The 70,589-nt window shown below is 34.2% G+C and overlaps 6 protein-coding genes across 12 annotated transcripts; 4 read left to right on the top strand and 2 right to left on the bottom strand.

Moving 5' to 3' along the window:
- The first annotated feature begins 15,416 nt into the window (after positions 1 to 15,416).
- LOC132283839 (protein TIFY 6B) lies at positions 15,417 to 19,546 on the top strand. Its single transcript, XM_059785866.1, has 7 exons — positions 15,417 to 15,747; positions 16,980 to 17,179; positions 17,497 to 17,753; positions 17,894 to 17,984; positions 18,144 to 18,462; positions 18,597 to 18,654; positions 19,171 to 19,546. The coding sequence occupies exons 1-7, from the start codon at positions 15,660 to 15,662 to the stop codon at positions 19,289 to 19,291; spliced, it is 1,134 nt and encodes a 377-aa protein (XP_059641849.1). The 5' UTR covers positions 15,417 to 15,659; the 3' UTR covers positions 19,292 to 19,546.
- Positions 19,547 to 21,492: 1,946 nt separating this feature from the next.
- LOC132283593 (TPR repeat-containing thioredoxin TDX) lies at positions 21,493 to 27,978 on the top strand. Of its 2 annotated transcripts, none has more exons than XM_059785576.1 (11): positions 21,493 to 21,683; positions 21,834 to 21,867; positions 22,516 to 22,674; positions 22,764 to 22,851; positions 22,953 to 23,033; positions 23,137 to 23,201; positions 23,336 to 23,476; positions 23,584 to 23,739; positions 23,820 to 23,873; positions 24,532 to 24,562; positions 27,329 to 27,978. In XM_059785576.1, the coding sequence occupies exons 1-11, from the start codon at positions 21,574 to 21,576 to the stop codon at positions 27,661 to 27,663; spliced, it is 1,254 nt and encodes a 417-aa protein (XP_059641559.1). In that variant the 5' UTR covers positions 21,493 to 21,573; the 3' UTR covers positions 27,664 to 27,978. The 2 variants fall into 2 exon arrangements, with proteins under 2 accessions (XP_059641559.1, XP_059641560.1); XM_059785577.1 differs by having other exon boundaries at positions 21,494 to 21,683; positions 23,623 to 23,739.
- Positions 27,979 to 28,449: 471 nt separating this feature from the next.
- On the bottom strand, positions 28,450 to 31,403 carry LOC132283596 (ABC transporter G family member STR-like). Its single transcript, XM_059785580.1, has 4 exons — positions 31,044 to 31,403; positions 30,759 to 30,938; positions 30,391 to 30,659; positions 28,450 to 30,081 (listed from the first exon to the last, which is right to left on the bottom strand). Exons 1-4 carry the CDS (start codon positions 31,401 to 31,403, stop codon positions 28,458 to 28,460), a joined length of 2,433 nt encoding a protein of 810 aa, XP_059641563.1. The 3' UTR covers positions 28,450 to 28,457.
- A 2,424-nt stretch (positions 31,404 to 33,827) lies between these two features.
- On the top strand, positions 33,828 to 42,219 carry LOC132283595 (geranylgeranyl transferase type-2 subunit beta 1-like). 2 transcript variants are annotated; one of them, XM_059785579.1, is made up of 11 exons: positions 33,828 to 34,165; positions 34,350 to 34,530; positions 37,130 to 37,184; positions 37,276 to 37,423; positions 37,602 to 37,718; positions 37,924 to 37,990; positions 38,104 to 38,252; positions 40,517 to 40,650; positions 40,742 to 40,840; positions 41,000 to 41,075; positions 41,946 to 42,219. In XM_059785579.1, exons 3-11 carry the CDS (start codon positions 37,131 to 37,133, stop codon positions 42,038 to 42,040), a joined length of 939 nt encoding a protein of 312 aa, XP_059641562.1. In that variant the 5' UTR covers positions 33,828 to 34,165; positions 34,350 to 34,530; position 37,130; the 3' UTR covers positions 42,041 to 42,219. The 2 variants fall into 2 exon arrangements, with proteins under 2 accessions (XP_059641562.1, XP_059641561.1); XM_059785578.1 differs by having other exon boundaries at positions 33,829 to 34,165; positions 37,273 to 37,423; positions 41,946 to 42,168.
- A 2,769-nt stretch (positions 42,220 to 44,988) lies between these two features.
- LOC132284060 (surfeit locus protein 1) lies at positions 44,989 to 50,923 on the top strand. Of its 3 annotated transcripts, none has more exons than XM_059786119.1 (7): positions 44,989 to 45,318; positions 45,568 to 45,668; positions 46,073 to 46,311; positions 47,512 to 47,686; positions 47,772 to 48,055; positions 48,553 to 48,594; positions 50,406 to 50,923. In XM_059786119.1, exons 1-7 carry the CDS (start codon positions 45,144 to 45,146, stop codon positions 50,473 to 50,475), a joined length of 1,086 nt encoding a protein of 361 aa, XP_059642102.1. In that variant the 5' UTR covers positions 44,989 to 45,143; the 3' UTR covers positions 50,476 to 50,923. The 3 variants fall into 3 exon arrangements, with proteins under 3 accessions (XP_059642102.1, XP_059642101.1, XP_059642103.1); XM_059786118.1 differs by having other exon boundaries at positions 44,989 to 45,324; XM_059786120.1 differs by lacking the exon at positions 48,553 to 48,594 and having other exon boundaries at positions 44,989 to 45,324.
- A 776-nt stretch (positions 50,924 to 51,699) lies between these two features.
- Positions 51,700 to 66,170, bottom strand: LOC132285767 (uncharacterized). Of its 3 annotated transcripts, none has more exons than XM_059787984.1 (11): positions 65,390 to 66,169; positions 64,899 to 65,156; positions 62,082 to 62,324; positions 61,756 to 61,905; positions 60,099 to 61,615; positions 59,463 to 59,536; positions 59,247 to 59,328; positions 59,027 to 59,152; positions 58,780 to 58,886; positions 54,651 to 54,808; positions 51,700 to 52,213 (listed from the first exon to the last, which is right to left on the bottom strand). In XM_059787984.1, exons 1-11 carry the CDS (start codon positions 65,828 to 65,830, stop codon positions 51,956 to 51,958), a joined length of 3,414 nt encoding a protein of 1,137 aa, XP_059643967.1. In that variant the 5' UTR covers positions 65,831 to 66,169; the 3' UTR covers positions 51,700 to 51,955. The 3 variants fall into 3 exon arrangements, with proteins under 3 accessions (XP_059643967.1, XP_059643969.1, XP_059643968.1); XM_059787986.1 differs by having other exon boundaries at positions 65,337 to 65,422; XM_059787985.1 differs by lacking the exon at positions 51,700 to 52,213 and having other exon boundaries at positions 54,670 to 54,808; positions 58,780 to 58,876; positions 65,390 to 66,170.
- Between the last annotated feature and the right edge of the window lie 4,419 nt (positions 66,171 to 70,589).

The raw sequence follows: 70,589 nt of genomic DNA, 5'->3' as shown, positions 1-70,589 counted from the left end.
TCCCATATTTTTGTAAAATCTTAGTTTGTTATATTTGGTATAGAGATTTGTGAACTCTTGTTATTATAACTATATTTTAGGACTGTAATTATGATAATTTGGATTAAACGGTATGTAGATGTTCCACGATGAGATGAGCCATGTTGAGGTATAATGAACGGATGGATGGGATGTTGGAGTATGTTAATTGTATTATGTGTTGGGACAGGTTGGAGGTGTTTTGAAAGGTTAGGGCCATTGCGTTTTATTTATTTATTATTTGAGCAGGTGGTTGTAATCCCCTTTTTAGGGGAGGTCATGCTAATTTTTTTTTTTTTTTTTTTTTTTTTTTTTTTTTTAATGGTATCAGTTTAAGGTCGTTACAAATTTGGTATCAAAGCTTTGATTCGAAAACCATTAGGACGACGGGTAGAGGCCTGCATAAGGGTTGCATGGGAAGTCATTCGCATAGTTTATGTGATTAATTGGTAAAATGTTTTGCTATGTGCAAAAACATGCTTAACTGTTTACTTGTTTACATGCTTACGTGCTTATATGCTTATATTAATATGTTCATTGCCTAGTCTTGCATGCTAAATGTTAGTATAGCATCCTTTTATGTTTAGTTGTTCACGGTTAGACCTTAGAGTTATCGTTATTGAATTGTTTTATTTAATTTTTTAGCACGATGTCACGGCGTGAGGAAACCAGGGAAGTTGGCCCTAAACCGACTAGGGGGTGATGTTGGCGAGAACTCCAGCTCCAATCCGGAGGAGTTAAATGATGATGACACACATCTTAGGGACTTGATTCCCCCAATAGTTGTCCCCACAAGGAGGGATAATGTTAAAGCACCCGTAGAAGTGGGTGAAGGTTCTGTGGCACTGGAGTTGAATCGTTTGTTGCAAAATGCCACGAGGGCAACGATTGCTGCTCAGTCGCAATCGGTACCACAACCTAAAGTTCAAGTTGAGGAGACGTCAGCTCAGAAGCGTCTCAAGATCATTAAGGGGTTTTCTTAGCTGATGCCGGTTATGTTTGAGGGCGATGCGAATCCAATGGCAACAGACGACTACATAGATCAAGTTGAGACACAGTTGACCTCAATGAATGTGACAGAGGATTACCTGAAGATCATCCTAGCAACTTACAAGTTTGCTAAGGATGCCAAACTTTGGTGGAAGACGGTTACAAATCGGAATAAGGTGGAAGAGATGAGTTGGGATAAGTTCAAGGAACTATTTTACGAGAAGTATTTTCCGTTTTCTAAAAGATGGGAGTTAAAAGACCAATTTTGTGATACCCCTCGGATCCGAGACACGGGTTGATCAGGCCCAGGCCCAAACCCGAGGGATATCGAACAATTAGAGTATTTTAAATCGAACACAAAATAAAAAATTAAGAATTTAAATAAGGAAACGAAAAGAAATACAAAATCCTTCAACCATAAATAATATTAATTCAATCCTCCAAATCCTTCAAGGTTACAACTTGGGAATCCAACTAGTGGACCCCTAAAGAAAATCTCAACTGAAACTGTAACTAGAAAATAAACCAAGTCTAAAACATGGAATGAAATCCTACACCGTCGATAGAATGAATGAGAGTCTCTGCTTAACACAATCAAACCTGAGACTGGAACCGTCCGATACCTGTAAAAATAATAGAAGAGTGGGTCAAGCCCACAAGCAAGTTCTATCCTACTGTAATCCAAGCAGAGGCTCGATACGCATATACACTCTAACCAACTCAACGATAACTATATAATCTGTATATATATATATCCACACTAAAGACATTCACTGGACTACAGTAGGGGTCTTAACCTTAATAGAAGGCAACATGCGAAAACGCACCCCAAAGGTGGGCATGAGTACCTAGACCTAACAGGGTACACCTACCTGCTATATCCAGCTACGCATCCACTGCATATACGCACCCTAACCAACGACTCTGAGACCCAAGCTCATATCATGGTACCATAAAAATATATTTAAAGTCCTATCCTATCCATCCATAAGAAATCCAGTTGGCCATTCAGCTTGTGCAGCTGCTTTGACTCAACATATATAACAAGTAATCCAGCTAGTCATTCAGCTTGTGCAGTTTCTTTGACTTAGCATAAATATAAGTAGGATTTATTTATAATCCATTCCCTTATTCCAATAAAGGTTGGATTTAGTATTTTGAAACTAAACCATTCCTGGTATGTCACCGTCCCATACCGGTGCATACAACCCATCCGTCCAGAAGTTGATAATACAGACCAAGCATGTAAACACCAACTAATTCATAACAAGCAGAGTCAAAATATTTAATTGAACATGCTTACTTTACACTACTACACAGTTATTCAAGCTTTGCTAATACATTTAAAATATGTATCAGTAAATCTATCCATTATAAACATGTAATCATTCCGTAATCCATGGAAACTGTTATGCAATAATAGTCACGCTTATATTATACCATGGAAACATGATTAAACAATAATTCCCTTCACAGATAAATTGCTACCCAAAAAGTGATGTAATTTAAATCCTCCATCTCCAAGAACAGTCCACATATATACTTAAAATTATATACTGTTCAACCTACTAATTCCATGTGACTATTAATAATCCCAAATTAATCAAATTTCATTTACAGAGAATGATTTAAACCAAGGCTCAATAGATTTAAAATACTTCCCAACTGAATTAGTAACAGTTTATTCCAGACTTAACCACTGTTCAAGCTATGAACATCTACTGATTTATTATGCATTAACCCACTCTCAGAAATTTAACAAGGCTTAGAACATCTTTAAACACTCCAATATAGTTTCCAACAGAATCTGAAAATGTGAAAATCCAAGCCCCATAGCCCATGCAGTCGCAGAAAAATGAAAAACTGAACACCCGTTGAAAGAGCCTGCTCTAGCATGCTTGGAGTCGGCTCTCCTAGCCTTGGAGCCGGCTCTAAGGCCCCCAAGAGCCGGCTCTTGGACTCCAAGAGCCTGCTCCTTCAACCTGTGAGCCGCCTCCCTTTTTGTTCTTCATCGTTTTCAACTTCGGTGAATTTCTGATGAATTGCCTGCAATTCCTAGGATTCTTAAGTGTTTTAAATTAAGTTCCAACACGTTCCATAATCCATTAAATCCTTTGTTCAGTTACCAAAATCAGTTAAAACATGATTTTTGCAAAAAAGGTTTAATACACGTAATTTAATCATGCCTAAACATCAACTGATTTAGCAAATAAGTCTTGCAACCTAACTTAATTCCAGTGTTTCCCAACATGTTATAGAACCAATTAAATACATAATTCATCAATTTACATGATTCAAAACAGAAGCTACGCAAAGACAAGTTTAAAACAAATAACACCTACTTATAAACACATCCAGTCTTTAAAACAACAGAGACATGGAACATTCAGTTTAATTTCAATCCTTATTGATTTCCTGGAGTTGAATTAGACATGCAAAGAACATGAGGCAAAGGGAATGAGTTAGTATTAGAACTTGCCTGCGATATTTTGAATTAAAATCTCTACGTCGTCTTCCTAAGTTTTCCGGCATAACTAGTTCCCTCTGCTTCCCAGCCTTCTCCAAATTTCCTCTGCCTTTACTATATCGTGACTAAAATCTTAAACCCTAGGCAGAGTAGTTATCGTATATTTATAGGCCAAATAAATCCTAGGTTCAATTTAAACCCTAATCGACTTACCCAGCCCGTAAACCAGTCTATGATATAAACATGTCGGCACATACGTGAAATTTAAGCCTAATGTGTAACTATATGAGTGTAACAACAAATACAGTAACGCTAAGTAAGAACAAAAATTAAATTCAATTAACGAAATTCAATTAAAACAATAAATTAACTAACATAATAAATTCATTCAATTAAAACAATAAATTAACTACCACAATAAGCTCAATTAAAACAATTAAATAATTAACACAATTAACTCATAATCTAAATAATTTAAATAATTCACATACAACAAGAAATCAAATAATCAATTAAACAAACCAAATTAACAAATAAACAAAAAAAAATGTAACTTAAACAATAAATTAAATACCAGAACTATCCTTTTGAAATTAGGGGTATTACAAGTTTCTTGGCCTTATTGAGAGGATCACCTTCCACTTATTGAGTTTGCCTACAACAATAGTTATCAGGCGAGCATTCAGATGGCTCAATTTGAGGCGTTGTATGGTAGACCTTGTAGGTCTTCTGTTTGTTGGACTGAGGTGGGGGAGACAGCCGCCTTAGGACCCAACATAGTACTTGAGACTACCGAGAAAATTAAACTGATTAGACAGAGGTTGCTCATAGCTAAGAGTCGACGGAAGAGCTATGCGAATAGGCGGAAACGACCGCTATCTTTTGAGGTGGGAGACCATATTTTTCTGCGAGTTTCTCTACGGAAAGGATTGATGAGATTCGGGAAAAGTGGCAAGTTGTCACCACGATTCATTGGACCGTTTGAGATTTTGGACCTTGTAGGAGAGGTTGCCTATAGACTTGTTTTGCCACCACAGATGGACAGAGTTCACAATATTTTCCATGTATCGATGTTACGGAAATACGAGCCGGATCCATCTCACATTTTGAGTTGGGTTGATGTGGACATTGATGAGAATGTTTCCTACGAGGAAGGACCAGTTCAGATTCTTGACACACAACAGAAGGTGTTGAGGAACAAGACGATACCAACGGTGAAAGTACTTTGGAAACACCATGGAGTCGAAGAGGCTACTTGGGAGCTCGAATAGGAGGTTCGTTCCAAGTACCCAGCGTTGTTTTCTTCCTCAGGTATGTCTTGATTTCGGGGACGAAATCTTTTAAAGTTGGGGAGAATGTAATGTCTGTGTATATATGTACATATGTGTATATAATTGTGTGTGTGTGGTGTAATTTAAAAGGAAAAAAATTAAAGGAAAAAAAGAAAAAAGAAAAAAAAAGGTAGGACCCACACCCCATTTAAGTGGATTGTGAAACCATATTTGGTCTCTGCTTCCTCACTCTCTCTCTCGTATCTGTCTGCTCTCGGCTTCTCTTTCTTTTCTTTTTTCATTTCAAGCTTTCATTATTGATTTCTCCCTCATATCTTAGTGTTTTTAAGTGCAATTTGAGGCAAAACGAAGCCCACGACGAGCTTTACGCGGTTGTACCAACAATTTCAGTTTTGGTGCTCATTTGTGCATTCGAGTTTAGAGACCTACTTTCAAGGGTTTTGTTCAATTTAGAGGCAGGGGCTCTTAATCCATGTTTTTCTTGCTCTATTGTGAATTATATCTCTCTTGTTGTGACAAGTATGTTTAATTTGGAAGTTAATTGTTTTAATGATTATATAAATGATGTTTGGGAAAATTTAGGATTATGAATATGAGTATAAAAGCATGCTTAGAGGTTGTTTTGTTGTGTTTAATGTGTTGATAATTCATTTGGAGATGTTGAACATGATGTATGCTTAATTTTGTGGTGTAAAATTATGTGTTGTCTTGTTATGTTTAATGTGTTGATAATTCATTTGGAGATGTTAAATATGATGTATACGTAATTGTGTAGTGTAAAATTCTAAATGCCATAATATTGAAAGCATGGGACATATATACATGTACATACCATTGGGTTTGCATGAAATGGGATAATTTGCTTGAAACACAAAAGGGAAATTTTGGGAAAAGAGTTTTTACGAAATGATTTTATGAAAACCCGGTCGCCGCGGGGGTACCAAATGGCCGGAGTGTTAATATAGCCTAAAAGGGACTAGGGAGTCGCCTAGCGTGGTTGAGGTAGTTGGGCCCCATAATGACGTCGCGGGGGTACCAAAGGTCAGGGACACTAGCCAATCCTCATCTCGTGCCGCTGCGGGGTCACCAAAGGGCGGGTTGTATTAACAGTTTGAAAGTGATGGTTTTGAAATGTGAAAATGGGGAGCGACATCGGCATGCATTCGCATTCCATGGCATTGCATTGTTTGTACTTGAGTTTGGTTGAAATGTTGTATTATCCCGACATTGTATGATCTCCATTCCTATTGATCTATTCTTTGTATAGACTCACAAGGACACAAGATGCGTGTCTTAAGTGCTACCTACTGAGCTTTATGTTCACCCTATTATTTAATAATCTTTTTTCAGAAAACGGGAAAGAAGTGGCGGATAACTTTTCACCATAGGCCTAATTTGGATTAGAAAACTTCTTTTTGCTATTTTTGTATTAAGTCCCATATTTTTGTAAAATCTTAGTTTGTTATATTTGGTACAGAGATTTGTGAACTTTTGTTATTGTAACTATATTTTGGGACTGTAATTATGATAATTTGGATTAAACGGTATGTAGATGTTCCACCATGAGATGAACCATGTTGAGGTATAATGAACGGATGGATGGGATGTTGGAGTATGCTAATTATATTATGTGTTGGGACAGGTTGGAGGTGTTTTGAAAGGCTAGGGCCATTGCGTTTTTTTTTATTAGTATTATTTGAGCAGGTGGTTGTAGTTCCCTTTTTAGGGGAGGTCATGCTAAATTTTTTATTTATTTTTAAATGGTATCAGTTTAGGGTCATTAAAAATCATTTGCTAAACAATTGACCATAGTACTATAATACTTTAATTGAAACCTTGGGCATTGTTTCATGTTTTGAATAAATTGATCCCCTTGTGTTGGGGATGGCAATTTCCCTTGACTCGACAGGTTTTTGCCCCACCTCATCTTTAATAGGTCGGATTTGGTAACACTTTAAATAAGTTTAGGACAGGTATGGTAAAATAATTGAAAACCTGTTGCTTGGGGCGAAGCCAGGAATTTAAAGTTAGGGGGGCTGAATTTGAACTATGTAACAATTTTTTTTTTAAAAAAAACTTATAAATCAATTGTAATATAATTTATTGTTAAATACTGATCATAGTATATATATCTTGAGAAAAATCAAAAATGAAAAAAATACAACTTGGAAAAAAAAAAAAAATTAAGTCGATATAAGCATTGTTAAAAAATCAATTTTCTTTTATCAATTGTTTTAATTTTTCAAAAATCTAATTTTTGGAAGAAGAAAATTAAGTAGATATATTCCACAATTCAACAACATAATGAATTTTAACTCAATTTTTAACAAAAAATAAAATAAAATAAAATTCAAGAAGATTATTATTGAGTTATTTAACGAGAGACAAATAATTATAAATTTTGCTATTTAGAAAGTAATAACTAAAAGTATATAGATGATATTATTATTGTTATTAAAAGTCTCATAATATTTTAGTTTATCTTCTTTCCAAATATTCCTAGATTTGCCAATAAAGATTGTTATATAATTTTAGATATTTTTCTTGTAAATATCATTTTACAAAAATGTTTGACAAAAAATGCTTCATCCATTTTTATCAAACATGCGGGAACATTAATTATTTTATTCCTTTTTTTTTTTTTTTTCTCTCTTGAATTAATATTATGGATATTGTATATATATATATAAATAAAATAACAATGTGTTGAGATAACAACTATAACAATTATTTACCAAAAAAAAAAATTAACTATAATAATAACGAGTTTAAATTTTTGTTTCATAATATTTAAGCTTTTTTAAAGTATAGTTAAAAGAGTGCAAGTTGAAAAATATTTAAATTTCAAGGAGACACAAATTAAATTTATTTTCAAAATCTTTATTTTGGGTCAATATATGTCTTTTGAAAAGGATTGGGGGGCCAATTGAAATTTTTAATTAATTTTAGGGACAAAATTTACAAATTAATTAATATTTAGGGGCTAGTAAAAAAAAATTGGCTAGTCAATATATCTGTTAAAAATATTAGGGGGCGACCAATTAAAAATTTTAATTTAAAGCCAAAATTTACAAATTAATTAACAATTAAGAGGTAAAAAAAAAAAATCCATATATGAACAAAAAAAATTAAAAAAAATTTCCAAAAATTTTGGGGGGCTATGACGCTGGCCCCTCTAGCTCGGCCCCACCTGTTGTGGGTTTAGAGCAGAGGCAGATTTATGAACCCGCTCAGATTATATATATACCTTTAATTTTTTTTTTTATATATAAAATATATATTTAATATTTTAAAAAAATTTGTTACTTTGCTAGAAGTGTCCGTTAACATATTAATATTCACTACTTAATAATTTTAAAGCTGAGATAACTTATTTATGACCCCAAATTGAGCACATATAGTTATTTTTCTTTACTATATAATAAAATGGCATAACCCGCCCCGCCCTGCCCCGCCCCACAAGTAAACGAAGAATATGAAGTGGAGTCGGTACTTTGTCTATTGGAGTAGGGTCGGGATGGTATATCAATTACAAACTCGTCTCGAAGTAGGGGAGGAATTGTAGACTTGTCAACGGGTCGGATTTGGATCGGATATGTCATGATCCGATCCAAATCTGATAAGCAATTTACTTGATTCGATTCGATAATCCGACGGATTATTTGTTATTGAATCAATATTCGATTTGTTAATTAACGGATATCTAATTCGATAAAAGTGTAATTTTTAAAAATAAAAAATAAAAAATTAATCTCAAAAGAGAATAAAAAACAATAATTAGAAAAAAATAATAGAAAACAAAAAATAAACAAAATATGGGAGGAAAAAAAGAAAAAGAAAAATTCATTTACTCTTGAATAAATATTATGACATTATTAATATGTATATTATGAATTTTATTAGTATGTGGATCAACATAAATTTATATCCAATTTGTTAAGAAATCATATTATGAGCTTCGGATAGTAAATGAGTTATCAATTTTATTTTATTTATATCCTAATAATCGGATTGAATTCAAATTAAAATTCAGTTTATTGACAGATGTAAGAAGTTGGTTTGACAAATACTCGAACTGGGCGGACAGTTTAGCCAAGCCCGCTCCTATTTGTCGGTCACCATCCCTAACGTGAGTAAAGAATTCAGATATTTATTCAACTCCTATCAATAACATGATAATGACTTGCAATATCTGTCACTTTCAATCAACTTGCATTGAGCCTGTTCAAACACCGGTATCGAAGTCAAAGCGAACCTCCATTTTAGGGTGATACCTTTCAACATATATTTTTTTCTCTGAGTGTTAGACATATTTAGATTAGTAATAAATTGCATATTTAAGTATTTTATGTATTTTGATTTTAATTTTTATTATATTTATTCTTCTTCATTTGAAATTTTATTTAGATACGTATGGAAAAAAAATTTTATAACCAAAAGTTATGAAATTCAATACTTTAGTATCCACCACCACTTTTGTATTTCGTGTACTTAAAATTTGTCCTCAAATCTCAAAATTATGGAGTAAGATATCAATTTCTCAAAATTAGCAAAAGATTGTGTTTAACAGATTAATCCACCACCGCTTATGTATTCTTGTATTTACATTTTTACATGAATGGAGCAGAATTTACATGAATTGAGCAGAATTTGCATTTTTGTATTATTGTATTTTTGTTTTTTTTTTTATATATAAAAATGATAAATAATTGTTATTTTTTTATAATAAATTTCATATTTAGAGTTCCATCGTTGGTCTTCTTGATGTAACTTTTGAGTATATTTAACAATAAAATAAATATTTCATTTATTATTTAAATAAGGACAAAAATGGTATTATATTATTTTTATTCAAAATCCTATTTTAAATCCAATTTGTTCCAGACATGTAAATAGAATTTCATTTTAATTCCAATTCCTATTTCAGTTTAGATTCCTTTTCCAAATCCTAAAATAATTGATTCCAAACAAAGCATTATACTAAATCTCCAATCGACTCTTCAAATTTAAGCTCTTCAAATTTGTCACATTTGTATTTTTCTATAATCATGTTAGCATTTTTCATAGTCAGGTCAGTGTTTTAAAGTCTCTAAATTTTAATTATCACATGTATTCCAATGGTGCGTTTTCGCTTTAAAAAAATATTAATATTTTTAATATTTTGAATATATATATATTTTTAACTTTTTCCTAGCAACTATATTTCTAACGGCTATATTTTTCATCTTATATAAACAATCATTTGGTGAAGCACGTGTTTAATTTATGTTGCATTATTTTATTTTTAAATTGTTATGAAGTTTATGTAATGGAATATTTATTGTGTAATATTTTATTTTGAAATAAATAATTAAATTGTTTGTTGATTAAATTATTTAGCCAATATGCATGAAATCTTGATTAATATGATTTGATTTATTAATTTATAGTGAAAACAAATACATATATTTTTTTTAATAAAAAAGTCACATTTGAAATAAACAATGAAAGTTTTTTTTTTTTTTTTTTAAATATATAAATTTTTATATAATTATTTAAATTTTTTTTTCAAAAAATAGGTTTTTGTGCCAATATAGCCGTTTAGACACTATTTGGGTTAGCCAAACAGTGCCTAAAACGGCTATATGCCAGTAGGAATATTTTAAAAAGTAAATTTAAAAAAAAAAACACTTTTCTCTATTTTTTTAAAACTTTTTTTTTTGCCCAAAAAAGCCTTTAAAGGCACTGTTTGGGTCAGCCAAACAGTGCCTTAACGGCTCTTTGGTTCAATTATTTTGAGGGGAAAAAAAAAAAAAAAAAAGACAAAAAGAAGCCAAAAATCTGTTCTATTTTATTTTATTTTGTTTTTTAGGCAAATATGCCCTTAGGAACAATGCTCTGGGCTAAAACATTGTTTAGGCCAGAATTTAAAAAATAAAATAAAACTGATGCGAGCCCGCATGGCAAGCCCGCGAATTGCCAAAGGGGTCGTTGCTTTCAACTATTTATTCCCCGACCCAATGGGTGGAGCCCAATTTATGGCGAGTCCATTGGAGGAGTCCAATTGCGGAATTTGGCCCAAAATCGCTGGATTTTGGACCATTGAACTTGCTCTAAGAGGAAGTTTGCAAAAGATTAGTGCTTCTCAATTTGATTTTATTTTTTTTGCAAAACTTTTATTCATGATATCTCTCAACAGTAAGCTTATAAAAATAAAAAATAAAATAAAAATTGCACGTAACCCCTTAAAAGTAAAAAAAAAAAAAAAAAAAAAATTTCAATCTTCTTTTATTTATTTTTTTAAAGGTAAAATTCATTGAATATTGAGTTATTCTATCCCAAATCTCCATTCGTGTGTGTGTGGAGGGAGAGAGAGAGGGGTAGCTCCCACCCCCACGCAGAGCTTGGAAGCGATGACCTCAAATCCCGAAATATGTGACTGAAGTCGCACGCGGTGCTTGAAAGAGGTGACCCCAAGTCCAAATTATGTGACTAAGGTTACTCCTTCCATACTCAAGCCGCACTTGTGGATAGCCCATGCCATTCTGTTACGTACTAAGCTCTAAAATGGCAAGACCTTTTCAAGGTAAGGTTTCACACTCTTCCTGTAATGTGATGTAAGGTTGGTTTGGAAATCGAGAAAAAGGCATGGGCTGTTATGATTTTTTCTTGATTTACCATCTCATTGACCTTAATAACTTCCTGCACGCTTGTCCTCTTGAAAATACTAATTTACCCTCAAACTAATTAGCAAGAAAGAACAAAAAAAAATAATAATCATAATTTAGGGTCAAATTACAGACAATTATAGCATCAACAATAATTTGGTTAATTTGTATCATATACAGATAAGTAATATATGAATTTTAACAAATTATATTATTGTAAAGTAATCAAATAACAAATCAAGATCTCAATCTTGCCTGGATCAATACTCTTGAAATCCTTCAAAAGCACAAGAGTTGCGCATTCCTCAATTATTTTTGTAGGTATATTAAATAAAAATAAACGCCTATATATTATTTCATATACTTCAAAAATAGAAATAAAAATAAAAATCCTAATATTTTAAAATCAATATCAGTTAATTTTAAAATACGCAATTAAGTACTTGGATGACATTTGTATATTCAATATTAGAAGGGTTAAATGCAGAAAATTATCATACACTCTGAATTTTGTGTACAAGGATCCATTGATTTTCAAAGTGAACGTTGTTAGTCTTTGATTTTTTTTAAAAAAATCAAAACACCACCTGTCTTTCAAAAAAAATGCCAAAGACCTGTTTACGTAAGGTATTTTGAGTGAAGACTTTTCCAACTTCTATTCTTTTTTCTATTTTATTATTATTAATTTTTTTTTCCCCATAAGAACTGCTATTCTATTGAAAGAACAAATAAATATTTAACTTTTGTTTGGTGCCACCCACATGTCTATTTGTTTATTTGTAAAATTATGAAGCTAGTACAACTATCTGATTGGTATTCATGTGCATGGCGAGCCCATATAATCTAGTAGTGCACTAATTGTAAACTTTTTGGACCACCAAAGATAGGGATTGCATGATAGATACATTAGTATTTAGTGTGTGTGTATATATATATATATATATAGACAGATAGAAAACGACATCCAATTGACTAATATATGATTCTCCCATTAAAGTATATAAAAACGATTATATGATATAAATATATAATGGCATGCAATGTGTTTGATTGGTTAGTATATGTAATTTTTATTCAAACCTTCAAGTGCAAGATGGTGGTTGTGCTGGTATATATTTTATTAATAAGAATGGGTTGGGTTAGCTTAGGGTTGGCGCGTTAGTACTTTAGTGTCTATAGTAACACGTGGCAACCCAAATCTGATCACTTACCCAAAAAAAAAAAAAAAAATTCATTCAATTTGTAAAACTGATAAATTGTTAATAGAATTCATCACAGAACCTGTTTAACTTGATATTTACTCATAATAAATTATACAAAATATTTTATGTGTCAAGTCTAAATTTTTCCTTGTACAACATATGTGCCGTGTAATAATAAATGATCACGATCATGACATTCTTGTTGTACAACAGAAAATATTAATTCTAAATATATGTTAAATTATCATATTTTTATCTTAAATAATTTATATACAAAGAATTGAATGATTATTTCTTAATTAAAGACCATCTTTCAACTTTTAAATTATCGAAATAATAACTTATGTACGTGTCAAAAACTTCAATGCTTTTCCATGGAGATGGAAATTGGACCACTCCATTTTATCAATTTGCAAGTTCTTCTTCAGTTTAAAAAAACAAAAAAGGTTATTTATTTATTTTTATGAAATCTAATTGCAAATAAAATAGTAATAAAAATAACGTGTGAAATTGCAAATGAGACAAGATGAGCCCCGCTTCGCTGTCCAAACGTTGCTCATAGGCAAGGACCAATGACCATGTCGTTTTCTTTCACTTTGGACCATCACATGGCTTATCCTCAACGCACATGCCCTCTCTCTTCTCGTGCCTCCCAATTTTTTATTTTTATTATTTTTGGCTTCTCAAAATGTAGAAAGTACCAAATAATTTTCTACTCTTAAACTAGTCTTAATTTATTTTTCTCCTTACCATCATCCATTATTTTAATTTCATTGTTTATCAATCCCTCCCTTTTTCTAATTTGTTTTATAATATTCAACCAATAATAAGTAATTCTCTTTTTATATTCTTATATATATTTGTTTTTAATATATTAATATGTACGTTTGATGTCTTCATTGGTATTAAAAAATTCACCTTACCAACAACAATGTGTTCTTTATTCATCACGTACCATTTGGTTCGTGTACCTGCAGAAGGATCATACGACTCACACTAGATTCTTTTTATCAAATCTACCTCCGTCATCCATGACTATATATATATATATATATATATAATACGTTTGTTGTATATATATATAATACGTTTGTTGTATTAGTCGTTATCAGAAATAAATTCATATTATTGGTTGAATATAAAGCCAAGAAGAAGGATAGGATAGCCTACTGTACTCTGTAGTGTTTACCACTAATATTTATGTATAAATGTGGACCCAATTTATAATTTATAGTAGTAATAGTTGTCTTCGTTACTTTTTTTGGAATGTGATTCAACCTTTTACTAATACTATTTTGGGCATATAGGGTGTTTCACTAGCTTGTGCAGGTGAGCTCAACATGCATGGAAATTTTAGTTTTTTTTTTTTTTTTTTCAAATGCATGCCAATCTTTAACAGTACTAAATAGAAAATAATATGTAAATTAAATAAAGACCGGAAATGAAAATGTTGAACATTCATTCAACAAAAGAAAATGATAGTCACACAAAAATATTTCGAATGAGATTCGCTTTGAATCCCACCATGGGTATCATGTGGATGCAAAATCTTCGGTTGAAGTCTTCATTCCTTGTAGCGTGGTCCTTTAATGGGTCAATTTCAATGTTTACTTTTTTTTAACAAAATATTAAAATTTATTTAGATTTATTGGCTATCTCATCCGTTCACCCTTCACGTGCCCAAAAATAGTCGCTACAAAATTACCCCCATCGTTTATCCTACTACACCAACGTAATTATATATATATAAAGAATTAGGGTGTCTGGATGTGTGTGTGCACGTATATATAAAGAATTAGAAGGTGTATGTATATATTCACACGAAGAATTAATGTATGTGAAGAATTAAACAATCTATTTTATAGGTTTTATTTAGGAAAAATTACATATAAATGGAGTCAAAGTTCCATATTTACTTAGAGGCTGAGTCAAAGTTTCATATTTCTCTAAAATGGATTGCTGAGGTGGCACATGATTTTTTACTGTTTAGAAATTGTGATGCCTAAAATACCCTTCCGCGAAGGTATTACTTTTTCTTCGAAGGTACTACTTTTTTGAACTGAAGGTACTACTTTTTGGCGTCCAGGTACCATGTTTTTTAAACACCCGCGAATGTACTACTTTTTCTCCGAAGGTACTACTTTTTTGAACTGAAGGTACTACTTTTTTGTTAGGTAAGGGCATTATAGGCATCACAATTTTCTAAACAGTAAAAAATCATGTGCCACCTCAGCAATCCATTTTAGAGAAATATGAAACTTTGACTCAGTCTCTAAGTAAATATGGAACTTTGACTCCATTTATATGTAATTTTCCCTTTTATTCCCTTTTATTTATTTATTTTTTAAGATTATATTTATTTATTTTATAGATTTTAATGAATTTCTTGTAAAATTATAAATATATATACACACATAATGGATTTTGTACATCAAATAACCCTTTAGTAAGTTAATACAAAGTTAAATAAGTAACAATATCTTTTTACATATAAAATGTAGTCCGACACATATGAAAAGTATGAAAAATAATTTTACTAAACATTTTTAATGTGAGTGATAGTTATTTTCAAAAAATATTTTAATGTGATATTTGGTAAAATTTGAGGAGTGTCAGTGTAATTAATCCAAAATAATTTTATAAAAAATATCAAAATTTACAAATAAAAGTAAAAATAAAAAAAAAAGCAATATCAATATTAACAGTGACTCCAGCGCACGTGGATGGTGACCGGGAATAGCCGGTAAGAAAGTGTGACAAAATTATAATCGGACGGTCATATTTGATGGAAGCATTATTAGCTCTCGGCAGTCGGTCCTCGGACCTATAACCACTGCGCGCGCTCTCTCTGTGTCTGCAAGTTGTTAGTGGCGTCTGTCATTTCTCTGTAGCAAACGTTCTCAGTTGGTTGATTTTCTTTTTGTTATATTAAATTTAATTTCTAAGGTTGAAGAAGTTGAAAATTCGTTGTAGGACCTCAAGAACTTTGTGGTTCGACTTGATATTGAGTTTGTGTGAATCTTTTGGAATTTGGGAGTTTGAGATGGAGAGAGACTTCTTAGGTTTGAGTTCAAGAAATGTGTTGCCCGCTGTTAAAGAAGAGATCACTGATGTATGCAAGTATCATTCAGGTAATACTATGTAATTTTAATGCATATATATATATATATATATATATATATATATATATATATATATATATATACACTTTCTTCTACAATTGATGCTCTGCTTGGTTGCTGAGAAAAGGAAAGAATTTTGAATTTTGGGTCCTGTGATTAAATCTTTGAGGGTATCTTGATTTTGAAAATTATAATAATTTCCCCCAAAAATAAAACGTAGAAGGTGTCATTTTTCTATATTTATTTGTTAATCTCGATCATCGAAGCAATTAAAAAGAAGATGCTGGGTACGACTTCGTGTTGTTTCCCGAAATACTAAAAATAGTTTTGAATCATTTTACTCATAAATTGAAACCCGAAATTCCGGATTTCTATTTTTCTCAGCTGCCAAACAGTGGGAAAGCATATTTTTCTTTTCTATAATATTAGTATAATTTATGCTATTTTTGTTATCGAATTGCTAAAGTGCTCACGGGTGTTCACGTTTGCTTAGAAACAGTCAAAATGGATAGATTATCAATTCGAGTTGGGGCTGCGTTCTTTTCACGTCTACTTTTCAAACCGGCTTACATTAGAATTACCTTTTAGTTTTATATATCTCCTTTGGTGGTGTGGTGTTGTGTTGTGTTGTGTTGGTTGGGTCGTGCTTTGCTAAAATGCGCCTTGTGCCTGTGCAGATGTCACCAAAATATGTATTATAAGTCTATAATGCAGTGTATATTATATAATATGATTATACATTAAGAATCCCGAGTGCGGTTTGATTTAAATATGTAATATTAAATTGTTTCTGACTAGATGGTTCTACATATGCTTCGCTTATTAAATTATATGTTTCCATTAAAAAAAATGCAATATTGATATATGATAATGTGCATGAGATTCTCGATAACCAATTTTTTAAGTTGATAAGCATGTTCATCTCCTTTTAACAGCTACACATATGGAGCACCATGAGTATTATATTGAACTATGATTAATAAATTACCCGTGATGAATATAGAGATGATATATATAATTGGTTTATGGTTTGGAGGGGCCGTGTAATCTTATGCTGTTGATGAACCTACATTTCACCAAATTACTGTTTAGTTATCTGTTTTGAAATATGTAAGTGATTCATGATCTATGTGATGTAAATCGAAAAATGGTTGTTTCTTATGATGTTCTATCTTAGCTATAAACGGAGATTCTAGTAGTGATGCAACTGAGTTGATATTCTCGTGGTTTTGATTTTGCAGTACCGGTTAGAGCGTCAGCTATGCAGTGGTCATTCTCAAACAAGGTTTCTGCCCTGCCCCAGTTCCTGTCTTTTAAGGCTGCTCAAGAAGATAGGTCCCGGAAGACAGGTTATGATTCACTGACATCAACTGGATTCATGACCATATCAAGTGCGGAAGCTTTTGAGTCGAATCACAAACCATACTCTCCGATCGTGCAGGTTTGTTGTTTGCATCATCTCTTTTAGCTTAGCAAAGTTGTGTAAAATTCTATGATCTAATCCAAATTCAAAGCAGTAATTATTAAACTTGAGATAAACTTTTTTATATACCCTTGCACATTCATTTTCCATCAGTACAATCGATTAAGGAGGACTACATTTGGGTAATGAACCTTACATTCATTTTCCATGGAATTACTGAAGCTTAACCTGAATTGCTGTTTTGAGTCTTGTTCTACATGCTTTTGTATGTCTTGCTTAGGTAATATGATGATCATCCTCTATTTTTCATTGTTTTTGTCTTCTTCAATATACAGAAAAACTTGACTCTTGATAAGCAAGCAGGAAGTGGAACCCATTATTCTGTGACAACCTATCCTCCACAACACTTTGATGCACATTCAGTTCATCGTCCTCATGAAGTCAAGCTATTGCCGATTTCCAACCATACAAATCAAATGATTTCTGTGTCCATGAACACTCCTGTTCATCAATCTTTCCTTGCTTCTGCGGGACAAAACCCTGTCCCGATTGTTCCCAATCACAGTTCCATCGTTGGTACCACTGATTTAAGGTATCTTAAGGACATTTTTATTATTTTTAAAATCTGTGGTTCTATCAAAATATATGCTGAAAATGTTGAATTCAATATTTTTCAACATTTTTGTCTGAAAAATAACTTGAAGGCTAAGTTGAAATGTAATTGTTCTGCAGGAATGCTTCCAAGACCTCTGGGGCTCCTGCTCAATTAACCATCTTTTATGCTGGTTCAGTGTGTGTTTATGACGATGTTTCTCCTGAGAAGGTATTTTCCTTCTCTTTACTATTACTCTTATATGCAAGCCCTTTAGATTTCTTTGTTGCTATTTACTGTATGTGTTTACACACTTTTTTGTTCTTTTCTCTCTCTCTCTCTCTCTTTGTTTTTGATTTTTGGATTTATTTTTTTCACTTCTTAATCCAGGCTCAAGCTATCATGTTGTTGGCTGGAAATGGGCCTTCTGTGACACCTGCTACAACAATAACTACAGCTCAAGTGCAGGCAGCGATGCCTAGGCCTTCTGTAAGTGATGGTTTTGTTGGGAATCAGTCCCGTAACACGCCACCTTGCCTGGGTCTTCTGAGCCCTATTTCTGTAACCTCCCATGCTGGTCCTCAGTCTGCAGCAGGATCCAACAATACCAATGACATAACAGCAGTGAAATCAATAGCTCCTAACAAACCGGAGCCTACTAAAGTTGTCTGTTCAGTAGGATCTGTTCATGCTACCATGATTCCACCAGGTATATCAATCATTGTATTTTTTAAAGTCCATTCCTTTCACATTGGTGAGACTTTAAGCCATTTTCTCATCGTAATGTACTTTTCGTATTGTGAAATCACCATAATGAAATTAACATTTTTCTTTTTTTTGCAGCTGTACCTCAGGCTCGTAAAGCATCCTTGGCTCGATTTTTGGAGAGGCGCAAAGAGAGGTAATGAACAGTTGCTTTAATTATAAATGTGTATACGATCCTATAAAAAAAAACTAATTCTCAGTTGATTTTTGCCTACCTGGTCAACTGCAACCTTTTTCTGCCTCTGATTTGCCAGCCTAAAACCTTGCCATTTTGATTGTTGAGTTAATACTATTAGAACATTTTTAGACCTTTCTTGGAAATGAAATCATTCCACCATTTTCCAATGGTATTTGAAGTGAACTCATGGTGGTGTTTGTTGCATTTGGCATGATATCCATTGCTGCAAGGTAGTTATTGAGATTTGCGGAAGTAAATGTTGAGATTGCTATCCATACCCCTTATTGTTCTCTAAGTTGACCGACCCCGTGAAGATATGTTATTATGTCGACTAAGAAAACATGTATTAGACACAATTTGGTGTGTTGCTAGTTGCTAGTTGCTAGTTTCTACTTACCAACCCACTTATTTGTTCTTCTACTGTGTCTAGAATTTAACTTCTTTGCTAAAACTATGTTTTGTCTGTGTGCTCAGGGTAATTAGTGCATCTCCGTATGTCTGCAAGCAATCTCCAGATTGCAGCACACCTCGATCCGAAGGCAGGAGTTACTCTATGAACTCCGCAGGTTCTTGTCCTTTCCCATCCATCAATTAGCAATTAAGGGCAGTGTGACCAAGAATAGCAAGAGGAACCATGAGACCATCTTCAGTTATTTGTTTACATTTTTTCATTTTATTCTTTTCCAGTTCAAATTTTCCATTAAAAGTCTCTTAGATATGGTTTTAGCTCTTTTTGTTTTTGCTTGTGATCGGAGTCTTTTCATCCGATAACACTAGAAACACTTGTTATTTTCCATTGTGTTGTAAAAATCTTATTTCCACACAATCAATATATTATTTGTTTTCCTCATGCGGTCTTCTGTCCTGTTGTTCCATGGCATTCAATTGTTTAAATCCTGCCCCTATAATGCGAAGGGCTTGGATTAGTCATTTTTCGGGCAGACTGTTGTAAACCCAAAATGCTACGAATCAAAAAGTTGTCTGCTTGATTTGGTTATTTTGCGTTTCGAAATCAATTTATGTGATCCAAATAAATCCACACAAAGTGCAGTGCTCTGCAAATCAATCTCTAAAATGCTGTTGGCTACCCCAGTTTCTTGCCTCTTCGATATGTTTCTCTTCCAAAAGAATGCAGGAACAGTGTGCTTGATCAGTATGATTATTATTGCTCAACTGAGGTATGACACTTTTACTCTGTTGTGTAACTACTTAAGTTGACAAACACCATTAAGGTGTGTGATGATTAAACGTAGGAAAACTCTAAACCTGACGAAAGTTGAGGATATTGTTGTGGTGGGCCGCACACTAATCTCTTTGAGTCGATTGTCGACTCTCGACAAGTGTGGCACGGTTCTTAAACTTAAAGTTTATGAAATATATGGTTTTTAAGACATGTTCGGATGTCAAAGCTTATCCCCACCCTAATAATTATAACTGGCTAACAATTAAGTTTATGAATTAGTTGGTTGGAACAGCGTTTTCTGTAACACCTACTTGAGTAGGTATTGCCATGTTAAATACAAGAACTCTGTTTCTGAGTTAAAATATGGTGTTTGTGTGGATCATTATATACTTTTCCAATTCCAGTTAATGAAGAAAGAGATCTATATATCACGTTCATGTATAGCTGGAGTGCGAGGTGGTCCTCCTCCTGAACACATCTTAATATTTCTGAACAACATAAGTTGTTTTATACATGTGTGGTGCTGTTTTATATATGCGGTTGATGTACCGTCCAGTCAAGAACAATGCAAACTTTTTAACTTCTGTTTGGTTCAAGATGAGAGGAATGGGTGCTACCTTACCTTTTTATTTTTTATTTTTTTGTGGAACCCCTATTTTGCTATTCAACTCTGCTTTCATTCTAAAATATCGAACCAATCAACCTATGGGGTTTCAAAAAAATTTGCTTGAAAAAAAAAGAAAGGGAAAAAAGTGTTTTGCAGTAAAAATTTCATTTTTTTCTTTTAAATTTTTATCAAATTATAATTGACAAAGACCTGGATCCTTTGGAATTTTAAAAACTGCACCATTTTGAATTAAGTAACGTTGTTATCTCTCCCTTATATTTTTTATACATAGAAAAGATAGAGAGCCCAGTCAAGTTAAAAGAAAAACACAGATGGGCTTATTTAAGATAGGAATAAAGAGGAGAGAGAGAGATGATATATTTTTTTTGAATAAGATGAGGGAGAGAGACGGTAATTGACCTAACTTAATAATAGCAGTAGATAGATTTTAAAGGTCAATTGTCAATCTTTAACGATTCAACTTAGAATAATTTACAAAATATTTAACTTACATTATTCAAATAAGTTTAGAATTTTCAAGTCAAAATTAGAATTTTTAGTCAAAAACAACTTCTTCTTTTTTTACCGCAAAGCAAAGGCCTTTTGTATTAGGATTTCTAAGTGATAAAAAAAAAAAAATTAATTAGGATTTCTAAGTCAATATTAGACTTTTTGGTTAATAATAATATTTTTTCTATAAAATAAAGGTCCTTAGTACAAAGTTGTAGGACCTTTAGGTTATCAGAAAATTTATTAGTGAGGTCAGCCCTTTTAAAATATAGAAAATATTATAATACTCATATTGCAAATGTAGTAATAAAAAATAGGATAGTCTTTTATTTTGATTATCAAAATAAAAAAAATAAAAAAACTCCATGCTGAAAAATGTTATAAGTGGTACAAGTCTAAAGTTTTGACTCCTGCGTGGCAAAATGTCAAAATTACACACAAGTGTTGTTGATAAGCACCGCGCTTAAATCAGACGCAATAAACCTGAAATATATGACAACAGTAACCCCATCTCTAATATATTGGAATATTTTCTAGAAGTTGACATCGTTCTAGAGAGAGAGAGAGAGAGAGAGACATGGACGCAGAAAAGATTGCAGAGCTAAAGCTCTTCGTGGAGAAGTGCAAATCAAACCCTTCCATTCTACACAACAAGTCTCTAGGGTTTTTCAAAAGCTATCTCGAAAGGTAATTCTGTCTCGTTTATTGATTGTTCTTCTTTTTAGCTATTTTTTGCAGAGTGTATCTCACTGCTTTCATAAAGTACTTTCAACATTTCTTTTGCTGTTGTTGTTGTTATTTTTGTATTTGGAACAATTTGGGGGGTTTCGTTTCCAGCTTGGGCGCTCGAATTCCACCAGCACCAGAATCAGTAAGCCCCAACTCCATTGAGTAATTTCATAGTTTCTTGGATTTCACTCTTTCTTTTTTGAATTTCAATGCTTCGTAGTGTTGTTAGGTGCCGATCTAATCACTTAAGAGATCAATTTTTGTGGTTTTCAAGTTCTGTTTCTTCTTTGAGTTCTTAGAAATTCCACGTAAGGGTGTTATTATTATTATTTATTTATTTTTGTTGATGTTCTATAGAAAATGATGTGACTCAAGTCTTTTTTCTGTAATATCTGAAACTGTAGTATTACAAAAGTTGGAGTAACTGCAAAACCAGAGTTATAACCATGTATGATCCAAATGAAAATAATGTGGAAACAGATTTCAAAATCTTCAATAATATAAACATTTCAATCTTATTTTATTTTGTGCCTGCTTTTGTTTTCCCAAACTTTATTTTAGTTTTTGTGCCCCAAATTGATGGGTTGCGTAGAGTTGAGGGTGTTAGACCTGTTGGGATGTTTAATAAGCAAGGAGTAAGTGTTAAGCGCAAACATCCCGTACTTTGCTAGAAAATGGACAGCCCAACCTTTGTGAAATTCTTCTAGGAACTCAGGCTGAACCGCTTTAAGGTTTTAATTTATTTGATTCTCTTGTAATTTATGTTCTAATATAAGAAATTGATATGCAGGATAAAGATGGTAAGGACACTAAAGGTTCTAAGGAACGTCCTGGTGCCAAGAAAACCAATCTGCCTGGCGAGGATAAATTGGATGAGGATATTGTTGAATCTGATGTTGAGTTGGATAACACTGATGTTATTAAGCCTGATAATGATCCTCCACAGAAGGTGGGTGGTAGAAAAATTGATGAGAATGAAGCTAAGGTTGCTATGTGGTTTGATAATTGACCATGCATTCCTTTGTTGTTTTGTTGCAGATGGGAGATCCTTCAATTGAAGTTACTGAAGAAAATTGGGATGCTGCACAAATATTAAAATCAAAAGCTCTAGATGCAATTTGTGAAGGCATGTCATCAGTTTATTGTGGTTGATATTTTTTTGATTGGATCTTTTTGGCTATTGTTTCTTGGGAATATGTATTTCACCAAATTGTGTATGCTTTCTAGGTGAGTTGGATGGAGCTGTAGATCATCTAACAGAAGCCATTTTATTGAATCCAAGTTCAGCTATATTATATGCAACTAGAGGTAATCCTTATACATGTAAATTCACCTTTAGTTCATCGTTCCTATTTGAACATATTAGCTTTATTCTGATGCTGCAATGGAGAGCTGACATGCTTCATTCCAGCTAGTGTATTTGTTAAACTGGGAAAACCAAATGCTGCAATCCGTGACTCTGATGCTGCTTTACAGGTTTGTTGATTGTCCATTTTAGTTATGGTTTAACAAATTCATCAAGCAGTTCCACTTCCTCAGTCATTGATGCTACTCATTGCATTTTTTATCTTGTCCGACTTGATGTAATGGTCTAAATAATTTTGTTTCAGATTAACCCTGACTCAGCAAAAGGGTACAAAATACGAGGAATGGCAAGGGCCATGTTGGGCCACTGGGAAAAAGCAGCAAGTGATCTTCGTGTGGCAGCAAAGTTAGATTATGATGTGGAGATCGGTTTGGTCCTTAAAAAGGTCAATTTCGCGCCCCCCCCCCCCCCTTCCTCTATTTTTCATGTTTTATATTTTCACTATCTCTTACTCTCTTTTTTTCTTCCTCTTCTTTTCTTTTTTTTTTTAAGCTTAGGATGTCATGGATATTGTTGGCTATAAATCTGCAGGTAGAGCCTAATGTACACAAAATTGAAGAGCATCATAGAAAATATGAACGCCTGCGAAAAGAGAAGGAGCTAAGAAAAATTGAACGTGAGAGGCAACAGCGGCGAGCTGAAGCCCAAGTTTGTAACTAATTCATTATGCAAATGTTTTGCATCATGGAATTCCTATTACTTATTTTGATACTTAAATTGTGCTGCAGTCAACATTTGAAAGAGATAGGAAGGTGGAACATTCTTCTGAAACTAAACCTTCGGTGAGTTTCTGACTTTGTTATATTCTTTAGTAACACTAGATGTGATTTTAGAAAAATAACGTACTGAAATTGTATTTAACGGGGTTCTGATCAATTGCCAATTTACATAGTACCAATTATTAAGGTCTACTTTGGTTGAATGATATCTATAGTATCAAGTAAAGGAGGCCTGGTTTTAGGTTCTATTTGGAATCTATCCTATAAAAATACAGGATTCCTATTTCTGATTCACATTTTCAAATAGGAGATAGAAAATAGAAAATTCAATTCAAATAATTCAGTTGGATAAATGATAAATGTTTCCATGACTGCGGAATAGCTCCCTTCCATCTCTCTTTAAATTTCAAACATGATTTGTAATTATTCTAGAACACATGTTAGATCATCTCTCTCTCTCTCTCTCTCTCTCTCTCGTTCTCTATTTATCTGTCTACCTATGTATCTATCATTCAAGTTTTTGTCAGTGGCAATCAAACACGTTTGTAATGCATTTACACCCTTGATTAACCAGGCCAAATCTATAGGCTTCAAATTCAAATAATTGGAACCAGATGTATCTAGTAATGGTTATTATCTCCTTCCTCTTCCCCTATCATTGCTGAGTTATGTTATTAAATCAGATTGTTGATAATCTTATAAATCTTTCAAATTGATGCAGGATCCAGAAGCAGCATCTGCTTTGAAGGATGGTATGGCTTTTAACTTTATTCTTAATTAAATTCATGATTGATGCTTACCTTGTGCTTTATTGAACTTCCCCATTGAAATTTCCTTTCTATATCACTAATACTTTATGCAATACAAGTGGACTGTGGACCTCAGTCGTCAATTTAGTTTCTTATATTGTGTGTTTCTTCATATATCTGAAAACTAGGCGGGATAAGATCATGCATATTTGCATGCATTTTGTGTCCCCCCAGTAATAGGTGTGTCAAGCATACGTTATGACTTCACACACACAAGCGTAGTTAGAATGGATTACACTGATTTACCAAAAAAAAAGGAAAAAGAAAGAAGAATGTGTTAATACTGATAGGTGTGTGTTCATATATATCTTAGTTTTTTAGGGTTTATATTGGTATATTATATATGTATGAATGTATCTTTATATTTGCAACATACCCAAAAAAAAGAACCAAATACCAGATTCAATAGATCTGATGATTTTCTTTCAACATAGAGATGTAAACAGAAACCAACAAAATTCTGAATACCTAATGGATTTTAGATCTTCTGGTGAAGGACTGGTGTTGTAATGGCAAGACAAAATTACAAAGCAGCCTAACTCTGGATGGTGATCTTGACAAAGAGAGATAGGTAGATGTGGGCTGAAGAAGGGAAATTACAATGAAGGCGGTGTTTGTTTTGACATTAGTGTTAGGTTTACACATGTATTGATTATATATTCAATGCATGACATTGCACATCTTGTGCTGATTGATCATGTGGTTTTAGAGTGTCTTTCCTATTCCTGTTCCACGTTCCGCATGAATGCTGCAGCTTTTTTAATATGAACGTATGGGAATATTTGAGGGTGATTTATTTGATTTCTGCCTTTCCCTATCCTGGAGGTAAGACAAATGAGATTTTTTTTCCTTGTGATTGGTTAGAGATGTGATCGATAATCAAGTATATTAAGTGTATTGCAAGGAATCAAACTACTTATTCTTAGGTATGAATAGTTTTTAGTGGCTAGGATGGGCAAGCCTTCGGCAAATTATTGTTGCTTTACTCACATTAATGTTATAACCGGAGGGTAAAAGTCAGACAAAGGGGATAATCTGCATCCCCATTCAAGCGTGGTAGTTGTCTTCTTTTAGGTCATGTCTAGTGAGATTCATACATTCCCATCTGCATGATGTATGAGGTGTGGACTTGTCATCCACCGTGTTGTCTCAATGGAAAACTTTTTAGGACATCATATGAGTTTTCTTATTGTTATTAATTTATTATATCAGTTGCTCCCAAATGCCCTGATCTATATTTAATGCTTAAATAGAAACACGACTAATTTAATCACTTCGTATGAAAAGAGTGAACAACATATGGAAGTTCTTTTTTTCTTTTTGGGTGACGAAGAATCAACTCACTCGCTAGCCACTTTGGAGTCTCGGATAGTTTGCAAAAATGCTATCCTCCACAAACCATGTGCATCATTTAAACCAAGGCCTCATCTTCAGTGAGACACAAACCAGCGATCTAAGGAGAGTACCCCCAAAGGCCTTACTAGACGAGCTGCCCATTCGAGCTTGAACCACATAGAAGTTGCAGCTGGTGGTTTTGCAGTTTGCACAGATCATGTTGCTATGTAGCATACTGCTGTTGGTATCCCATTCAAACCATTTTAGAGATGTGGTGAGTGATTTAGATTTGTAAATACAATTGAATTCATTACTATAAGTTTTAAACTTCCAATCATCCAATTGGGAGAAGAATACATCTTCTGGTGATTTGTGGTTTATTGCTGTAGACCAGATGGCCAACCAGTCAGAGGTGCCGTTGTGGCGTGTTTGCTTGTGGCTACCATGAAACAGACATATTGGGTGCAATCCATTGTATATTGAAAGAAACCATGGGAAATATAATGACTTAATCTGTTGGACCTATTATTAGATAGAAAGGAAGTAGATTTGAGAGAGCTCAATTATTGGGGTAGATAACATTAAAACATGGCATCAAGGATGTTATGGTTCTATTGTTTTGACAAAATAAATAATTAAATAAAATACAGTGCATCCTAAAGTACCATTAACTGCAACTTTCTTTATCTGTGAGACCACAACACAATTAAGAGAGGTTGAGTATTCGACCTTGGGTTACAGTGTGTTATGGATTCTTCTTCTATTAGCTGGCAAAATAATCAAATAAAGTGCAAAATAAGGTCCAAAAAGTGTAAAGAGATGGACTCCCATGTATCAAGCTGTCCATATGTTGCTATGTTACATTGATTTTCTCAACAGTGACAGTTGTATTTCAAATTAATGTTATTTTTTACCATTTAAGAAGTTAACCTTGGTAAAGGACAAAATTAGGGGCTGTTAAATTATATGCTTAGATTTAATTAACAGTCATGGAGGGCCAACCAATACACACACACATGTATATGAACAACCATGGTTGATTGTGGTATACTAAACCAGAGGCTACATCTCAGTGTTTGACGTGTGTCATCCAGAAATGTGCGAAATTATAAAGTTTTTATTTACAAATTTTGGATATCTTTTGTAAGTACTAGAATCATATCTCCAAGCATCTATGGAGTATTGATATCTAATTCAGATATGAAATTGAGATATCAGTCCTTCATAGGACTGGATAACCATGCTTCGCAGGAAGGAAGTGAAGGTCCAAGATGATATGTTTAGATAACCTTGTTCTTGACACGTAGCAGTCGATAAAGGTTTTGTGAGGGCAGTTTAAATATAGATTATCTTATCTTGTTTGGTGATTTACAGGGCATGTTATTGGCATCCACTCTGCTAGTGAATTGGACACCAAGTTAAATGCTGCTTCAAGGACATCTCGACTGGCTATTCTGTACTTCACTGCAACTTGGTGTGGGCCCTGCCGTTTCATGTCTCCTCTTTATACTAGCTTGGCTGGGAAGCAGCCAAACGTTGTATTCTTGAAAGTTGATATTGACGAGGCAAAGGATGTGGCTGCACGCTGGAACATCAGCAGCGTTCCAACTTTCTTCTTTATAAAAAATGGCAAGGAGGTTGACAAAGTAGTAGGCGCTGACAAAAGCTCACTTGAAAGCAAGATTGCCCAATATGCAGGCCATTCATAAGTCATATGTGAATTTATCAGGTTTTTCTTTGTCAGGTTAACTTGGATAAATGGTCTGTCTGTTCCCATAGTATTTTACCTAACTGTTTTTGTGGTGCGACCAGTGTTTGCTTAAATATAGAAGTGTGGCTTGAGAATTGACCTCAAACATTCTTTTTTTACACCGAACCTTAATTGCAGAAAATTACTTTTTGATTTTAGCTAAGGTGTCAGGTTCAAGATTTAAATTGCCATTTGGAGCATCTTATGTAAACAACAGAGCTACATTGCTGAGGTTTTAACAAATGGTAATAACTATGTTGAAATGTTTGCTTGATCTACTAGGTGCATTGCCTGAGCCAAGGTGTGATTTGAGTTGCTCCTTTATTTTGCACTTCTGATGACATCTGTTCACTGCATTGTTTCTATATAAATACCTGATGAAGGGCACGAGAAGTTCACAAAAAAGCAAATTATAGAAAATGCATTTCTTTTGGGGATTGATTGAGGCTTTCGAGGTGGAGGTCCATTTGGGACCTCTCAGAGTTTAGGTTTTGTTGATCGTACTTTTACCGTCTTTAGTTGAATCTGCTGCTAGTTTGGTGCTGGCGCCGCCCACACAGCGCCTCTAAAGTTATATATTTCTTGGGTTGAGTCTTCGCCATCCGAACAGAGCTCCCTTGTTCCATAAGTTCTTTTTCCAAAAGAAAAAAGAAAGAGAGAAATAATAAATTCTGATATAATTTATGAATTGTGTAGTAGTCTCAAAATTAAGGGGACATGGAATACAGAAATTAGATGGAGCAGATACAAACTTCATTTCCTCTCATTCTTGGAATAAAATCTAAGAACCACGTAGAACAAGACACGATAAAGAACTCCCCAAGCCAGTAATATGCCAATGTCTTTCCAGATTGAGTACTGAACATCCATGGAGGTCAGAACATCTTCCCCTATCAGCATGCACTTCGGTATCATCAGATCTGGACGCGATAGGTGCAGCTTGCTCAAGGTCACGTTTCCCATGGGACCGGGCGAAAGATCCGATGCTGTACCAGTATAGCAGGTTTCGCCTTTGAACTCGTTTGTTAGCAATGCCTCAAATGGGTATGTGATTGCAGAGACGTAATGCAGCCACCTCCAGTATGGAGGTATCTGAAGCCGCTTCAAGAAGAACCCACATGTCAGGAAGAAGAGAGCAGTAGTGGCAATCACGATAGCATAACCGGTGATGTAGCTTGGAACAAGTGCGCTAACGAGCATCACGTAAGCGTTAGTAGTCACGAGCGAGGCATAAAGGATCAACCAGAAGTAGATGACACTGGCTCTGAGATGGAGTATGTACTTGGTGATCGCTGCAAATGTGAAACCTTGAACAGCGAAAAATGGGAGGTAGACAATGAGGGAGGAGATGACATAAGAGGAGGCTCGATAAGCGTTGTGGGAGGTCTCTCGGATGAAGATGAATCGCTCTTGGATGAAAGTGGGGACGGCATCATTGGAGGAAAAGAAGACGAGGCAAACTGCGAATATGTAGAAATTCAGAAGCCTATTGATGGTTATGAAATCCTGTTTGGATAAATTTTTGAAGAGGGAGGATAGAATGAGGGCCATGACTGCCAAGACAATCTCACGGGAGAGGAAGAGTTCGGGAGTGCGAACTACATTCAGCCCAGTGCGCCACGAGAGGACTGCAACCTCCCGGAGCCAAGGATTTGCAAATTTGGATCCGTGGTCTGGCTCGTCAAGCACTTCCTCCATTTCCAAGTCTTCATAAGGAGTGTATGATTCTTCTAAGGGACTGAAGACTGGAGTCTTCCTGTTCATAGGGGTTTGGTGAGGCGTTGGGTATCGGTTTGAAATATGACTTCGTGCAGCGGACATGGGTGTCTTCGCGGGTGTCTGTCCTGGAGTTCTTGCAGGAGTCCATGATGGTGCTCGACGCGGGGTTCCAGTGACACCATGGTAGAGCCAAACCGAAAAATCTTTGTAGAAATGAGAAGCCAAGCGCGGATAGACTCCACTATGCTGCATATGCATAGGTGTCTGGACAGCTTTACGCTCCAGGGAATTGTCAAAATCATCATCATCATCCCTCTCATCATTGTAATCTGATTGCCCAGAAGGCGTCTTATTTCCAATAGAGAACTGATGACTCCGAAGGCTAATGTGGTTGGGGGTCCTCCCATTGGGAGTCCTCCCATAAGGAGTGCGTGGTGTTTTTGGCGGTTTTGGGATAGGTGTCCTGGCAACTTGATCAGGTTTGATGCCGTCACACTGGTACAGCACGAGGGGGTCAAGTCCTACGGTGGATTCATCGTACTCCTTGATCACATCAAGGAGGTACTCTAGGCTGTTCTCGCCATCTGGAACTGGCCGTCCGAACCCAGAGAGGTGAGCAGGAAGAGCAGCTGGGCTTCCTAAATATACCAGTCTTCCCCTGCAACCACATCCCATTGTTTCATCAGCTGCAAGTCTAATTAAAATCATGCTGTGTCTATACACGAGCTTATTTACCTCAAACTGGACTGGTTGATACAGAGTACTATGATGATAACAATAATACTGTAAGGTCTGGGCTATTGTTGTTCATTGGCTGTTGTGAGGCTCACAACATCCAACAATCTTCATAGCTAATCACAATATCATAAATTTAGATTCTGGTTTATTTTTGGCTGAGTCGCGAGTGTGACTAGCAACCCTCGTAGATATAGCGAATCCTTGAAAACAAAATTGAGGTAATTGGTACCTTGCGAGGATAGTGATGCGATCCAGGAGCATTTGGATTCTGAAGGAAGGCTGGTGGATGGTCATGAGGACGATGCTACCACTTCTAGCGATGTCCTTCACCTTCTCCACGACACTGTAAGCGCTGGTAGAGTCTAGTCCTGAGGTGGGTTCGTCCAGAAACAGCAGCGATGGCTTATGGATTATGTCAACCCCTATGGACACTCTCCTCCGCTCACCTCCTGACACTCCTCTCCTCCCCTCATCACCAATATATGTATGTGTTGCACTCTACAAAGCCACAATTAGTATCATCAAACTTCTAATTCTATATATATCTGTGTGTGTGTGCGTGTGTGTGGGGACAGTCTTGTATATGTGTATATATACCTGTAAGCCCAGCTGTTCAAGGAGCTGAAACACTCTTTTTTTCTTCTCAGACCTGGAAATGGAAGGTGGGAGCCTAACCTCAGCTGCAAACAGGAAGGTCTCAAAGACTGTGAGCATGGGGAAGAGCTGATCATCTTGCATCACATAAGATGAAATCATCTTCATGTAGCTAGTTGTCACCTGCACACACAACAATTATTTTCTTACAAAACATCAAACATTAATTGAATACATATACATGCTACACAATAAATATGTTTGAGCTAGAAAGAAAGTAAATATTACTGGCTTTCCATCAATTCTAACAGATCCTTGAAGACTCCCCTGTGCAATGCGACCAGCCAAGGCGTCAAGAAACGTGGACTTGCCGGCACCACTAGGTCCCAGGATGGCCATGACTTCACCTCTCAAGGCCTGCCCGGATATTGCATTGAGAAGATCAACTTCCTTAGTTATCCAAACACCGTCCTTCTTCTGCTTCTTCATGACACTGTAGCAAAGGTTGTTGAATTCAAGGCCCTGTCCCGGAATCAATTTCCGGGTTTGCTGCCTTGGGATGGCATTTTTGGTGACCTGCACGGATATGTCCATGTCCAGTAAGCTCTCGAGGCTCTTGTTCGTGTCTTTCCGGCCATACCTCGCCATTGTTATTGTATCAAAGACCACTTTTTGACTAGTTTGTTCTCCTTTTGCACCTAATCATCAATGACCAGGTTCAGAGATACCTAAGCAATGGAAGGATATAAAAAGGAGTAGAGGAAAGGGTGTGTAGACAAAAAAGGGTCGGTTAAAATGAAAGAACAATTTTGGAGGGTTGTGAAGGTGAAGGTGGACAAGGTAGAAGAGTATAGAGATATTTGGGCGGCAAGTCTCATAAAATTATTTATTTTTGGTGATTAGTACTTTGGGTTTGTCGTTGGTTTGCTTTGATTATGCCGCAATGTGTCCTGCACCATTTGTTTCATATGTGCTGTGCGCATTACAGACAACTTGGTTAAAATAAAATGATTTTTAAACCCACCCTAACATGCCCTTAATTCATTATAGAGCTGTAAATGTGTGTGGAAAAAGTTGTAGTTGTTGTCACTTGTCTTGCTGATGAACGACTCAAATGAACCTGGCATAAGTTACAGTGCCGGTTCAAAAGTCAAATCATAAAGCACGGTGACACTGGTTTGGGAAAAATAGTACTAAATCGGACAACGCAAGTTTCTCCCTGCATGTAACTCGATGTTGGTTGAACAACTAAATAAAAATAATGTAAATTTTATTTTTGCTATAACATAATTGGAAAAAAAATTATTATTATTATTTTTTACGGGTGTGTCAGTTTCATAAAATATGTAAAGTTGATTTAGGTATTTTCTAGTTAACGTTTCTTTTACGTAGGAGTATAATTTCTAAATATAATATATTATTAAGGGACATAGAATTACTTAAAATAATGCATAGGTACCAACATACGGTATGCAATAGGATTTAGGTATGTGGACTGTATCACTCATCCTAATACACTCTCTAAGATTGCAAATAAATCACTCATCCTCTACAACTGTAAATGAAACAAACTGTTTATTAAGGTTTGGATGTTAAAAGTTCGGTTCAGACTCATTCACTTAATAAATAAGCGAAGCTGGAGTTTGAAAATCAAACTCGTTTAGTAAACAAGTCAAACTTGAATAGTTAAACAACATTGAATTTGAGCTCGGCTTGTTAGGTTTGTGAACAAATTCATTAACTTAAATGTCCAATTGTATTGCACAATTTTACATTTAAAAGGTTTAATCCATATATATATATATATATATATATATATATATATATGAGTTCTGATCTCTTGCTTCCCATGGAGTAAGAAAATTAATCCACACTTTTTATATGAAGTGTTAGATTAAATCTAATGGTCATTTTCCAAACCCACCTATGTTATTTCTTTTTAACACAAAACAACTCTCACTCTATTTTTAGTTTTCATATTTATTTTTATCATTACCACCTATTGTAGAAATAAAAGGTAATTACCAAAATAAAAATAGAAAAATCTTTGCTATTGCATTATCCAATTTTTATATCTTTGAACACAAGTGCCTACAAATTCAACAAGAGAATTTTTGCCAAACGCAACTCCTCAAAATCTAGTTGAGCTAGTTTGAGAACATTGAGACATCTTAAAATTGAAATAGAAAGAAATTTTGTTCAAACTTTAAATGAAAATTTCTCCAATTTCAATTCCAATATATCAATTCAATATTCCAGAAACTATATTTGTTTGTAAATTTACTTATATATTGGACAAATATATTTATTTGAATTTTAGTATGTGCTAATGCAAAAAAGTCCACATACTATTGAACACTGAAATATACAATAAGCATGACAAAAGATGCTCTAATCTTATACTACTGTATTCTGTTTAAGTTTGATTGCAAAATTAAAAGAAACCTGTAATAAATATGTATTATTTTTCTTTTAAAGAAACATCTAAAAAAACAAATTTTAGTAATATATACTGATATTATCTTTCTTTCAATAGGGTAAGAGTGGTTTTGTGTTAAAAGGAAAGGATATTGGTGTGTTTGAAAAATGACCGTTACATGGTCTATATAAAAATTATGAATTAATTTTCTTACTCCATAGGAGCAAGAGATCAAGACTCATATATATATATATTAAGTTTGGATTCAAATCATTTCATTTATAATTCTTTAGCCCATTATCAAAATAAAAATGGAATCCAAATAAAATTACATTCATTAGATTTTGATTCATATATGTGGATCTTTCCCAAATGTTGTTAAGCTTGATTTTATTTTGACTAACTTTTTATATTTTTATTCTTCTTTCTTATAGGATAGATCGGATTTCATGATAAGCCCACCCAAATTTTTTTTTTTACTACACTAATTTTAGACCAGCCCAAAAAATAAATTAGTAATAATGTTAGCCCACCCCAAAATTAACCCACCCAATCAAGTCCAAGTCAACTCAGCCACCATACTAAAATAAAGGCCCAAGCCAAATAAGCCCAGGGCCGGCCCCGACCCAATCATTTCAGCCTCCCCAATCGCCTCCCTCTCTATTCTCGCTCTCAACTCTGATCTTGCCCCCTCTCTTCTCGCTCTCTCTCTCTCTCTGCAACTGCAAACTACAAAATCTACAAGAATCAGAAGTTCAAAACCCTAGATATATTTGAGTTTATCTATCTGTCTGCAAGAATCAAAAGTTCAAAACCCATATCGGCATATCATTTCAGATTGTTCAAAAAATCAAAACCCATATCTTTCAGTTTCCATCGCCCGCTGTTCCAGTTCGGGTTCGCCGTTCGCAAGCTTCAGCCGCTGGCCAGCCTGGCCCGTTGTCTCTCAACTCTCAAGCTGGCCCCTCTCTCTTCCTGCAACTGCGATCTTGTATGTATGGGTTTTGTTTTAAATTTTTTTCAACTAATCAAGGTCTGTAATTCTTGTTTTGCAAACTAAATCCTATTTGGTGAAATTTTTTATGGTCTTTTTTATATAATTTTTATTTTATTTTATGAATTTTAGTTATAAATATTTGTGAAGATAATGACTGAAACAGGATCTCCCTCTGCAGGATTTGAAAGACTAATTGGTAAATTGGGTTGAACTTGAGTCTTGAACAAGCTGAAGGCCCTTATCGTGGATTATAATTTTTACAATTACAGCATCCTACGGTCCTACCATCTTTTAGAGTGCTTTCATCACTTCAGACTCTAAGTATAAAGCACAACAAATTGGATCAATTGATATTCAAGGTAAGTCATTTCTTCAATTATTCAATATATATATATATATATTATTCCAGATTTTTTCATGCTAATAATAAATTGGATGTTAACCACATAAAGTATAAATCTGTCAATTAATATGGCCACCCAATTGTATATGAAACAAAGTACAATATAAAGTAACAAAATTTGTTAATATATAAACAACAAAATTACTTAATATAGGGTAAAGCTCTAAAGTTACTTCTTGAAAATTAAAACACTTATAAAAAGCATGCTTTTGAGTGAATTCCCTAGTGTTGGAAGGGGCTTGCCATGAACTACCTCACACTCTGCTTCCACTCGTAGATTCTCAAATAGGATTAGTAAATTGGTCAAAAGAAGAGATAGGATACTGAGTGGTGAATTGGTCAGAAATAAATTGGTAATTTTTTTTTATTAATTACCCAAATAGGATTTTCTATGCCTTAATCAGTCAATTGTCTAAAGAAACATTGTTAATTAACTAAAATTGAATTAAACAAGAGTTGGTTTTGGTTGATATATTTTGATTTAGGTATTTTTAATCTAACTCATTCTTTAATTTTATTAGGTTAAAAATAATAATGGCTCAATATCAACCTTCAAACAAGAAAGTGGAAAGTATGTCTATTGTCTCATTCATCAAAAGAGAGGCTAAATGAATGACGATGGTCAATCAAAAAAGGATATACCCAGTGGTAGTGCATCTAACATTGACGATGATCAATTGAAAAAGGATATACCCAGTGTTATTAAAGGCACAAGGCGCTAGAGGTCATTTGGAGCCTAGACGCACACCTGAGTGAAGTGAGGCGCACAATTGAAAATTTAAACTACCATAATAACATTCATATCTCATAAGTCATATCAATATTCTAAAAAATTAATATCAAGTATAAAAAAGTAAATCCATCAACTATACAAGCATTCAACAACCATAAAACAGAGCACACATTTGTTTTCTTGAAAGGCAAAGCAAAATGTGTTTTTTTGAATGGCAAAACAAAGCATAAAAAGAAATAAATCTGTTAACAAAAAAAAAAAAAAAAAGAAAAAAAAGAAAAAGAAAAGAAAAGACACAGAGAGAAGAGAACTAGACGAAGAGAAAGATGTAAACAAAGATAAGAAGAGAGGAGAGATCTAGAGTAGGAGAGAAAAAAAGAAAGAAAGAAAGAACTGATGTGGCTTCGTCGTTCATTTTTGCAACTAGGGCTTCGTCTTCGTCTCACAATCTCATTCTATGTTCGGTTAACACTTTGACTCTTGGGCTTTCTTATTTTTTAATTCTTTTGAACAAAAGTAACTTCTATCGTATGCTTGGGCTTTCTTTTTTGTTTATTAAGTTGCCAAAAGTACCCTTTTTGGCTTAAGAAATAGAACAATTGTATTTTTTTAAACAAATATCAGTGAGGCGCGTCTCACAAATAGGACGAGGTGCAACCGAGGCGCTAAACCTGAGCCTCGAGACTAGGCGCGCCTTTAACAACACCGGATATACCTAGTGATCTTGATTTGCAACCTCCTGCCCTACCTCAAGTTGTTGAACCCAATCAACTTCACTCCACTTCTATTGAAAGAGAGCCTGGGTTACGTATTCAAATACATGAATACCCGGCAAATCAAATGGATGAGGTTAGACAACCTTTTTTTTTTTTCGCTTAAAAATTTTTGTTATTAAATTTATGTTTAATATTAGCCCACACCATTGAGAAATCCTAGATTCGACACACACATATATAATACGAGTATGATTCTACGTACAGGAGGAGGTGGGTGGTGTCTTGTTTGGAGACTAAAAATGAATTGATGACCTGTTGGATGTGATGGAGAGGGGAGAGGAATGGTGGAAAAAAGAAAAAAAAAAAAATGGAAATATTTTATTAGGTAAATATTAGTGGGCAAAAGGGTCATTTTCTATTCTTAGATATTTTATTTATTTTTAATAATATAATAATAAGGGTATATAAATAAATTCATAACCAAATCTGACAAAGAGTGTCTTTTAGTTTATTTGTAATTAGGCCGTCATTGTAGTTTACCCTTTACAAATCGATGCTTCTGCTTGGTGGCTGAATTCTACGATTCGAAACGGAAAAACAAGAAGTAAGCCAGATTTTGCTAGTACTTCAATATATTTTCTCCTGTAAAAGCTGTCAAAAATTTTCTGGGTATTCCTTCAATCGCTCGGAAAACAACTTGGATCTCTGCAATTCACAACTGTTTCTTCGGATTTGAAATCCAGGTCTGCATACATTTTATGTGTTTCTATATATATATATATATATATGTATGTATGTATGTATGTATGCATTTTCTTTTTTCTGGGTATCTCCAGATTATCCGCACATAATTGATGCAATTCATGTGGACTAAAACCCTACTGGATTCATATGTTGTGTTTGTGTCGTATGATTTCACTTCTTATTCAAATTAGTACTGATATTCTTGAAGTCTGTTGAGTAAAGAGACTTAATCGAATCATATAATGATATCAAACACAGAACGACTAGGTTTTCCTACCTAAGAATGTCAACAAGTTGTTTAGGTCTTTCAAATGTTTTTCTTTTGTGAGAATGTCAAGCCTAATGTGCTGAATCCATTACAGAATGGGGGAGCTAGAAGTTGAGAAGCATACTAAATACATTATATCAGTTGAAAAGGTATGTATTGAAGAGTACTCTTTGTTTGTATTCACTGAATTGAATTGTTTTCCGATGTTCAAATTAATTTTGGAAATTTTGTCCTCAGAAGAAGGATAATTTTGAATCTGTGGTGATGGAGCATATAAGATTAAATGGGGCATACTGGGGGTTGACCACTCTGGATCTTTTAGGGAAGCTAGAATCTGTTGATTCAGAGGAGGTTGTATCATGGGTCCTCAAGTGCCAACACGATTCCGGTTTGTGATGATACTAACTTAATTTAATACTAGGCTTGTCATTGTGTGGATTCATTGTGTGAATTGTGATGCCCTTCTACCTTTTCATTTTTCTCTAAAAATTAAGCTGAAATTCATGCAGTAATGCCTTTTTATGCCGTAGAATTTAAATTATATAATGATATATTTGCTTATGCAGGTGGTTTTGGTGGTAACATCGGACATGACCCACATCTGCTGTATACCCTTAGTGCCGTGCAAGTTTTAGCCCTTTTTGACAAGATAAATGTACTTGACATCGATAGGGTGTCAAACTGTATCCATCAGCATGTAGCTTTTGGGTTTTGAAATTGTTCCAACATGCTTAATCTATATTTTTATGACCATGTTTACAACAATTTGTAGAATTTCTACCTTCTGCTAAAGTTCCAATATCGATAAAATTGACTGTTCAAACTATCCTTTAAATTTAAGAATATTGTACCTCGGTTTGTTCTTGTTAAACTTGATCGTTAAACCAGATATTGCTGGGCTGCAAAATGAAGATGGATCCTTTTCAGGTGACATGTGGGGTGAAGTTGACACACGGTATTCTTTTTTCTCCTGCTTCATTGTTATTTCTGAATCCTTTTGTTTCCTTCAAGTTATAATCTATTGTTGAGGAAACATTGTAAGTTAATACCAAACCGGTTTTTCTTTAGGTTCTCTTATCTTGCAATATGTTCTCTTGCTCTGCTAAATCGATTGGATAAAATCGATGTGGAAAAAGCTGTAAAGTACATTGTGAGTTGCAAAAATTTGGATGGTGGATTTGGATGCACACCTGGTGGGGAGTCTCATGCGGGACAAAGTATGTTGCACGTGTTAATTTAATTTTCATACGCGATATTCTCATGATTTTTGATATAGTGCAAAACTAAAATTTTCATATTCTTTCCACTTCATTTGGCACTAATGAATGCACCAAATCTGCTATATCAGCGTGCAATTTCAACTAAAAACATCTCCAAATACCTAGTAAGGCAACCTAATTAACTGTATTGCATATTCATCAAATTGACCTAAGTTCAAACTTCAAAGTTATCCGCTAGCAATAGCACTCCATGTTCCTGTATGACATCTAAGCCTTTTAGATTAGCAGATAACTGGTCTTATAAGTAATGATTGTTTTTAACCTTTCTCCTAAATATCACACCTCTCAAAGTGAAAATATAGTTAAAAATTGGAGTACTTATTCATATTCTTAGGAAAGGCTTGGATAAATATTAAACAAGACTTGTAGAGACAATGCAGCACCCAACTTCTAAAATAACATACCACATGGGTTTTCATATGTGATCGCAATACCAGATGTTTGTTTTCATTTTGCATATGTACACATAGTATGACCAATGAGGTTATTTGATTTTTAATATTTTATTCTAATTTTTACATGACTTGGCCCGTTAAAAGGCCGAAATTGTTCTTTTATTGAACTTCTACATCTAGGACATATCGTGCTAGGCATTCATGAAGCTATGAACCTATGAACCTCTTCTGTTGCTGGCTGATGAAAGAACAACTTAAATTTATGAATTCATAATTTTGAACTATATTTTAGCAATCCTTGGAAATAAATGACAACTTTTCTTTCTATTAATGGTTATAGACCCAATATGGAACTATGATTTTATGGGAACCATTACACTACCAGTACACTGATTGTGGAGTGCATATTGAGTCTAAAATATCTGGAGTGGACCACCATTCCAACCCACATGCAACAAATTTAGATATTACCTGAAAACCTATATTATTTCTAGTCATAATGAAATGTCAATAAAGCTTTATAAATAACTTAACATAATATAGCACTCAAACTAAACATGAACTTCATTTGAAGAGATCAAGATCGAGCACCGTATGAAATTTCAAGTCTACTTCCTTTCTTATTAGCATGTTCTGTATCAAAGAGTTTCCTCCCACAATGAAGCAATTTTTGGAGTACACAGAAATTTCAAGCAACTAGTAATGGTTACACTCCTTAGTCTGTTGAAATCACCACATACACTTCCTACTCTGTTGAAATCACCATATATGCATGTAGCAATTCTTACAGGAAATAGTGAGATAATATGCATCCACAAAAGACATACACCCAGATGGTCACTCAACATGAGAGCCAGTCTCTCTATCTTTGATGGGTGATTCTGCATGGTTTGCATGAATCATTCAAATTGCATTAGCCACAACTATAGAAACAGAAACAAGAAACATTTTTTCAGTCTTCAGCAAATCTATGCAAATTTCAAATTTCCAGTTACTGTGTTTGTCTACAATTCTCAATTTAGTTTGGGTGGGATTTGTTGCTTTAGTTTTCAGTTTGGTTTCTGATTTGATGAAGACTGGGACCGTCGTTGCTGTTGGTTCTTTTTTTTATTGTCCTGTGGTATGCCAGTTGTATCTGTGATTTCCTCTTTTTTAATAAATTCTAACTTACCCAGACCCAAAAAAAAAAAAACAAAACAAAACATAATTAGTAAAAATAGCAAACTGTCCTGTTAGAAAAATGATCAGCAGTCATGAAAACTTGAAACCTACAATTGAAAGATAAGTCGAAGTTGGCCAACACGATGATTTTATTGCATTCCAAAATGTTGTATGACAGAGATTGAAAGAATTTTCAATAATTGTTTGATCCAACTAGTAAAGACCAAGATGTATTTAACAGGCTTAATCCTTACCCAGACCTGGAACCAGATTCTATTGTTGTTGTTTTTTATTTTTTATTTTCATGTTACCCGCAAAATTTTGGTAACAATCTACTGAAGAACTGGACAATAAACAACAGTCTAGTAAGGTCTGATCTTTTAGGCGATTAAGTTGATTACTCTGTTGAATAAAAAGAAAAGGCATTATCCAATGTGGCCCTCGTAATCAATGATGTTGGATTAAACACATTGGGCACAGACCTAATCTACGCCATTATTTTCACAAAGTGGCTGTCTTCAGGCTTAAACCAGCATCAGCATTCTCACACTTGACGACCAGAATCTATTAGATTGATTTTCGTGCTTTGACATCCAAATTAGACTCAAAAGAAGCACTAATATGGTATGACCATTGTGACTGCAGTTTTTTGTTGTGTCGGTGCTCTTGCTATAACCGGTTCTCTGCATCATATTGACAAGGACCTTCTTGGGTGGTGGTTATGTGAGCGTCAAGTTAAATCTGGAGGTCTAAATGGGCGTCCTGAGAAGCTTCCTGATGTGCGTTATTCTCTCCCAAACTGAGATTATGCTAGGTTTTCTTGTAATTTCTCTTCACTAATTATCCTATTGTGTTCTTGCATTGTTTCAGGTGTGCTACTCGTGGTGGGTTCTTTCTAGCTTGATTATGATTGACAGAGTTCATTGGATTGACAAGGAAAAGCTTGTTAGGTTTATCTTGGACTGTCAGGTTTTTCTAATCTGAATGGGCTATTTCACTCTCATATTTATATGTAGAAATTCTGTGATGAGCACTTCTTTCCTTGCTTCTGGAGTTCTATTTTAAAGCATCTACGCTTTTATCTGAGATTCCACTATAAGTTATTTAGTCAAGGAAAAAAAATTGCAGGATAAAGAGAATGGAGGAATTTCAGACAGGCCAGAGGATGCTGTTGATGTATACCACACATATTTTGGAGTTGCTGGTATGCAACACTTTACTAGTTGATGTCATTTTTGTCCTATAAAATTTTCCTTCTTGTCTTCTTGCTTTCCTTCAAAGAATTTGGCATGCCATGATGCTTGTAAATTATGACAATGGCTCACATTAAATATGAGATTGGATAAGTTCATATTCCCCATCATATGTGTAGGGTTTTGCAGGAGCTATGTTTTTATGGAAATTGTAGGTTGGAAATTAAGATTGTAGACTAGAATTGCAATGTTTTTTTAGTTCCTTTTAGGTTGGGTTGGGTGATTAGAAGTTTTAAGGCCAAGTTTGGTTAGGTAAAAAAATGTGACTACCAAGTAGAAGAACATGGATTTGAGCTTAAGTCAGGCACTGGGTGCAAATAATGATGGACTTTAAGCTTGTACAAACACCTGGCATTGGAAAAACATTGGATAAATTGCATTTTTTGTTGATTGGAAGTTTGAGGTTAGGAATTTAGATATCTTCAAGATTTCCATTTAAGCTTCAAGTTTACCTTCATCTTTTTTTTTTCTTTCATTTTTTTTTTTTTTTTTTTCTTTTATAATGCTTGGTGGGATTGATGGGGGTTTCTCTTGCTAGTGTTCTTTTCTTTATGCGTGCTAGTTTTCTAGTTTGTGTCCAAATTGATGGTGCAATCCAGCACCCCCTCCTCACAGTGGATGGATTCGTAGTTGCATAGCAGGCAGCCTTCTTTACAACCTCCCTTTCTTTCAGGCTCGTGTTTTCCATATGATTTTCTGCTGCTGCTGAATCAAATCAAAGCCTTCTTTACAACCTCCCTTTCTTTCAGGCTTGTGTTTTCCATATGATTTTCTGCTGCTGCTGAATCAAATCAAAGTTTTCTTGCTTGGTTTATATGCAGGTCTTTCACTTCTTGAATATCCGGGTTTGAAAGCTATCGATCCAGCGTATGCTTTGCCTGTTGATGTTGTAAATGGGGTTTTCTTTGGCAAATAAATGGACGTCACTGACAATAGTTAGACATTTTCTCTTTAATTTTCTTTTAAAACCATTGTAACATCTTATTAAAAATATGGAACGAGCTTTAGCTTTGTTTTTAGTAGCTTTTGTTTCTTTACTGCTTATGACCTTTGTGTACAATGCATTCAGAAAGACAACTCCTTTCAATCCCTTCAGTTTGAGGTTGTCAGCTGTGGCCAACTGTAAGGGGCTTTCAAATTTCCATTCCAGTTTTGATAGCATTGGTAAAGTGGTGTCCAAGGAAGCACGGGTATGAATACGGGTACAACAGACCCCAAAAAAACAAGATACCGGGTGGCATACAAAAAAAATTACATTTTTTATATTAAAAAATTATTATTTTTAATTAGTTTCCAATAATGTTAATAACCTAATTGTAATCATTTGGATCCTTAGAGCATTTTTAAAAGTTGTGTATATATAATTTTTTGTAAATTTAATGTGTCAAGATAAATTTACACAATTTTTGAATTATTTATTTTTAGTTTCAGCTATTGTTTTATATAAATATATTCTCTAATAATAATCAATCTTATGTTTGGATTACACAAAATTTTTACAAACCTACTTGAGTACGTTCCCAAAAAAATTTATATGGTCTGTAAAAACTTAGAAATTTAAAACATGACTGGTTCAATTTTTATATATTTGTCTGGAAAACTATTTTGTGACAAAGAAATATATTTTGTAAATTTTTTATTTTCAGTTATTTAAAAGTCATTGTTAAAAGTTAAAACACTAAATAAATAAATTAAAAAAAAAATGCATATATCTTGACGGATCCTTTTTACATCTTTGACAAAATTCATATATTTAACCGCATCATCATTGTTATTATTATAAATTTTCTAGAATGATCCATACGAAGTTAAAAAAATAAATTTACTCCCCCATATTAGTTGTCAATTTTTCTTTTTCAAGTATTTTAAATTACTATAATTGCAAATTTTAAAAATATTAAGCAACTTAAATGCAATACTTTCATAATTATCTTTGACAAATTTCATAAATTTAACCACATCATCATTGTTATTATTATAAATTTTCCAGAATGATCCATACGAAGTTAAAAAAATAAATTTACTTCCCATATTAGTTGTCAATTTTTCTTTTTCAAGTATTTTAAATTACTATAATTGCAAATTTTAAAAATATTAAGCAACTTAAATGCAATACTTTCATAATTATCTTAGTAACAACGAATTAGACATTCGACCTTACTTGTAAAACAAATCGGATCAGATTAAACCATTTAACCAATTGAATTACATATCTTACAAATAACCTAATATTATTATTTTTAACTGTTAATAAAATTTTAAATTTGAACCAATCTGTAATCAATGGTAATCATTCCTTTTAACTTGTTTTATATATCTAAAAGTTTAAATGACAATAATTTGAGAAAAAAACAATAAAAAGTTAAAAACAACAAAATTAACAATTAATATGGTCCGGAGGATTCAGACGAACAAATAAAAGGATTTGGTCCTCCAAGAAAATTTTAAGCCTCCCATCTGGAGAAAGCATCAACACCTGAGAAAGATAGGCAATTGAAATGAATTTTATCATCTTCTGTTGTTTCAAAGAACACTTGTTTTCATTATTCCATATGTCTATATATGTATATTCTATATATGTATATAGAGATATATAAATTATATCTAAAAAAGATCACAGAGAGAAAAGAAGAAAAATAATGTACGAGCATACTAGTGCACGAGCCGTATATAAATTAGTGGATTTAACGGCAAATGCAAGCATAAGATGCTCGATATCTATGTCGGCAATGAAAAGGGCTGAATACGCTATCCCATGTACATGGCTCAGCGCATCAGTGACGCATACTTATTGCCTTCCTCTCTAACCCTAACTATTCTTCACACACACACCCCACCATATCATATATACACACATAAACTTGAAACACATAAACTTGAAACACGAAAACGAAGAAGATGATCGCCTCCTTTGATGGAGGTACAGAGTGATGGGTAAGCATACATATATATATATATACAGGGGGTTGCAAAAACGCGAGCCCTAGTTTGATGACTACTATGTGTCTACAGTTTTTGTAATGTTCTGTACCTGGCCCAATAGCATTAATTCTCACAAGCCTACCCATTTTCCGGTCGGGCCTGGGATTGTAATACTGTTCTGCACAAGCCCACCCAATTCATTTTTTGGTTGGGCCTGGGTTTGGGACGTATCATTTCGGATGGTTTTGCCAATTTTATGAATTGTATTTGTAATTGAGCCACCGACCTATTAGATTTTATTTTGCTTTTTTTCTTGTTTTTCTCTCTGTTAATTTTAAAAAACAAAATATTAGGGTCTGCTTTGTTACAAGAACTATGTTTAGTTCAGTGTTTTATAAATTTGTATAGAATTGTATTTTATAATTCACAATACCATTTTTTATATTTTAAAATTTGAGCCCTATTTTTTGAATGACAAACCAAATATATCTTTATTTTTTAAAATTATAAACCTAACAGGAGTGCCTTCAGAACATTGCATCTAAGAAAAGAAGAAAGAGTATTCTCACCAATAGAGATTTAAGCTCAATGCATAATCAAGTTTTGACAAATAAAATGATCTTTAGACTTTATTTATACAGCTGAAGAGTTCCTATCCCTTAATAACGTAAACTTATTCACCTATTCACTGCATATTCAAATAAATAGGTCTAAATAGTATTACTTTGTAACAAATAAAGTAATTAGTGTTAAGGCTATTTTGACAGTCTTTCAAGATTTTTTGGGCCAAATTTTTTTTTTACCCCGATCTAACATGTAGTTTAATTATTTATAAAAAAAAACAATGTGCATTTTTTATAAATAAATAAAAAGAAGAAACTTTTATGAAATATTATAAAAATTATAAAATAATAGTTGTTTGGGAGTAAAATTCCTATCGGGGAGGCATTAGTTAGAAAATTCATATTTTCCAAAGAAAACCCTTGAATTTTCGTCTGCTAGAAGGGAGGGAGGGAGAGAGAGAGAGAGAGTTAGTCAGTCCTCTTACCAGTTTGATACATACTTGAGGGCCGCTTTGTCAAATGTGAGATTGATTCATGGTGAAGATGGCCACAGCTTCCATTTCTAAAACCCTAACAACAAGACTCCGTGGAAATGGAAGTTTGAAGTTGAAGTTGTTCCCATCCCCATCGTCTTCCTTCTCCACCTCTGCCTCTCCTGCTATCTCCTCTGCTCCACAACCTCCACCAACATCCTCTACTCAACCTAAAGGTCAAGGTCCTACTCCTACCCCTTCTCTCTCTATATATATGTGTGTGTGTATATGTATATGCTTCTGGGTACTTCTGTAATCTGCTGACTAGAGGCTTATGCGATTGATCACATTGTTTTCAGTTGCTATTTCTTTTAATATTAGAGAATTGTTGAGTGATTTTTTCAGTAAGAGAATTGTTGGATGCTTATGTCAAACAGATCTTATTTGATTTTTCTTTCTTCTTTTTTATACATTATTTATATCAGACACGCATGGAGGATCAAGATGGTCAAAATTGTTCCTTTTTGTTCCGGGAGCTCTCACTTTTGGGCTTGGAACCTGGCAGATCTTCAGAAGACAAGAAAAGGTTGAGCTCCTATAACCACTTGTTCTTGAATTCTCTCTCACTATATGTCTACGTGTATATAGGTTTGTCTTTGTCTGTGTCTACTGCCATTTTTTTTTTTGTCTCACCCTCTAGTAATCTTGGTCTTCCTTTTTCTAATACAATCCCAATGACCTGCATCACTTGTGTTGATACAACCTCGATCTTCATTTTACAATACAATCTCAATAACCTGTGTTCCATTATGAACTGTGTATATATAACAACTCTATTTTAATAATTTAGAGTTTTGCAAGTTTAAATTAGGTAAAATATATTTTGTTTACTGTGTATATATAACAACTCTATTTCATTAATTTATCGTTTTGCAGGTTTAAATTAGTTGAAATATATTTTGTTTAATTGTCGTCTTTATGTTTGTACAGATAAAAATGCTGGAGTACAGGCAAAACAGATTGGGAATGGAACCAATTATCTACAACAACATTGTTCATTCGAGTGAAAAGTTGGATTCTTTAGAATTTAGAAGGGTAATGTGTAAAGGAGTTTTTGACGAGAAGAAGTCAATTTATATTGGCCCACGTTCAAGAAGCATTTCAGGAGTGACTGAAAATGGCTATTATGTCATTACACCTCTTGTGCCAATCCACAACAACCCTGAGAGGTATGTGTGGCAGAACAATTGAAATGTGTATGAGAACCATGCATTTCTCATTCACGTTGCAAGATCTGTCTGTAAATAATTCATTCACCCAATTTTTGGTAAACAAAAGTATGAGAAGATTCTTATGAAGCAGGGAATATAATCTCTTATTGTCTCCTGTTGTCGCTGTTATGTTTTGTTCATCTAAGGCAAAAATATCAAATTATATAAAATATCACGTGTATATTTTGTTACATTTCTTGTTGGTTTTGTATCAACTGAAATGCATCAGTATCAACAACTCCACTAGCTGTTAGTTTGAGTGGTATCTCTTGCCACCCTCAAAGGGAGTGGTGCAAGGCTCCAGTTGTGGTGGGCAGGCTACAGGGGTGTATATGCCTTACTTATACTAGAAATGAATCAATATCAACAATAGTATATGCAATAGATGTTGTCCAATACTCGACACAACTTTTTTTATATTACTTCTATTTAATTTGTCTATAGGACCACAAAACCATATTGGGTTTGGACTGGCGCAGTGCACTAGGCTCCGCCACTGCAGGGTTTCAGGAGAGTCAGATGTACCATAAAACCATATTGCACATGATTAATACAGAAATACATTAAAAATTACATCTTGGTATCAGCTGATGTTCCTTTTCCATTCTCTTAACTTGTTGAGAGAATATTACTTCTTTGTAAATCAGTTATGAATGATATCCTTGATTAGAAAAGTATGACTCAACGTAGAGACTAAAATAGTAAATTGTAAAGTTAATATTGTAATGGTGCTTTGCACAAACAAAATCTCCAAACTCTCCTATCAATTATCGCCTCTGAATTTCAGATAATGTATTATTTTAGGACAGTTAGCTGAACTGTAATCTTTGGTCAGACCTTCCACGACATTTGGGGGTTTCAATAGTCATCCATGGGGCAGCATCATCGCTTAACTTCTATTTCGATAACTCAAGACTTCCAATTTATGTGTCGATTCCATTATATTAGGGACCAAGAAAATCTATTTCAATTCATTATAGTAATTCTAGTAACCAAGTTATGATTTTAAAGTGGGAATTGAAGCCAATAATGTGTTTGTGGATGATATTGTATTTTGAGGTGTATTGATTTTCACAATAGTTCTCTCTCATCTTGGAGTAACCAGAGTATGCTTTGAGATTTACATGAAGTGTCTAATATTCTTTCTGTTTATTTCAGTGCACAGTCGCCAATTCTGGTAAACAGAGGATGGGTCCCACGCAGTTGGAGGGAGAAGCTTTCAGAAGTTCCACAAGATGATGAACAATCATTAAATACAGCATCCACCTCAGTTCAAGACAATGAAAGAAGCTCCTGGTGGAGGTTTTGGTCTAAGAAGCCTAAAATTATCGAGGTTCTCTTTTAGTACAGATTTATTTGTTAATGCAAACATTTCACTTTCAGTATGGTATTGGATTTGAATATCATGTAATCTACAGGTTCAAGCTCCTGCTATTACACCTGTGGAAGTTGTTGGAGTAGTCCGTGGAAGTGAGAAGCCTAGCATATTTGTTCCAGCAAATGATCCGAGCTCCTGTCAATGGTTCTATGTTGATGTTCCTGCAATTGCTCGTACTTGTGGACTTCCTGAGAATACTATCTACATCGAAGCAATCAATGAAAATGTCAATCCCAGCAATCCATACCCTATTCCGAAGGATACCAATACCTTGATTCGCAGTTCAGTGATGCCACAGGACCATCTCAATTATACATTGACATGGTATGCTTCTAGCTTCATTTGTTATTAAAAATTGGTGCATTGAGTCCTTGATGTTGTACTATTTTAATATCAATCATTTCTCTCACTTTTTTTATATTTATAATATATATATATATATTGTTTTCATATTTTGCTAATGGTTCCTTCGAGGATAGATAGGTCAATATTATTCATCAAAAGATCCCACCAGGCATATCTCCTGGGCTATTTTTGATCCAATCAGATGCTATTTTGCTAATTGTTGCTTTGAAGATAGATAAGTCAAATATTATCTTCAATAGATCCCACCAGGCATATCTCCTGGGCTAATTTTGATCCAATCAGGTTATGTTTAGGTAATGGTAAATAGTTTATCACTTGATGGGTTGTCAGGGAATGAAAAAAAAGAAGAAAGAAATGGTATGGTATGGTATGGTAGAAAGTCTAAAGTTGTGCTGATTTCTTATTGTTGGGTATTATTCTAAGTAGTCATATAGTTTGGACTTTCATTTTCGCAGTTCAGTGATGCCACAGGACCATCTCAACTATACATTGACATGGTATGCTTCTAGCTTCATTTGCTATTAAAAATTAGTGCATCAAGTCCTTGATGTTGTACTATTTTGATATCAACCCTTTCTCTCTCTCTCTCTCTCTCTCTCTCTCTCTCTCTCTTTAATATATATATATATATATATATATATATTGTTTTCATATTTTGCTAATGGTTGCTTCGAGGATAGATAGGTCAATAATATTCATCAAAAGATCCCACCAGGCATATCTCCTGGGCTATATTGCTAATTGTTGCTTTGAAGATAGATATGTCAATATTATCTTCAATAGATCCCACCGGGCATATCTCCTGGGCTAATTTTGATCCAATCAGGTTATGTTTAGGTAATGGTAAATAGTTTATCACTTGATGGGTTGTCGGGGAATGAAAAAAAGAAAAAAATGGTATGGTATGGTAGAAAGTCCATAGAAAGTTGTGCTGATTTCTTATTGTTGGGTATTATTCTAAGTAGTCATATAGTTTGGACTTTCATTGCTTTTGACAGGAACTCAGGTCTTTCTTAGGGTTTCACATTTGGGATGGAACAACTTGAATGAAACACATGGATTTTCACCTTCGAAAATCCTTGTTAGAGGATATAATTATTAAAGTTATGCCCTCTCTAACAGCTTGAGCTTGTAGAGTAGATGGTGGTTAACATGGTTATGCCCTCTCTAACAGCTTGAGCTTTTAGAGCAGGCAAGATTTTGTGTTCAAACCTCACCGTCACCCTCATAATTAAAATTGAACACGTGGTAGACCAAAAGAAGGCCACAAATGAGGGGGCGTCTAACGTGTTGAAGGATTTAAATATTTAAGTTACACCTTCTGTAACAGCTTAAGCTTTTAGAGTAGATGGTGAGAATCTTCTTGTTTCCATTTTCTTAGCGGTAGGTTTACTCAGGTCATGGTGAAAGGATGACTATTCTGGTGTTGGGAGTAAATGAAGCTATGTAAATTGCCATTTATTACACAGAATTCATGTGTGCATCAATTTTATACAAGGGTAAAGTACATAAAAAACCCATGCTATATAAAAAAAGTGTGCAAAAAACACCCCTGCTATTTAATATGTGCATATAAATCCCTAACATTTGGAAATATGTGCAAATTGCCCCCTAATATCTGTTGACCGTCATTTTTTACTTTTTTTTTTTAATGAAAACCCCAAAATACCCTTAAAACGAAAATCAGTGTTTTTTTTTTTTTTTGGTCTTAAGGGCATTTTAGGTATTTTAGACTTCAAATTGACGAAATGCCCTTATTTGCTTAATTTGGAAAATGTAGGGGGTTTTTTGAACACCAGTGTGTGTTTGCACATTCTATATATTACTGGGGCTTTTTTTTTTTGCACTTTACCCTTTATATAATCATGGGTTTTAGACATTACTGTCAAATTTTTCCAATAGTCACTGAAGTACTATAAATATGAATCTTATTAGGAATGTTTGCCTTAGTATCAATCTTGTTCTAGTAATACTCTTACAAATTTTCTCTCTTAAACATCGTTCTGATATTAATGCCAATGAAATTTTAATGTCAGAATGCTACGAGTGTGAATTCCAAGACTGATATTTGCATATTAGTGTTTGTAGTTTTCTAATGCATTTATTTTTACATGTTATTGTGCTGACTTGTACAAGTGGTTTATATTTGAGTATATACTTGTGAAAATCCAATTGGTCTTGAATAGAGTTATAGAGCAAACCGTCAGTAGCATGTGAACATTTTTATATCAACAGTATCATGGTTTTAACAATCACATGAAGTTTATTTGCAGTGCCTTTTTCTGATACCATTTTTTATTCTGCCCAGGTATTCTCTATCAGCTGCAGTAACATTTATGGCTTTTAAGAGACTAAGTCCAAAAAAGAATCGGAGATAGCAAGTTTTCATTCTAGGAGATTTTACTTTTGTTACCTGAAAAAAGATTATACTTCTGTTGATTCATATTCTCGTTTCGGATCACATGCAAGAATTTGATTCTTTGGAAGAAAGAACCACTTAGTTCGCTACCTGGCTGCTTTCCTTGCCAAAGTGACGCTTTTTGTTGGCAACCATTATCTTTTTGCCTTGGCTGCAATAATCTGATTCGGATAATGGTGGCTCGTACATGTTTCATGGAAATAATTTACCCTCCGAATATGTTACAACTTTCGCAAATCTATAGGAATATTGTACTTAAAATTTTTGAGGAAGATGTTCCCAGTCCCTTTTTCATGCTTCAAAGATAAGTTAATCCACTGACTCGGGTGCGGCAATTTTTGAACTATGTTGTATTATGTTATACTGTTACAGGTATTGTTTGTTTATGAGAGTTCATTTTATGTTAATGGTTTTACATTGCTGGAAGTGGAGTAAGAGATTCTTTATGGTCCCAAGATGCTAAAATGAGAGATTCTACTGACGGTTAATTGCAGTTCTCACACAACCACGTGGAAGCGATGAAACAATGAATGAATTAAGAAAAAAACCTCTTCTCAATCCGAGAATAGGCTAGAGACTAGTTAGTCGCATTGCGTCTCTTGATTGATAGAGCCCAAAGCTACGTAATAATTTTCATAAATTAGTACTCGGCTTGAAAACCATTCAATATTGGGTATTGGATTTATTCAAGCCTCTGTTTGAAGGTCCTGTGGTACTACGCCACCATTGAGGGTACCGGGTACTGCTCTATTATCCATTTTTACTTCATATCCATCTTGCCAAGAGGTACGGTACCATTTCACAAGGAGCGAGCAACGCCTTTAACGTGCAGATTATGTTAATCTCAGCTCCAATCCTTCTGTCTCTGGTTAGGCATAAGGAATCACATTATCAATCTACACCATTGCATCAGCCTATAATTTGAGAACAATTTTACTATCTTCATGGGCTGTGAATTGTGCTGTTGCCCCAAAGTGCTATCGTTCATCAACTCTATCGAGAACAATAATGTGAGAATTTCATTATTCGGGGGGGGGGGGGGGGGGGGGGGAAGGAACTCCAAAATCGAAATGTATCATAGGTTACCTAATGTGGGAGAATCCAATACCAGCAAGCACATCAACAATTTACAATTACCAACAAGCATCTTACCATCCTTGTGCATTCTTCAATGAAAAACTAATTATATAATAAACAAACAAAAAGCAAAGGCAAACTAACATATCATTTGATGTTCTATACTGTACACTCTGTACAAGAGAGAAAAAACTGCTATAAGAATATAAATCAAAGAATAGAACCAAAGAAAGCTATAGACTCGCCACACTAAAGCGAAAATCAAACTGAACATGTGACTAGAAAGGACGCCCAGATCAAAAGAATGAAATGAATGCGGAAAAAAATACGAAAAAAAAATTTCGCTATTCGCTATTCGCTATTCAGGCTGTACATCTTACAAGTAAAGGAGACATTGCCTTTTCTACGTGGAGTGCCTTCAACAATACAACAAACTTGAACAGACTATCTTCAGAGAACCATCTGAGCTTCCACGTCAGAGGGCCTGAAGCAGGCTTTTCTGCAGTGACTGTTGCACCATCATCCTTTACCTTGCCACCTATGTCTGAAGGACGGAACTCTGACGTAGTAGCACATTCAATAGCCAAGGTCACATACCAACTCTCCCCAGCTTCAATGACCTGAAACGGAGAAATATTATACTTCACCAAATTGACCGGAAATGCCAGAAACACAACAAATACATTTAAAGAAAAAAGAATACATTCAACAGAAAATATCAACCATAATAATCTACAAGGAAAAACAGAATAGGAAATCACACCAATTGTGCTAGTATTACAGAAAATGCAGAAATAGATGCAATGGAATTGACAGAGAATATTATGATTGCTTTTCTACAGCAATTTCTCACTAAATCAGACTAGAGAGCCAGACGAGAAAAGTGTAAGCTCTGAAAATATATTCACAAGAATGTCTGTTGCACGTGGGTCAAAAAGGATATTGCCTACAGCCAAAACAACTGGTACGCCTCATATGTTAACCTGCAAAAAGATTTCATACGAGGGATACAGGATATAGCATTGGCAGAGTCAAGCTACTAGCCATATGCAGATTTTCACTCATAAGTTCATAACCCACTAAGAACTCTACTAGGGTGTATTCTCAAGACAACAAGAATCTAGGAACTTGTGCATTTGTGACATCAGTAAGTTGTCAAGTTATGCAGTCCATGCTAACTATAGAAGTCTTCTAAGTCCGCAGTTTAGCTGCTAGACTCCTGGTTTTTGCATTTCATTGCAAAGTGTCTCACTTGCGAGTACACATCTAGGCATCAAACCTGTTCAATCCTTAAAAGATTATGACATTGGGGCATGACTAAGGTATCAAACGACACAAGTCTTCACATTTACATTGCAGCAAAATGTAGTTTAAAAGTAACAAACTAGTTCAGCATGTGCTATAATAAACATGTGTCAAAGTAAAAAGATTTGAATAGTGGAAGTCAAAGACAAACTAATAGTCCATAAATATATTATTTAATATATTTTGTACCTCCCATATTTATTATTAGAATCTTGATTGTGTTCTCCTTTGATCTCAATTTGTAAGTGTTTACTACATGTTGGTCAATGAAAAACCTTGTTCTCCACGAGCTTGGAAACTTCTCCACATTATTCTTTTTGCCGTGACTTATTTACTGTTAGCAAACAAAATATAATTCTTTTTTTGAGAAGCAAGCAAAATGTAATTTGCAAGCTGACACATGAAGAGTGTGCGCATCAACAAGAGCAGCTATATCATTTCTTAAACAAAGACTATTGCAGAAAACAAAATGCATCACGGGGTCACTTCAAAAGTAAGCTCAAGAATTTCATGAATTTATTAATAGAAAAACTGGGAATAAAAAATCAGATTTCTCTTAAGTTAAAATTTGTCTAAATTATCTTATTGACAAGGTATTGATATGTGTTGTTTTACCTAGATCTATGGCTTGAAAGATGCCACGTCACACACTTAAAAGAAATATACCAAAACTATGTAGGCCCAAAGGAGAGATCATAAACATCTTTGTCGTCCTCTCTCCGTAGCATTTCCCCTTCTGTCACTGTTTAAAGCTCCCTTCTCTTATTCTATCATCTCCATGCTTCTCCATTTTCAATTCCGTCTAACCACAAACCCTAGAGAATCATTTCAATTAACTTTTCTGTGCCCATTTTTCTTGGGTTTCAATTGGATTCACGGTTTGAGTTCGTCAGTGTTATTCGGATCTGTCACTCCCATCATTATTTCATTATTTTCACCGCCGGTGCTGGCAGCCGAACTTGTACAGACCCTATTCTGTTGTTACATTTTTCTCTCTCATGTATTTCAGAGGAATAGGAAATATCTTCTTGTTCCCTTAACTGTGAATTTAACTCGGATTGAACATAAATCCAACCCTTGTACTTCGAAAAATAAAAACAAATTGCTGGAATTGAAATTTTCCCAGCTGCCTGTACTGATGAAGTCATAGAAGAGAGAAAATAGGCTTGCTTAGTTCACCTTTGATGTTGGATTTGAAGTAAATTGCCGTGGTATTATTATTAGGCAATGTTTGGCAATGTAAGAGGAGATGCAACCTGAAGTATATATTTATTCAGATCATTAAATAACAAGAAATGAAACTCAAACAGATCAATTTCTCCAAACATGTGTCCTCTAAATCGTTGAAAATAATTCTTTGTTGATGAAATGGAGCAATAAATCAAGGAAGAAAATATTTCAAGTTTTGTTCCAGAACGCAGAGCATTATAAGCATCAATTTGCTAGGAAGGAAACCTGTTACTGATTAATCAAAGCGATAAGAGTCTGTAACCATCCAGTAGAGAATCATTTCAATGGGGACTAATGGCAGATGGCTGTTAACTAAGAATGCAAAGAGTGATGATTTAGCTGTAGACATAGTCAATATAATACTTCATACGATACTCGTCAGCAAAGAAAACCCAGAATCTAAATCAGATAAAAACTTCTGTGAGCTATCAATGGTGGAAGATGCAGTGTATACATATCAATTTCTCATGGATGTGAACAAAATCTTTAAGAAATGCTTTAGTGAAGGGAAAAAAAAATTACCATCTCGTATAAGTCAATGATAGAGCAGCATGAATCAAGTGAGAAATACGTAGAGGAAGATGCATCCTCGGAAAGAGGGCCAAACTGCATGAAATCTTCAATGCACACGAGCAAATGTTCTTGAAGCACAAATAGCGACCTTGGAAGCCATAAATCCTCTGGATGATTTAAAATAAGAGAATTCTGATCATTATCAGACAGGAAGAATCCATGATTCCCAAAAAGAAAAAAAGAAAAAGCATTTAAAGGATATGGAATTTAGTATTAATAAACATTAGAATCATAGTTGCCAAATTGGGATTTGTATTGTGAACAATATCCTACTTTCCTAAATTCCAAATCATCATGAATCATGAAGCACACAAACAATTTTGGAGATAAATTATAAACAGTAGGTAAAGATAGAGAAACCAAAAATATAGAATTCTAGAATGAAGTAATATGGTCTTTTAAGTTATGCCTTTTTTTTTTTTGGGTAACTGATGCTTTGTGTTGTTTTATAAGTAATGTGCTAACCATATTAATCTACTGTCTTCTTTGATTATATTTTGTCTTTACTCAGAATTATATTAATATTATCTTCTTCCTTTTTGGAGAAAACAAGTAACTCTAGTCACATTAAGACTCCGTTTGTTTCAAAGTAAAATATTTTTTTCGAAAAATATTTTCCTTTTTTAGGTAAAATATTCTTTCTTATTTTTATATTTTGGTGTTTTGCAAAGGCCCAGGTCGAGGTTGAGATCGAGTCCATCGGGTGAAGCGTATAAAATAACTTGTCGAAAACTAATGAGTAAGTTATTTTAGTCAAATGTTAGTCAACTTTTAGTATTTTTTTTCTTCGTAAATATTTTAAGACAACTAAACACCAGAAAATAAAAAATATATATTTTTTGAAAAATATTTTACATAGAGAGATGAATGTTTTGTGCCCACACCATATTTTTTTCATTGGCAAGAAACACAATCACACACCCACTTGCCCCTACAAGGACTTGAACCCTCGACCTTCTACTTTAGAAGGCAAGGAAGTACCAACAGGCTACACCATTGGTGTGCCCACACCATATAAATCCAATTTCATCATCTTAACAGATCCAAGATTTTTTTTTTTTTTTGATATGTAACAGATCTAAGATTTTAATCGAATTAAAAAGCCGATCACAAGTAGTTCTATTCTTCCTTCTTATTTCATCTAAATTTCTTTTCCATAGAAACTTTCTAAGAATTATAAAATTTGTAAACAGTTGAAAACAATTTCTTAAGTTCCAACTACATGATGCTTCATCCAAATCACACCATCCACACAATCATACTCACAATAATTACACTTCCAAGGCATTCTATCCTCATTTAGAAACATTGATACAAACACAATGATCCCATGTAGGATCATTACTTTCATTTTAGCTTAGCAAAAATTTAAAAGGAAATAGAGGTCACAAATGGTATATTTATGATCCTTAATTTCCTCAAATGCGCTTTATGAAGCTCATTTTAGAGAAAAATAAATAAAATGTTTTTAAGATTGTTAGGCCCAATACGATATTGAATCACATTATTCGTTTCCCAACTGTGAATCATGTGATTACCTTTCAAAGGTTTATTAAGATTCCTTATAGGGGGTTTGCCAAACAGTGTGACTCAAAAGGAAGGAAGTTGAATTGAATTGAGTCACGGATTAGAATAAACAAATCATGTAACACATATATTGCGAAATATAGGTGCCAAGAGTATTTTAGTCCAGAACTGATTAAAACAAATAGCGCTCAAGTATACTGGAACCTTATGCATTACTTTGTGCTTTTAAAATGTGTGAAGCAGGATTATTCTTGTACATACTAAAACACTTGCTAGGTCAATAGGACTTAGGTTGGCATATTTCGTGAATCAAAACTTGAGTGACTTGAGTCTTTAATTTTGTTAGTGCCTGTTAGTTACCTTTTGTTTATGGTCGAAGATGAATTCAAGCTTTATTCAAGGGTAGAAGCATAATCTTTTTCACCAAGGGTATAAAGGTATATTGACACTTCTATGCACTCACCAAATTAGGGTTCATCCATTCATACATTAGGTTTTGGAATTTCATGATTTACTTTGGAAAATCGTAATTGATATGCATATAAACTTTTTTGTAAACTAAATTTCTGAAGATTTTATAAGTATCGATCAAGGGCTACTAGAGTCAAGTCGATCAATCGACGTGTCTCGCAATCGATCTGTTTGTTCGAGAAGCAGTTTCCTTTTCAACTTTTAACACTAATACCCTATTGTCTTTACAACACTGATCTGTCTATAATACACTATCAAATGGCAAATCCTAGACATGTAATATACATGGAGACATTTATGTCTCAGATTTTTTGAGCAAAATTGAGTGCATGCATAATTTTCTTTTAGCATTCATCAATTTCATTAGATTGGTGTCATATGAGTGTGAATAACATATTCATTGCAGAGCTGATTTGATTGGTTCGACACCAATAATTATTTGTTCAAACAGAGATTGAGTTGGATAACAAATCATTGGATTATATCACTTGCTGGAGAAGCAGATAGCAGGAGAAGCGAATCAGTTGATGGAGCGGACTCTGTGACCAGAGATTCTAGTGAAGACACTGGTGGATCAGTCTATGTCAATAGGTAACTAATTGGCTTTGGGGTTTGGAATACCTAGTGTAAATCTTTTTTTCGTAGTGGATTCGATTTCCTAGACTAAGACTAGTTTTTTCAAGTTGGGTTTTTCACATAAAATATTGGCATCTTATTCATGCTTTTTACAGCTTTTAATTAATTAATGGACTGGTTGGATTTTATTACTTCATTTCAATTTGAATTCGAAATTAAGGCAAATTAATTAATAATTTAAATAGTTAAAATTAGGTAACGCTAAAGCAAGACCTATTCACCCCCCGGACTAGATCACAAACTTTGCAAAATGCTATATATCAGAGCCTAATGTCACGGACTTGAACCTTTCCAAGCCTCTTGGTTGCGGGGCGTGACATTAAGCTTCCGATCCTTACCCCATCATCACTAATACAACTAAGAACTATTCTAGAAACTAAGAAGCTGGTATACTAATCAAAAAAAAAAAAAAAAATTGAAGAAGCTGGTGGACCAAACAACTGGAGTAGAAACAATAGAGTTCTTTTTTTTCTTTTTTCGTTAAGTCACACACAACCCATAGTTGTCCCATTAAGGCCTTGAATTGTCGACCTTCCACTTGGAACGAGGAGGTGATACCACTGGGCTAAGCCATTGTTGGTAGAAACAATAGAGCTTCCAATCACAATAAGGCAACGTATAGGTCAATAACAAAGCTCCATGCCATGTTTTCTTTTTGAATCTAGATTAATTGACAGCACTTATAAAAAGAGGTCCAGTGGCAGCAACTATCCTCTTGAGGATTTGGTTCTAAATGATCAAACTAACAGACTTATAACTTAAGTAAACATAAGATTAAACAAAAAGAATGCAATTTCAACGAACACATAGAAACAAGGTGTTGTATGGCAATACCAAATCACATGCAGCAAGAATATTTTTAAAATTACCATCATGCATTTTATGCATGTCCTTCGTACCAAACCTCATGTAAGATGGTGTATGCCATTGGATCACTAAACCAAATGGTGAAATGAATTCATGTACCAAAATCATTGAAACTCATGAGACTTGTTGATTATGTTTATATTAAGAGAAATGGTTGAAACATAATAAACAAGTCTAGTGAGTTTCAACTAAGTATTCGTGTAAAGCTGCACTTCTTTGTTTCCAGATTATTGTATCAACAATAGATTTGTTGCCAAATTCTTGTATGGAGATTTTAGTAAGCGTATACATGTGCTATAGACTACTTTCATCATTATTTGGACTACTTTTCCATAATTCAAATTACTAATATTTTTCTTCCAATAATTCTCAAGTTTTTTCTAAATTTTTAGACATTTTCAAGTTTTCTTCTTTCTTTTCTTTTCTTTTCTTTTTTCCCTTGTATTCTAAATGATTCATATGATATTCTCTTTTCCCTTTAGCAGGAAAGAAATGTCCCTCCCGTCATCTCTTCTTTTTCCTTTTCTTTTTGCAGTGAATACCAAAATATATAATGGAAGATTAACAATAATCATACCTTCCATATTGTTGCGTTTAAAAAGCACCATTGAATATTGAAACAGGTTCATTTTAGAACCTCCACACATATGTCTCTCAAACAAATCAACCTGAACCTGCTCCAAACTGCCATTTAAATTTTCAAAACCCAGTCCTTTATAAATAGGAAATAAAAATACGAAGAAATACATTACAATTCTTGAGATAGTTAACATTATTATTAATTTCATATCTCAATGTAAGGAGGAAGAGACTAGATAAATCACCTTCTTAGGGAACAGTTATCCTTCATCTCATATGAATCAAAGAAATGCAATATACTAAGTAATTGCCTTGATTTCTCAATACTCCTGGTTATGAACAGATATTTTGCACCCTGATCAATGTACAACCTAACACATCCATAGAAGAAGACTGAGAATGAGATGCAGTTTAGAAATAATAAAAGGCTGCTAATTGGCAGTAGTAGTAATCGAATTAACTAACCTCACAACCTGAAGCCCCAAACCGAAAAGAATTTCTCTAACATCTTCAATTCTGTGGCAACCCATGGGTCTTAAGATAGTTCCTTCAGAATCACAACAGATTGAGCAGTAATTATAAAGCACGTAATAAGTAAAAGATACTCTCCATTTAAACAACATAAAAGAACAAATGATAAGTATGACTCCTGCAAAGAGTTAATACCACAAAAAACCTAACCTGACCCATCATATGTATTGTCTATGCGTAGTATGTACAACTTGCGCTCACTGCTCAGCAATAAAGCTACTTCACTGCAGGTGGACAAAAAAAAAGAAACAAAGACATGAGAAAAGTAGGGAATTCCTGACCAGTTAAGGAAAGCTACAAGCTGCTTTAGTTCCGTCAAGAACGTAATTTGTTACTAATTCCAAGAATGGTGAATAAAGTTCCAAAAAGAAAATCCAGTTGGGACATAATTGAACTAAAAATTAAGACCACAAGATATAATAACAAGCTGCAAATGAAAGTATGTGAAACATACTTTCATTAATTCAATGGAACTTGGAATAGTTATATGTTAGCGGATGAAAAGGAAGAAATGTCTAGCAACAATATGCATAGATAACAGGAATGAACATATCAATTGTAACAATGAACTAAAGAATAAGCTGACACATAAGATAATTAATAATAAATTAACACTAAGTTTCAAATGCAAAGTAAGCAAGCTAGATTACATATGCATGAACACAAAATTGTGTAATTGGCAAACTACAAAACAATAACATAACACAACATTTTAAGAAGTTTGAACAAAGCCTCTTACTTTCAATTTCATTTTCTTATATGCAATGAGAACTGTAAAGTATTTACCTTTCTTTGTACCCGGATTTGTGCTCAAGTATACAACTGCAACGCATATACCGCTTGCAAGACTCTTGAACTCCAACTTCTGCAACATTTGAATTGAAAATTTTCTCAATGGGAACTGTCTCTAAAGATGAGGGTTTTGTTCCGGAAAGGTTTGTATCACAGTCGGTGGTAAGCGAGGTTGCGGTTGCACTTCTCCAGGCTCGATTTTCGTCAATGGACATCTGGAAGTCACTGCCATGAGAAACTTGTTTTCCTTCTTCCACATTTATACAAACATCCAGATGACCATTAAGCCTCTGTGATGGTTCTGCCCTGTCATCTGTACCAGTCTCCTCTAACAGTGAAACTACTCTTTTTTTGGGTTTCCTTTTGTTTTTTTTATTCTCTGACCAATCAGCGTCTTGCTTCACAAAACGTCCTATTTCACCATCATAAACACCAGTAGGAAAATCATTGCCACACACCTGCATAGAGTTGTCTGGTTCTACAAGATTTAGAATACCACAGCCTTGTTCTGCACAAGAGCCATTTTCTGTTACATTTGAGTTCTCATGCCTTGTGTTGTAGTATGAATCCACGGAAAAGAGCAGAGATGAGTGGCCATCTGCATTCTTCTCTGGAAACTCCTCAATCAGAGACTGATCAACTTGAGGTATCAATGGTCCAAATTTGGTGAAATCATCTTCACTGCAGCTGGTATTACTGTCAGAAGATGCAACAGAAAAAGATTCTGCAGATAGCTGCAGAAATTCTTCCTCTAAGTTCTGGCGACGATGCAGAATGTCCTCTTGATAATGGGGAGGTGATCCCAGGCAAGCTGAGGATGAATAAGACTCCATAATATTATCAATGACAGTTAAAGGTGCAACTTTGCTTTTTGCATCCATATTGTCACTACCTGGGACCGCAAAAGAATCAAGATTAGAGTTTCCAGCCTTCGCAGACAGGTGCCTTTCATTAGAATAAGATTTCAGATGCTCCCGCTTTGGATCTGTTCGTTCAACTGTGGATACAGAACCGCCACCAGTTTGCCCCATGAAGAATTTTGAGGCTGATTCACCAACACGATCGTAGTATTGATAGGCATTGAAACTGATAGACGTATCTGCAAAGGAGTTATCAGATTCTAAAATATTCGTACTACTCTCATCGCCAGAAGCTTGAACAGAGTCGGAGACATATCTTGAGCTCTCGCCAAGATGCTTCTGTTTTGTCTTGTTTTTCGAATAATTTTCTTCACCAAAATTCAATATCGCCCCGCTATGTTTACTACTGTCCATAAAATCTTCAGAACTATGATGCATCCAATCCTTAAACTCCTGCAACCATAGAATAGAACGTTCCTTTTTCATGAATTCAATTCTATTCATCAAACCCACTATTTCAGCTTCCTCATCTGAAAGAGCATTCTCCTCTTTGCTTTGAATCTCATTGTCACATAAAACTGACTCTTGGTCTGAACATATATGCGAACTCTGCTCTTCATTTTCAATACAAGCAAGACGAGATAGCTTCTTCTGCAAAATATATAAATTCAAATTTCCATTTAATTACTGCAAATATTGAAGTTATTCCACTTTAGAAAGCATGATACACAAGGGGACAAAACTTGATATTGGAACTCAGAACATGCTGATTAACTTCAAAAATCACCTACCCTTTTTGTGTTGATAGTCCCTACTAAATCAGCAACATCTTTTGCAGGTGAGTAAAATCCAAAGCTAGCAGGGCGTTTATGCCTGCTGGCAATAATAATTTGCCGCTTCAAAAGCTCTCTCGTGAGAATATGCTTTTCATCTAATTTCAACTAAATTGGCCATGCAACAGGAAGACAGGAAAATGTAAAAATATACCCGGAGTGTTAAACTTGAAAAACAATTTTTTTACTCTTTCTTCAGATAATCCATCATAATAGATAATAGTAGCCGAAGGCAACTTTTGATAAGAAAATTAAATACTAAAGAGATAATATACACAACTCACATTATCTGGATGAGGGAAAAGGCTGAAAACTTGTGCTCGGTACCATCGCGCGCAACATAATGGATTTCCTTCTAGCCACAAGCTTTGTAGAGATGTAAGGTCCGAAAGGATCTCTAGTTCTGAAAAGTTGGAAATAATATTGTAGGAAAGATCAAGTCCTTCAAGTGACTTCAAATTCTCTATCCCGCGCAATGTAGTTAAAGCATTATTCCTCAAAACAAGTTTAACAATTTGACAGGAGACCTGCATAGGCCAACAACTTTGATGTATGGATCCAAAGCTAATTCCTAATATAAAAATTTAAGGCAGAATCAACAATTTTTAATGAACGTAAAGAAATATGTAAATTGGCAATTGCTTCTCTTTCGATGTTAGTCTGGTGTGGAAAGGCAAAAGAAGATGATAAATAAGAAAAAGTTGAGCTTGTAGCATTTCAATATACAAGTTGTTAAAACAATGGCATCATATTATACATCGTCTAAGTAGTCTGAAGGAGTTCAAGGATCAATAGTGGACTGGCAAAAATGGCGTGCTCCTAATTTAAGTCGAGTGGCTTGGGCATCGAGAATCTGGATGTTATGATCAAGCACTGTTGGGGAGTGTTAACAAGATTTTGCTTCTGACAGAGACTGCTTGTAGAGGAGAGTGGTGGACCCAGTGGTAGAGAAATATGTAATCAACTACGATGGATGGACCTCTAATGAAGTCAAAAAATTGCACAGGGTGGAGCTCCAGAAGGCCATTAGAACAGCACGGGTTGAGTTCTCAGAGCACACTGGCCTTCCAGTAAGAGATGGCCGAACGGTGAAATTATCATATGATGCATGTGATAAGTTGATAACTGAAGTAAAATTTGGTGTTCCACGTGGAGGGTGCTTGAGAACTCGCACAATTAATTTTAGGTTTGAATTGAGTCTTCTTTTCTGTTATCTTAGGTTAATACGACGCTAATGTGACCTTATTCACAGCGTCATGTTTTAGGCATCAGGGAAATAGTTATCACAACCAAACCAAACATTAATCTAGCAGAGAGGAAATTCATTGGTTTCACTGGTTCAACCGGTTGTCATTCAGTCAAACAACATAATTTTGAATACAGTTATTATGACGATATGGTGATGGAATGAACAGGTCCAAAACATCATAAAAACAAAATGGGAATGTCACAAGTTTGGCAAAAACTAGAAATCTAGAAGCCTTTAAATGATAAAAAGATGTTAATAAGAAGTTAATATATGAACTTGCTAATAAGGAAGAGAAAATTAGAGATTTTAGTCATATTGAATGCATCAAAAGTGAAGATTTAAGGGTTCTAGTTAAACATGCAAATTATAAAAAGACTGAAAATTAACTTTGAAAATTTGTTAAATGAAAATTATCTAAGGAGTTCAAGCTTATTCTTAGAAGAATAGTAACCATAGGGATAACATATTTTTTTGTAGGTCAAGGAGTGTGAGATTAAAACTTTATTAATGAAGATGTAATCAGGAAGCGCTTTATGACCAGATGGCATCTCCATTGAGGTTTGAAAATGTTTATGAGATGATGGCATGTCTTGGCTAACAATATTGTTTCAAAAAATAGTAACAACAAAGAGAATGTTAGAAGAGTGGCACAAAAGTATTTTAGTACCTGTATATAAAAATAAAGGGAATATAAAAAGTACTAATCATTTTGACAAAATTGTTCTCAAATCGGTTGTTTCTTTCTTTCTACATCAATGGCCACTGTTTTGGACACGAAGCATTTTATAAGCAACACTAAGGAACTTCATGGGTTTGTGCATTGATGGGCCCAAATCCTAGTGTCAAAATGACCAAGGACTGTGATTGTATGACTATCATTTAAATTTTTCATGAGGGGAACTACAAAAAAGATTCAGTGACAATTATGATGATTAATCAACTGTTATATGCTCCAGGACATCTTTCTGCAAGGAGCTGACTGGAGTATCAATATCAACTATTAAGCATCACCCAAAACTGCATGTGGAAGGCACAATCTTATTTGAATAGGCATCATAACAGACTCTCATAATGTTCTTTCAGATGTATCATAAATTGGTATTGAAAGTGCCTTATAATGTTAAAATTGGAAATTATCTTTCCATTCTCAACTCGGAGACCAATCCAAGCCTGAATCGTTGACTTCCATTTAGTGACCTTACAAAGATTAAGTATTCCATGTTCCCAAAATAAATTGAAAGCACTTGCAGTGGATCATGGACATCTGTGTATTTAAATTTGGAATAGAGGTGGTTCCTCATCTCTTGGTTGCATGTCTTCATGGTCTCCAAGATTGGCTAATTTATATGCAAACTTCCTAGTTCTAGGTTTTTATTTTTTGATAAACATAACCAGGCCATGTAGCTTTTACATTTAAATTTTTCTTTTTCTTAGGAGGCCCCCTCTGGCAGTTCTTCCTTTCTTTTCTTTTCACTTCTACTGTTCTTTTGGGGGTGAATTCTTTCTTTCCTTTCTCGTATGGATTTTCAGTCCCTTAAAACAATATTTTTTATTCTTTAAAATATTTTCCCCATGCACGGCATTGATCAACAAAATGATCAAGAGTAGATAACCGACCTGTATAAATTACAGACTACTTAAAATCTGACAATGATGATGATAATGATGAATAGCTCCATCGAAGTACATATTTAACAGTTCAATTACTTTACTAAATAAAAATACTATTAACAATAAGCAACAAAGAGAGGGAAAATGCATATCCAGGGTATTCTACATCTTTAAAAATTCAATTCAATCAATGCATAATAATGAAAGAACTGCATGTAGTCACAATTTCAGTCAGTTTTACCTCACTAAATAACGCAATTGTTCTTAGGTGATTGAACCCAAGATCCAGATGCTTCAATTTGGTACACTTTCGGAGATTATCTACCTTTGTAAACTTGTTTCTGCTTAGATCAAGGGTTTCAACAGCAGTAAGGAGTTGCAAAGACTCATCCATGAGAACCAAGCCATTACAAGGACATGAAACAAATGACAACCGGTTCCACTGCGGTGAGTCCTTTATTTCAGCAATTCTACTTGCAAATACATGTCGAAGTGCATCCTGAGTCAATCAAAAACAAAAAGAAGATCTATAATGAGTAGCTCTAATCTACTACCTACTTTTTTTTGGAAAAAAACTCAACTCAGCTTTGTCTAATCAAGTGTCAGGTTAAATGACAAAAATGCTTCATTCCTATTAAGAGTGAGATTTAATTTTTCATTTCTCTATTGTTTTCCTCACTTTTCTGTGTGTAGTCGACAGAAAGCAACACACAAGTAACAAAAAGAACGCACAGTTGAATTGTGGCAGATGAGCTTCTCCAACGTATGCCTCAATTCAAGAAGCCCTCTCGCAGCCGAAGTAGAAAGATCACACCTGCGAAGCTCCAGAACCTTCAACCGCCCGAACGGCAACAGAGTAAGCGGTTGAGGGTCTCTTGCCGGCGGCGGCAACACTGATACGACCTTCAGCGACGTCAAGAGCCTCAGAATTCTCCGGAGCTGTTCGAGCGCGCGGTGATCTCCGAGGTCGGAGACGTAAGCGCGTAGGTAATCGACGGGAGCGCCGGCGAGGAGGCTCTCGAGCTCGTGGAGTGCTTCGAGCCTGGATTGCACGTAGTGAAGTCCCACAGGGTTCAGCTTGAGAACTAGGGTTCCTTCGATCAACGGTCCCGCTTGCTCCTCCACAAACTTCACCAGAGATTTGAGGTATCGATCTCCAGTCACGACCGCCATTTCTAATGGCAAAAAAATTAGGGTTTACAGAGAAAAATTCATGTCTAGATCTCTTGTGATGAATATCAGATACATAAACTCCAGAATCAGTGATTTCCGGTATAAATTGGAGAGAGAAAAAGAGAGAGCTATGAGTTCTGACGCTGTTAGTTACAAATTCGTTGTGCCAGAAGAGGAAAGATATAGAGAGGGAGGGGAAGTAGATAGAGATTCAGAGAGAGAAAGGCGGTTTAGGGGGAATTGAGGAGATAGAAACGGCCATGGCTATGTGGAAATGGAGAGGGGTGGATGCGTTAATGATTAACGGGGGTCTAATGATTGGGGAGGTTTATTCTCATTTTTGAAATATATATACATATACATACATATATACATATAAATATGAAGTGAAGAAGACGCCTTGTGTGATGACACCTGGCCAACATGCCCGTCTCGCCGTTGGGACCAGGGCATCGTGGTTCTTATCCGATGCGGCGTTAGGAAGCACATTCTCTGTCTGCGTGCACCCGCATTTCGAGAATGCAGAGTGTAAAAATTAAGAGCAAAACATTTTTAAGGCTGCGCGAGAAAAAGTAAATAAATGATAACAATAACTTGTAGCATTTATGTTTGGTTAAAGTATGAAATATTTTATCAAAAATAAATAAATAAAATATGAAGTAAAAGAAAAGTGAGATAAGCTTTATGTTTAGAGAAAAAAAAATAAAAAAACAACTGTACAACTATTAAAATTAATTTACTATCTTATCTTTTTATATTTATTATTTTATTTGTAATGTTTATATTATTTTTTGTATTGTGAATATTTCATTAAATTATTATCATTTCTCTCAAAATATTCTTATAATCTAAGTCACATAAAGTGAAAATAGGAACGAGAACGAATTTAAGAGCGGAGCATCATAGCGGCAAATTATGTCATAAATAGTGATAATTTGGGTAAGATCACGCGTGGGGTGTGAGAGTGGGAGCGCGCTCGGAATATAAGAGCGACATCTGTTGAGAAGGATTGTGTGACTTAGCTTATAACTCTTTCATTGGAATGAAAATTAGAAATAGAAATAAAGTTTTTAAATAAAAAATAAAAGTAATTAATGATAAAGAATAACACATTTGATGTCGATTCTTTTATAATATTCAAATATATACTATTCTAAATGAAATATGCTAACATTTTTCAATTTTTTAAAAAATAAATCTATATCTATACTATTTTAAAAGTGTAAACTTATTTTTTTTATTTTTTAACATTATTTATTTTTAAAAAATAATAAAGTATGATATTGAAAAAGAGTATGCATTAAAAAGTGTGATGGCATAATTTCAGAAAGTGTATTAAAAGTGTTTATTGTTAGATTTTGTGACAGTTGAAAAAGTCGATGCCACTAATATTATACTACTCTTTTTTTTTTTCATAATTATTGTACTACTCTTTCATCTGTATGAAAAGTAGAAGTAGAAGTAAAGTTTTTTAAAGAAAAAAAAAAGTAATTAATAAAAAATAATAACACATTTAATGTCAACTCTTTTAATATTCAAATATATAATAATCTAAATGAAATATGCTAACATTTTTCACTTTTTAAAAAAATAAAAAAATATGATATTGAAAAAGAGTATTTAATTTAGAATTTGAAGTCCCTAAATTTTTTTTTTTTTTTTAAAAAAAAACAACATTCATCTAGCTAGCATAGGAAAATAAATTGACGTATACAAAAATTTTGAGGTCCAAATCATTAAAACGTGTCTATTGTCATAATTTCAAAAAGAAAAAAAAAAAAAATATATATATATATATATATATATATTAAAGGTGTCTGTTGTCAGTTTTTTTAATTGTTGAAAAAAATTAGAGGTGCACTAATATTATAACCTAAGTCACACGATTCATCTCAACAGGTGTCGCTCTCATATTCTGAGCGCGCTCCAGTTTTCACACTCCGCGTGCGCTTTTACTTAAATTCTTACTGTTTATGATTTAATTATGCCGTTCTTACTCTCCCGCTCTATAATTCGCTCTCGCTTTCGCTCCCGTTTTATATGATTTAAATTATAAATCTTTCATTTAAATGAAAAATAATAACACTTTTATTGTCAACTCTTTTAATATCCAAATTTCTATTATATTTAAGAAATTAATTAAGGAGTATTTCAAACTTTTGTGTTGGCATTCCTTGTTTTTTACTCACACAATTAGTTTTAATGACACCAAGTCATGACAAAGCAACATTGTCAATGAGTTTTGAATTCAAATGTTGAAGACCACTTCAATGATATATGTATATTAATTTATATGGTAAATGAGTATCATTGTTGTTGATGCGAAAATCCTTGCGACTCGAAACGACGGCGTTTACCTGCAAAATAAAGGAACGTCACCTCGAATGGCACCGGTGGGGTGCCAGCCAAGGACCATCCGACGATCAAGTTAGTATTTTTAATCGTATCACATAATAATTATGTATATCATGTTTAGGGGTTTTTTCCCATACCTTCTTTAACAGCTTGGTGCCCTATTTATGACTGTCGATTGGAATCAAATTGGTCCCGCGGGAGATCCGCTTGTGCTAGATCAGAGGAGATCATTTGTTGTCAGATTTGTCGGGGATATGATTTGCTCCTTTGACTTTCTCAAATTGTGTCAAGGTTATCCACACCCTGTTGAACCACGTCGTCATTCATTAACCTGGATAAGAAATGTCATTATTCTTATATGATATAAATCTTTATCTCTAATAACGAAATATGTCGAAAAGATCTGGCGGCTGGTCAAGGTAGGTTATTTTTTCCTATCAATTGTGATATTTCAAAGTACTTGATTTATATTCTCATATTTTAAACAATCTTTATTGGTACTAACTGAAAAGGTTAAATCGTTATTGGTAGTAATTGAAAAGGTTAGTCACTTTTGCTTCTATTTTGATACAATAATTTCGTTAACTCAAAAAAAAAAATTATTTTAATTATTTGTACTAATTGTTGTTTCTTTCACTGTTAAAATTTTAATTATATTTGAGAAATTAATTAGTTTGGTGATTATATTTTCATCTATGTTCATGCCCGCTGACTTTGAATCTCATTTGCAAACTTTTGTACTCTCATTCATGATTTGTTTAGGTATATTTATTGAATAATGTAAAACTCAAAACATACTTAAATGAAGTAAAACTATAATTCCCGCAATGTAAAACATTTAATGTTATGTTTGGTGTGCAGTAATGTAATTGAATGTAAGCAGGGATAGAATGAGAATGGAAATGATATGGAATGAACATTTTTATTCTATTGTTTGGTTGTAAATATAAAATGTGTAAGAATAGAATGATAATAATCATTATAGTGTTTAGTTGGACCAATTTAAAATTGAGAATGGAATAAATTTCAAATTGAATTATCCAAAATATCCCTCTTAATAACAAATAAATTAAATTAACAAAATGACATTCCCTAATAATTTTTTAAAAATAAATGGTGGCAATGGTGGTGACGATGGTAGTGGAGGTGGAAAATAGTAGTGGTGTAGGTAGTGGTATTGGAAGACAGCAATGGTGGCAATGGTGGAAGGCGGCAATAGTGTTGGTTGAAGGCAGTGGCAGTGTGATACCCCTCAACTCCGAAACATAGGTTGATCAAGCCCAAGTCCAAACCCGAGGGAATATCAAACAATTAATATATAAACAAGCAGGAATACAAAAAAAGATTTAAGAAATAAATATTAAAGCTGAAGGAATTCTAAATATAAAATCCTCAAATAATAAAGATTAATAAAATCCAATCCTTCCAAAACCTCCAAGAGTATAACTCGGGAATCCATCTAGTGGACCCCTAACCAAAATCCCAACTAAAACTGAATAATTGAAAATAAAATCCCAAATTAAAACATAAAAAGAAATCCTACGTAAACAAATGAATGAGTGACTATTTTTGCTCAGCACGATCAAACTTTAAGGCCGAAACCGTCGAACACCAGAAAAATATAAGAGTGGGTCAGGCCTACGAACAAGTTATATTCTAACTGCAATCCATACATCATAGATATCTCACAATATCTATCTAGTCCATAAATATATATATGTATCCATACTAAGGGATATTCACTGGACTACAAATGGGGTCTCAACCTGAATAGAAGGCAATATGCAAAACGCACCTGAGTGAGCATGAGTACCTAAGCCTAACAGGGTACACCTCAACCTATCATAGCCAGCTACACATCCACTGCATATTCGCGCCCTAACCATTGACTCTGAGACTCAAGCTCATATCGTGGTACCATATTTATATATTTAAAGTCCGTCCAAAACCAGATTATGTCATTCAATTCTTTGTTAATCTGACATAAGATTTATAATCCAGTTAGTCACTCAACTTATCCAGTTGATCTGACTTAACTACAAATAACAATTAATCCATGTAGTCACCCAACTTACTCAATTGATCTGACCTAATTATAAGTAGAATTCAATTTTTATAATCCATTCCCTTATTCCAACGTGGTAGGTTTTAGCGTTCTGAGCTAAACCATCCATAGTATGCCACCTTCTCATACCGGTGCATACAATCCATAACATCCATATAATTGACATAATTTAATATCATAACGCAGCAATTAAATTTCAATATATAAATCCAGGTAATTGACGGAATATAATTTAATGATTCCTCAATTAAAATCTAGGCTAACTTCCATGTAATTGACATAATATACTTTATTAATTCATCAATTAAAATCCAAGAGAACCATAACAAAACCTAATAT

This window comes from Cornus florida, unplaced genomic scaffold, assembly GCF_030987335.1.
Source record: "Cornus florida cultivar Cherokee Brave unplaced genomic scaffold, ASM3098733v1 CherokeeBrave_3.0.0_Hap2_Chr11, whole genome shotgun sequence".
NCBI classification, from domain to species: Eukaryota; Viridiplantae; Streptophyta; class Magnoliopsida; order Cornales; family Cornaceae; genus Cornus; species Cornus florida.
This window is presented reverse-complemented; position numbering and strand designations above follow the sequence as displayed.

Excerpts from the sequence above, each read along its gene's own strand:
- LOC132283839 (XM_059785866.1), top strand. The coding sequence starts at position 15,660 with ATGGAGAGAGACTTCTTAGGTTTGAGTTCAAGAAATGTGTTGCCCGCT. Across the intron at positions 17,985-18,143 it reads ACGATGTTTCTCCTGAGAAG|GCTCAAGCTATCATGTTGTT; the intron begins GTATTTTCCTTC and ends TTCTTAATCCAG. Across the intron at positions 18,655-19,170 it reads TTGGAGAGGCGCAAAGAGAG|GGTAATTAGTGCATCTCCGT; the intron begins GTAATGAACAGT and ends CTGTGTGCTCAG.
- LOC132283593 (XM_059785576.1), top strand. The coding sequence starts at position 21,574 with ATGGACGCAGAAAAGATTGCAGAGCTAAAGCTCTTCGTGGAGAAGTGC. Across the intron at positions 21,684-21,833 it reads TTCAAAAGCTATCTCGAAAG|CTTGGGCGCTCGAATTCCAC; the intron begins GTAATTCTGTCT and ends TTTCGTTTCCAG. Across the intron at positions 23,202-23,335 it reads ACTCTGATGCTGCTTTACAG|ATTAACCCTGACTCAGCAAA; the intron begins GTTTGTTGATTG and ends ATTTTGTTTCAG.
- LOC132283596 (XM_059785580.1), bottom strand. The coding sequence starts at position 31,403 with ATGGCGAGGTATGGCCGGAAAGACACGAACAAGAGCCTCGAGAGCTTA. Across the intron at positions 30,939-31,043 it reads TTAGAATTGATGGAAAGCCA|GTGACAACTAGCTACATGAA; the intron begins GTAATATTTACT and ends TTGTGTGTGCAG. Across the intron at positions 30,660-30,758 it reads TTGAACAGCTGGGCTTACAG|AGTGCAACACATACATATAT; the intron begins GTATATATACAC and ends GTGGCTTTGTAG.
- LOC132283595 (XM_059785578.1), top strand. The coding sequence starts at position 37,131 with ATGGGGGAGCTAGAAGTTGAGAAGCATACTAAATACATTATATCAGTT. Across the intron at positions 37,719-37,923 it reads CATCGATAGGGTGTCAAACT|ATATTGCTGGGCTGCAAAAT; the intron begins GTATCCATCAGC and ends TCGTTAAACCAG. Across the intron at positions 41,076-41,945 it reads CACATATTTTGGAGTTGCTG|GTCTTTCACTTCTTGAATAT; the intron begins GTATGCAACACT and ends GTTTATATGCAG.
- LOC132284060 (XM_059786118.1), top strand. The coding sequence starts at position 45,144 with ATGGTGAAGATGGCCACAGCTTCCATTTCTAAAACCCTAACAACAAGA. Across the intron at positions 47,687-47,771 it reads AGAAGCCTAAAATTATCGAG|GTTCAAGCTCCTGCTATTAC; the intron begins GTTCTCTTTTAG and ends TGTAATCTACAG. Across the intron at positions 48,595-50,405 it reads CTCAACTATACATTGACATG|GTATTCTCTATCAGCTGCAG; the intron begins GTATGCTTCTAG and ends TATTCTGCCCAG.
- LOC132285767 (XM_059787984.1), bottom strand. The coding sequence starts at position 65,830 with ATGGCGGTCGTGACTGGAGATCGATACCTCAAATCTCTGGTGAAGTTT. Across the intron at positions 65,157-65,389 it reads TCATCTGCCACAATTCAACT|GATGCACTTCGACATGTATT; the intron begins GTGCGTTCTTTT and ends TGATTGACTCAG. Across the intron at positions 58,887-59,026 it reads GATAACTGTTCCCTAAGAAG|TTTGGAGCAGGTTCAGGTTG; the intron begins GTGATTTATCTA and ends TTTAAATGGCAG.